We start from the raw sequence: 72,089 nt of genomic DNA, 5'->3' as shown, positions 1-72,089 counted from the left end.
AATAGAAAACTATCGTTACGTTTTGTAAATATTTATCCTTAATATGTATATATACGTAATTCTCCCTTTTAAAATTTTTGCACTCCTGCCCCGCCCTGCTAAGCCTGCCCCATTTAAGTGTTTTTCATGTTTTCTATATTTTTCATTTTGCAACATTTTAAAATAATCGTTTTGAACTGTTAAAACTTCCACCCCATTTTTAAAGTTACCATGTAGCTGTAGATTTTCAACATTAACAAGTAACATCTAATCGGTTCATGAAACCCATATTCTTAATTATTGTCTCCAAGACTCCAACTATTTAATTCTGTGAATTATTTAGGTGTACTCGGTTTGTTTTCGTTTCATTTTTGGCTGTATTATGAGTTCAAGTTGAGCTCATTTACAATGACAATATTCAGAAACAATGAAAAAAGTGTGATCAAAATTTAATACTATAAGATAACTGACAAGAATGACTCTGTAATAAATGAAAGAAAGGGCATTTCATATGTTGATGCAACAAATATAAGATAACTGAAAATGATGATTAGAGTCACAAAAGAAAATAGTAGATTAGTAACGACAAAATAATACACTAGTACATATAGTACTGATAATAGTAGTAAAAAAAAGTTAATTTTGTATCTTTTTCACGTGAAGACATCTTAAATTATTTATACTTCCCAAGAGCATAATATTAATATGTCAAAATTTTAAACAAACGACTTATGGCCAAATACAAGGCACTGTTTTACATTCTCTGTGTTGTTTTTAAATTATTTGAACTGGCATCTGGCAAATGGAAATCAAGAGACGAGAAATGTTGTTTGTACAACAAGGTCGTCTTTTTTGCCCTGACCCAGCTTTCAACCCGGACTTTGCCCTGCCCTGCCCCAATTAATGTTTTCCAAAAATTAAGTTTTGCCACGGCCCGCCTTGCCCCAGTTGTCATCCCTACCTCTATAAAGCTTCATTGTTTGGGAATGAGGCATAATTTTTGTAAATATGTTGTATAACTTCTATCATTCGACGTAGCTTCATTTTATTTCACCTGTGCAGTCTTCGTGAATGGAAAGATTTGCAAAGACCCAAAGCTTGCAAAAGCAGATGATTTCTTTGCTTCAGGTCTTAATGTTAGTGGAAATGCAGTGCCTGGGTTTGGTTTTGCTATAAAGACTGTTGATGTAAACAACATGCCTGGACTTAACACTCTTGGTATTTCTATTATTCGTGTTGACTTGGAACCACAACATCCTTTTGCACTTCACACGCACCCTCGAGCTTCTGCGCTGATGACTATCCTGGAGGGTACTCTCTATGCAGGATTTTTTGTCCCTGATGCTGCAAACTTCTTTAAAAGTCATCTCTTCTCCAAAATCTTGAATCCTAGAGATGTGTTTGTGTACCCACAAGGTCTAATTCACTTCGTGTATAATGTGGGACACAAAAAAGCTACTTTTCTCGCTTCTTTAAACAGTCAAAATCCTTGACTTATCATGATTCCTGGTTCAATCTTTGCTTTAGAACCACCTATTAGGGACAATGTTCTTGTCAAAGGCTTCCAGCTTAATAAAACAGAGATTTCATAACTTCGAAAGAAATTCTCTCATTATGCTATATATTGTTAGCATGAGTAGATATTATGCAAGCTACTATGGTTAGGTTTTTAGAACTAACTATCCTAAATGGTTAGGTAGTTAGAGTTAACTAACTCAAGATAGTTCAAGTTAAGTGCAGAGTGTATATATACATGTATGTTGAGTATACTCAAGTAAGTGGAATCATTCAATATCAATGTAAGGCGTAAAAATTCTCTCACTATAACAGAATTCTCTCCTCTTCTCTTCTCTTTCATTTCGTGCAGTTACTTCTCCTTCAAGCTATCTTCTTCCTTAAGTTTTCTCTTCATTTCATCTTAGTAATTCAAGCTCCTTCAATGGAGTTATCATGGTATCAGAGTCTATCACGATTGTAGATTAATATCGAGGGAAAATTGTTGTTCATAGTTTCCAGAAATTGCTTAGATTCGAAGAAAATCGAGTCCAGTCAAAATTAAGCATAAATAAGTAGAGTTGTTGATTTCAAGTTCATTCAAAGGTTAAAATCATGACGAGTGTAACTACAAAAGGATCACAATCTCTAGAAACTAGAAACAATCGTATGAACAACACTTTAAATGAAACAAATGGAACTACAAGCACTAGAGCGACAAATGCATCAGTTCAAGTGATAGATCACACTTATCCTTTGTACCTACAATCAACAGATACACCAGGTAGTTCTCTAATCACTATGCAACTGATTGGTTCAGCAAACTATGCCTTGTGAAGTAGATATAAGAGAATTGGATTGATAGGAAAAGGAAAACTAGGCTTTGTTGATGGCAGATATCCAAAAAGTAGTTTCTCTGCAGAGCTTCATGATCTGTGGGAGAAGTGCAATGCTGTAGTACTCTCATGGATCATGAGTGTTGTCTGACTTGGTTTACTTAGTAGTGTAGTGTATGCATGTGATGCTCGCAAAATCTGGTGTGAGTTTAAGGAAAGGTTTGGTAAGATCAATGGATCTCAAATATTTCACCTACATAAAGAAATTCACACTTGCACACAAGGAACCATGTTAGTCTCAGATTACTTCTCAAAACTGAGTGATTTTTGGAATGAATTTGATGCAATTATGCCTTGTCTTGGTTGTCCATGCCCTGAATCAAAGAAATTTACTAAGCACTTTGAGTACCAAAGACTCCTATAGTTTCTTATGGAACTGAATGAGTCATATTCACAAGCTAGGGGTCAGATTCTCATTATGTCTCCCACTCCTAATTTGAACAAAGCAAATTCCTTAATAGTTGATCAAGAAAGTCAGAGGAACCTAGCTAGTGCTGCTCATGTGAGTCTAGGATCTGGCACTATTGAAGGAACAACACTGTTTAGTCACAAAGGGAGTGGTATTGAAGGTGGTACTGGTCCAGGTGTAGGTGGTGTTGCAACAGGCAATGGTCACTATGGTAATCATTTACACAAACCACAGAAGCAGTTTATAATATGTGAAATGTGTGGTTATAAAGGACATACTAAGGAGCAATGCTTTAAGATAGTTGGCTATCCATGAGGTTGGAAGACAAGAAGGAAGAATGGATCACATGCTAATCAAGTTGCACTCAAGCAGCCTATAGCACACATGGATGCAAATCCAGTAGAGCCTAGACAAATGCAAACATGTTCCTAAGAATAATAGGAATAAAGTTCAATTGCCTAATGGTAGTGTGGTGCCAGTATCTTATGTTGGAGAGTGAAAAATCTTTAAGGATCACCTCATCACCAATGTTCTGTTTGTCCCAGAGTTCAAATACAGTCTTCTATCTGTATCTCAACTTACAAAAGAAATAAAGTGCTCGACATTTTTCTTTCCTGATTTCTGCATTTTTCAGGATCTTTACACTGAACAGGTCAAGGGGATTGGTAAAGAAGAATGTGGAGTTTACATACTAAGAGAAGGAGGGTCTCATCAGATTCAAGTCCAAGGTCAACCAATAAGGGAAGTTGTTAATACTGCTAGTTCAGTTGAGTCTAGTTCTTTGTGGCATAAGAGATTAGGACATGCTTCTGTTGATATAATAAAGAGGCATGTGTTTTTTTAAAACTTCACTATCTGCAAATCACTCTCATTGTACTATTTGTCCCTAGAAAAACAACCAAAGTTGTTATTTCTTATGAGTACTCATGTTTCACATTCTGTGTTTGAACTTGTGCACTGTGACATTTGGGGACCTTATAGAGTTCCTACTTACAATAATAAAAGGTACTTTGTAACCATTGTGGATAATTTATCTAGATATACTTGGGTGTTCTTCATAACTTCCAAGTCTAATACTATTGTAGTTCTGAGACAGTTTTTGACTCAAGTTAGAAATGTGTTCTCTACCACTGTGAAAACTCTTAGAACTGATAATAGGGGAGAATTCTTTAGTTCTGAATGTCAAACTATGCTTAATGAATATGGGATAATACATCAATCATCATGTGTGTACACACCTCAGCAGAATGACATTGCTGAGAGGAAACACAAAACAATACTTGACATGGCAAGAGCCCTTAGGTTTCAGGCTTCTGTTCCTTTGAGGTTCTGGGGTAAATGTGTCCTAACTGCTGTATATATTATTAATAGACTTCCCTCCAAACTACTCAAATTCAAATCTCCTTTTGAGTTGTTGTACTCATACCTTCCATCACTCAGCCATATCAGAGTTTTTGCCTGTCTATGTTATGCTTCTTGTCCCAAAGTTCTTGATAAATTCTCATCCAAAGCTATACCAGTTGTCCTACTTGGTTATTCCTCCACTCAAAAAGGTAACATCCTATATGATCTATATAACAAAACCTTGTTTGTTAACAGACATGTGGTGTTTCATGAAGAACTGTTTCCTTTCAAACATATGCAAACCTCATCTGATCCTATTTTTCTTATATTAAAACTCTTGTCTCCTACTTTATCTCCTGAATCAACCCAACCATCACCTAGTCTATCTGGGTCTTCAAGCCCTATATCACACCAAAATCTAGCACCTTCTAGTCCTACTCACTCAGATCACTTTGAACCAAATCCTCATTAGACTGCAGAACCAAATCCACTTCCACCTCCAGATGAAGAACCAGCCCAAAATTCTATCCCAACACCTTTCTCTATAGCAATCAGTCTTCTAGAACTATCAAACCACCCTTATAACCACCTCCATAAAAGACTCTTGTCTATATCCATTCTCTGATCATGTGTCCTATAACCACCTCTCACCTTCATATAAGCATGCCTTGTCTGCTTACTCAGCTTATATTGAACCTTTCTCATTCAAAGAAGCATCAGTTGATCCTAAATGGGTTCAAGCAATGCAGCTAGAGATTGCAGCTTTAGAAGACAACAAAACTTGGAGTTTGGTGGATTTGGCCCCAAGAAAGAAGCCTATTGGATGCAGGTGGATTTATAAAGCTAAATCCAAGTCTACTAGTGAGATGGAGAGATTCAAAGCTAGACTTGTTGCTAAAGGATACAGTCAGAAGGAGGGCCTAGATTATGGAGAGACATTCAGTCATGTTGCCAAAATGGTCACTATCAGGTCAGTTGTTGCTATAGCTGCTGCTAAACACTAGTTTATCTATCAAATGGATGTTCATAATGCATTTTTAAATTATGATCTACTAGAAGAAGTGTACATACAAGTTGCGGAAGGGTTTGCTAGACAGGGGGAGTCTCATAAGGTTTGCAAACTACATAAATCACTGTATGGGCTTAAACAGGGCCCTAGACAGTGGAATTTGAAATGAACTGAGTCCTTGGTGCATATGGGGTTTCAACAGAGTCACTATGATTATTCTCTATTCACAAAGAAGTCTAATAGTGACGTTGTGATCATTCTAGTCTATGTAGATGATCTTTTGATAACTGGTAACAATCCACAAATGTTATGTGACACTAGAATGGATTTGTAGAAGAGGTTCAAAATGAAATACTTGGGTGAACTCAAGTTCTTTCTAGGTATTGAATATGCAAGGTCAAGTAAAGGGATCATATTATCTCAAAGGAAGTATGCTCTAGAGTTAATAGCAGAATCAAGGCAAAATTGCTGGTACACCTCTTGAACTAAATCAGAAGTTAACCTCAGTCCAATATGATCAGTGCATCTCAAGTAGCAGCAGTGAGAATGGTCAAACAATAAATAAGCAAGAGTCTCAGGATGATGATCAGTGCTCTCCAGGTAAAAGCACTAAGAAGGACCAAGCCATGAATGATCAAATGCTACAGGATCTTAGTAAGTACCAGAGATTAGTAGGGAGACTACTATATCTCACTATGACCAGACCAGACTTGGCATTCTCAGTTCAGGTGCTAAGTCAGTATATGTATTGTCCAAAAACTTCACATATGGAAGCAGTACTCAGAGTAGTTACATATGTAAAAGAGGCACCAAGATTAGGCTTGTTCATGCCTGCTGAGGACACTACTAAGCTGTCAGCGTATTGTGACTCAGATTGGGGTGCATGTTTGGAGACTAGAAGATCAATTACAAGGTATCTAGTCAAATTTGGAGGAGCATTGGTGTCTTGGAAGTCAAAGAAATAAGGAATTGTGTCAAGAAGCTCTGTTGAAGCTGAGTTTAGAAGCATGGCTACATGTCCAGCTGAGGTAACTTGGTTGATTGGACTATTTAGAGAACTTGGAGTACAAGTTAAAGTACCCGTAAGAATGGTGAGTGACAGCAAAGCTGCTATTCAAATTGCAGCCAATTCTATATTTCATGAGAGAACTAAGCACATAGACATTGACTGCCATTTTGTGAGAGAAAGAAATTGTCAAGGGCTGCTAAAAAATGAATATGTGCACACTAATGATCAACTAGCAGATTTACTAACAAAGGGACTAGGGAAAGCACAACATCAGTACTTGCTCAATCAACTTGGAGTAATGAACCTATTCCAACCATGAGTTTGAGGAGAAGGGTTAGCATGAGTAGATATTATGCAAGCTACTATGGTTAGGTTGTTAGAACTAACTATCCTAGATGGTTAGATAGTTAGAGTTAACTAACTCAAGATGGTTCAAGTTAAGTGTAGAGTGTATACATACATGTATGTTGAGTATAATCAAGTAAGTGGAATCATTCAATATCAATGTAAAGTGTAAAAATTATGTTACTATAATAGAATTGTCTCCTCTCTTCTTCTCTTTCATTTCGTGCAATTACTTCTCCTGCTATCTTCTTCCTTAAGTTCATTTCATCTTAGTTATTCAAGCTCCTTCAATGGAGTTATCATATATGTCATTAAAAATATGATTCTGTGTTTTCTGAAAGTTGTTTGCAGCGCGCTGCTCACCAGCGTTGGAGTACACCTTTCTCCAATAACCAACGTCTTATGAAAGCATTGGAATAATACTTTTATCTAATAACCAGTGTCTTATGGAAACCTTGGAATAACACTTTTTTCTAATAATTACTGTTTGTTGTGTTTTTCCAGTAGTTGGAGTGAACTTATTCATTCATAGAAGCTGACATTTTCCCTAATTTTCTTTCCTCTCTGTCTTGCTGTTATTCTTGGAAAGTGAAATTAAGTTAATGAACTTAGGCTATATGTTACATACTAGATTAGGCTTGCCCGTGCAAACGCAGGCCCAACATTTTAAATGAATCTCAATAGCAACAAATATCAAAGATCAGAAAATGGAGAATATAATGGTTAATAAAGTTGATACAATAATAGAAGTGCATGGGGAATATCCTCTCACAGGGTTGTTGATGAGTCTAAATAAAGGAACAGATGATATCACTGGTAGGATTGGGCTCATTGAGTCCGGGAACAAAGGTCAATGCGGCCATCTGCTAAGTTCTTCACCGTACATGAATTCTAGCATAATCTCGATTGCTTCAAGAGGAACATCTTTTATGCAGATCATTGAAGAAACACTCCCTGTCATTCCGTTTATAAATATCTGCCAATTCAAAAAAAATTCAGAGTATTCTAAAAGAGATGCAGAAGAAAATTTTAGCTACTCACATAACCCAACTAAATTTTTTGATGTTATTTGCACAGTATGAAATCAAAAACTTGGAAGAAATAACTATTCAACTTATCCATTAAAGCAACATTTGAGTGTTGATTTCTCAATAGAACTCATAGTAAAATCTCTCATTAATTGTTTTAACCCTTGTTTCAAGATAACAGTGCGCAATATTTCTCTGTAGTTCTGTAATTTCACACAGATTTTAAATACATTGATAGGAAAGAGCAATATGTGAGCATATATTTTTCTTCAATGTCTCTTTACTACTGTAGGAGATACGCCAAGCAACCTTTTGCCTTTCTATTGTTGTGAAACCATATTTTGCGCGACATCTGAGTGAACGATGGTTGTTCCAAAGTCCACACATATATTAACAGTGAGTGCAACTGTAAACTAAAAATAGTTCTAAAATCATTTTCTTCTACAAAGTGAACCATGTATCTCAATACAGGAAGTGAAAAAACTGACAACAAGAGACCTTTCTGGAAGTGTGTCAAAAATTTGAACCGCATGATGCCAATATCAGTTGATCAATAATAATATTCATCACCATGGAACTAGCCATCAACCGAGAATTATATGCCCATTGGAGATTACTTACTACACCAGAGAAGAACTTTGTTTCGCAAGTTTTTGATCATATATTATCAAGGGAAGGGGCAGTCACTAAGTTCAAAATTTTGGAAGTGATAAGTTGGAAAGGAAAAATAAATGTTACCATATCTCCAACTCTGACCGGCTCATATGTTTTCTCCAAGTAGTTCACTATCATTTTACAATCATCTAATTCTCTCTTTAAGGGAGAAAGATAACAACCGAGTTTCTTGTAACGCTCAAAGAGAGGGTCATTATAAGTGTAGAGCTAGACCTGTCTACTATAAAACGCGTGCCAGAATTGATCTCTTGAACAGTTTCATGGGCATCAAGTCTGTCGTTTCCCATGAGCATCAGCTCTTCTTCTAGTAGCACGTGCATGCTCTCGCTACACAGTGAAGCTATCAGCAGTATCGACAAAATTTACTGTAAGCATAGTAAAATCATGTAATGCCATAAACGACCAAAACAACCAATTCAATCAATAATGCAAAGACCAAATCCTGTAATAGCACACTGATCAACAACCAAATACAGCAAATTTCACATCCAATCTTACTGTCGTTATTTTTTTGTTTGTTTTATATTTTGTTCTCCCTCATTGTCGTTGGCATTCTCCCAGTTTTTGCTACTAAATACTTGACCTTATTTTCCAACTTAACTAACAAAACTATTAAGGATATAAAAAATAAAAAATAAAAATTAAAAATGTCTAAAATAATCCTTTTGATTTGCAGAATTGTTACTTTTGCATTCTGTTAAAATATCTATGCTAGTATTGCCTTTTTTCTTGAAAACTAACATCTCTATTTGTGCCAATTAAAATTACAAAGTGTCACTGGACAATTAATTTAACCATCTCTCTTTTGCTAGCTCCCTCCCTTAGTAGGAACCACGTCGAAGACGTTTAATTTTAGCTTTTCATTTTTCAAGTAAATCAAACTTTAAGATTCATTTCTCCCATTCTATCCCTCTTCTATTTTATATTTGAGTCAGCTGCTCCATTCTAACAGTTATTACGTAGTGAAAACACGTATATAGAGTGTTAGAACTAATGTACATCCATAATGGATGATACATAAGTTTTAATTTCACGAATGAACCAAGTGTAACTCCGTTGTAATTTAAAAAAAAAAAAAAAAAATTAAATTCTACCTAAAAATGTAAAAAACATATTGTATAAATATTTACAAGAGAATATTACATAGTGTTGCTAACCAGTTCTCAAATCCACGATTAATTTATCTCAATTATGCTTATCGAGTACTCTCTGGGTCCCATTTTATGTGAAGATGCTTTTGTCTGAAGAGCTAAACAATTTTTTCTTTAACTACAATTTTTTTTAACTTTCTTATATATTTTGAATCATAAGCTATGTTGGCTTGTATTACTTTTTGTGTAACTTTCAAAAATGTAAATTTTCTTTTTAATTTTCTTTCCGATCGAATCTATACCCGAATTCGTAGTTAAACTTAAGTGTTTGACCCTCGTAGAACCCCTTCACATATATTGGCACAGACAGATTGCTAATTATCCATTGGCTTTGATTGTTAATGATGGCCATTACGTAGGGGTGTAAAGAAAGCTGAAGAAAAATTAAATTGGCCGGGGAGACCTTCTGCTAGCCCAAAGTCGTTAGCTAAGATCGGAAGATTCAACTAAAGAAGAGGAAGCTATGGAAAGGAAGTGTTAACTTGAGATGGCTTGAATTGGGTTGATTACAAATGACTAGGGTCACCCAAATTTATATTTGTGTAGGGATGATTGTAGAAATTATTCTAGATACATGTACAAGAAAAATCTAGTAAACTTTATCTTCTATCACTACTCGAGAATATTGTTATAGAATAATTAGTGAGCTGTAAATATATTTCCTTCCATATACAGGTTACTCAATGGGATAAGGCCGCAATTTTACACAGGCTATCAATTTCTTCTGACACACCTTACGCTCGGGTCCTATTACCCCCTAAACTTATTTAAAACGGAATAATTCCCCTGTGCGTGCCCACTCTCATATGGGAGAGTGACATACCTCTCCTTGCCACATGTGTATTTATTTGTTTTCTTCTTTTTTTAATTTTTTCGGCTTACGTGTCAATTTTTTTAAAATAAAAATAAAAAGCTGAATTTTCATTAAAAAAATGAGTTTTAAAACCCGTCTTTTTTTTTTAATTTGAAAATTTGATTTTTTTTAAACCCATTTAAAAAAAAAAAAAAACTAAAAACATGGATTAAAAAACTGAATTTTCTTTTAAAAAAAGGATTTTTAAAACCCGTTTTTGAAAAAGAAAAAAAAAACTGAAAAATGATTTTTTTTTTTTAAATATGGAAAAATGGATTTGTTAAAAATATGGAAAACTTGATTATTTTTTTAAAATGTCTTAAAAAATCTTGATTTCATTTTCTTAGGACACTTTTATTTTTCAAATAAAATCGGGAAAAATGTTTTTCTTGCCAAAATGTGAAAAAAACTGAATTTTTATAAAATTTTGAAAAAATTAATTATTTTCTTAACATGTGGAAAACCCGTTTTTTAAAACTAAATGTGGAAGACTAGATTTATTTTCAAATTTTTAAGAAAATGCGATTTTTAAGAAAAAAAAATTAAGTTTTAAAGCTTTTTTATGTTTTACCCGGCTCTCTCCAAAGAGAGTGAAACACACTCTCTTTACTTGCACATCGGCGTTTAGGGGTAATTATTAGTTTTAAATAAGTTTAGGGGTAATAGGGCCCGGGGGAAGGTAAGGTGTGTGCGTATGGAATCGGGTATAGTTCAGGGGGGTAATGGTGCCTTATCCCTTACTCAATTATAGGAGTAGATCAATAGGATATTTTCCTTTAATTGTTTTGATTAGTATTCTTAAATAGAATCTTATGTACATGTATAAATACCTTGAATTCATGAATAGAAAAGCACAAATTAATTCTTCCACCTGATTACATGTATATCTAGATTTTTCTATAAGATAATTTTCCAAGATCCTACACTAGACTATTCTAGATACCTTACTAAATATCTAAGATTTTTTGTAGAGCTTTTGACCAAAATCATCCTTATAGTTGCACCACAACTTTCACTACATCCTTATAATATCTCATTTAATGGAAAACTTCTTTAAGTTTTCCAAAGAGAACCAAAAACATCCCTCTGTTAAATATTTCATCTACTTCTAACAGAATCTTTATTGCTCACGTGAGCCCTCCCTGTTTCTATTCCCCCTTTTCTCACAAAATCTTCTCTCCTTCCTTCTTTCAAGAACAGAAACATGACTTTTCTGGGAAGCTAGAGAAAAGGGTTTGTAATGGTTATATTACTTATTCTTCGGTGAAGCTTCTTCTTTTCATTGGAAACACAGAGATGGTGCTATTACCGACGAAGATGGTAAGAATCATTCACTTCATCCCTCCGTTTCGATCTATTAACCTTCCCAATCTCCAATCGTAGAAATCAGTCCTGAACAAGTATTCAAGATTCAAACTTGAAAACAAAAAGAAAGATCACAAAATTTATATGACAAAAGAAACATAGTTAACCTGATAGAGAAGATTAAATTTTACTGATGCATGAGAAGAGACTTAGATCATTTTTCATGCAGCAGAGCAAATGCATCACGTTACAACCCAATTCAGAAAAAGGCATAGCAATTAATTAGAAGATTCAATTTCAGCCTAAATTGTAGAAAAAAGTAATTAGAGGTTTAGACTGATTTGTCATGGAAAATCTGAAGAGGGAGGAAGATAAGAAAAAAACACAGTAGAGAAAGAAGAACTTAAAATTGAATTTCACTGAGTAAGAGATCAGAAAAAACTCGGAAGAGATACAACATTCCTTTGAAGAATGAAGGAACGCGCAGGAGTTGAAGACTTCTGGACCTGGAATTGGAGACTCTTTCCAGAAGAGAAAAGTAAACGGAGGTCACATGAGAAAGAAGAGGTTCTGTTAGAAGTGGATGGAAAATTTAACATAGGGATGTTTTTGGTTCACTTTTAGGAACTTAAAGGATGTTTTCTACTAAGTGAGATATCATAAGGATGTAGTGAAAGCTGTGGTGAAACTATGAGGATGATTTTGGTCAAAATCTCATTTTTTGTACCTCCAAAAAATCAACTTTGTTTCTTCACAGGTTTTAATATTGGTTTGTAAAATTGTAGCAGTATACGGTGTATTTTTATTGATTTGCTGGTTCTAGTACAAGTTTGTTGGTTTCTAATTCAAGTTTGACTTCAAGTAAAGATTTGATAGTAACCTTGTGTTATTGTCTGAAAGGTTATCTGTTACGATTTCAAGCTGAAATCTCTACCATTCTATGCATTTATCTTGGGTACAATCATACAAGATAACAATCTTATTGGACCGAAAGTTTTTGCAAAATTTAATAACTTTTGACGACATTGTTGACAGATAAATAACCAGAGGCGGAGGCGAGGGATTGTATTTTGTGGGTTCGGGGTTCTAATTAACTTTAAAATTCTTGGATTAGTAATTAATTATTTGTATATATTTGACAAAAAATTTAATACGAAATATATGATTCGGATGAAAATTTCTTTTGAGTTCGGCCAAAAAGGCTGGCTCCGCCCCTGTAAATAACTGATATTACTAGACTAAATAGAGATATTAGTAAGAAAACTAAACAGTTAAGGAGTAACAATGGAACAACTAAATGATTGTGTTTAAATTCAAGACTTTGGTCTTTGTAATATGAGGGCGTGTTGCCTGAGGAATGAGTCTACACATTCTCGCTGGAGCAGGGCAATGAACTTGTGCGGTTTAAGGGTTTTGTCGAAGTCAACGACGAGATTTAGCGGAGAAACAATTCTCATCTGAGTGACACGACGATCGATGAGGTGAGAAGTTAAAATGAGGTTAAATATAACTAAAAGGTAAATATGCTAAGATAGTGCAGGGCACAAAACTTTGGTTTTATTTTAGGGAGAATGGTCAAAATTGTACCTAACCTATTCAGTATGTTTTATTTTACGCTTCGTCTATCTATTGGCCCCTCAAAGCCTAACCTATTGCTTTTTAGCCTAAAATTACCCTTCTTCCTTAGGGAAAAATCTGCGAATCTCTATATAATTTTGTGAAAAAATTGGTTCATGCGGAACTCTTAAACCTATACTATAATACTAGCCCTACGTGCCAAATAGACTCGTGCAAAATTTTCAAATACGTATTGTTTTTTTTTCTCTTATTTCAAGTAGATCATAATATAAGTAGTCACACCTTTCTGGTTGTTTGAATAAAATCATAACAAATCAAAAGCAAACAAAAGTTCGCTATAACAATGAGCATGTATTGGCGGTTCTTAACAACTTTAGCCATTACTGCTTTCTTTTCTTTCCCTGCTTATGCTTATGATAACAACCCTCTACAGGACATATGTGTTGCAGTTAATGACTCTACGGCTTCAGGTAAATCAACGGACAAGAAAATGAAGATCAAAACTGCGACTACTAGTACGACGGGTATGTGGGATTACCTGCTTGGCTTCTACCTACTGCTGTCCGAGTCTCGTCACCCTCTTATCTCGGGTCATGTCGTCGGTAGGCTGGAATTGCGCCATGTCTGTCTCCTAAGCACCTCTCCCCGATACTTTTCTACCTCTACCTCTTCAAAACCGTCCATAGTCAACCTCTCGCACCCCTTGTGGGGCATACTGTGTCTCTCTCATTAACATGCCCAAACCATCTCGGCCGCGCTTCCGCATCTTGTCCTCCGCGATGCCACTCCCGCTTATCTCGGATATCTTCATTCCTAATCCTATCTCGCTTGGTGTGTGCCCACACATCCGTCGCAACATTCTCGTTTTTCGCAACTTTCGTCTTCTGAGACGTGCGAGTTCTTGGCTAGCCCGGCTCTGCCGCACATAAAGTCGGTCTCACTACCACTTTGTAGAACTTGCCTTTAAGCCTTGATGGCGCGTTCTTATCATTTCATCCTCAATTTCATCCACCACCTTTTTGATACAATGCGCGACATCATCGTCAATATCCCCATCTCCTTGTATAATAGACCCAAGATACTTGAAACTTCCTTTCTTTTGGATGGCCTGGGTACCCAGCCTCAGTTCCACGCTAGCCTCATGTGTCTTGTCACTAAACTTGCACTCCATGTACTCTGTCTTGGTCCTACTCAACTTGAACCCTTTAGACTCCAGATTTTGTCTCCAAACCTCCAGCTTAGCATTCAATCCCTTGCGGGTCTCGTCAATCAGGACTATGTCATCCGCGAATAACATGCACCGTAGCACCTCGCATGATTTGCCGCGTCAAACCATCTATCACCAAGACAAATAAAAAAAGGGCTAAAGTGATCCCGATGCAACCCCGTCTCGGCTGGGAAGTGTTAGAGTCTCCTCCTCTTGTTCTAACCCTGGTCTTGGCTCCGCGTACATGTCCTTGATCACCTTTTTAATGTATGCCACGAGGCCTGCTTTTAACCTCTAGCATCTCCATCCCAAACCTCTCTTGACACTTTGTCGTAAGCACTTTTCTAGAGTCGTGAAAACCGTGTGTAAGTCTCTCTTGCTCTCCTATCTTTGCTCCACCAATCTCCTCGCAGATGAATGCACGTAGTCGAGTGCCCGGCATGAATCCGAGCGGTTCTGCGAAATGGACATGCCTCTCCTCCCTTCATCTCCGCCACCATTTCTTACACTTTTATAGTGTGACTTAACGACTTGATACCTCTATGGTTGTTGCAACTTTGAATGTCGCCTTTGTTCTTGTACAAAGGAACCATCGTACTCCGCCTCCGTTTCTCGGGCATCTTCGTCGTCTTAAAAATGACATTAAATAACCCGATCGACCACTCCAACACCTTTTCTACCTTTCTTTCAAAACTTCCCCGGGGATCTTGTCGGGCCGAGTCGCTGTTCCTCTACCGCATCCTGCGAACGACTCTCTTCGCTCGTCTACCTTTATACTCTCTGATACCCAATCAAATCGTACCTCTCGGAAGTACTCCAAATCTCCCAACACAATGTCTCTATCACCTTAGCCGTTCAGAGTTTATGGAAGTATGTTGCTTATCTCCCGAATCTAATGAGAGCATCCTCGCTAATACTTTGCCATCCTCGTCCTTGACGCACTTTACTTGATCCGGATCCCGTGCATGCTTCCTCTCCTTTGCAGCTGCTGAACAACTTCTTGGCTAACACCGCAACTTCTTATCCGCGCCTTTGTCCTCTGATTCGTGCGCTTTTCCTATCGTCTTTGCTATCAAGGCTCATACCCGTTTTGCCCTTCACTTGGACTTCTCGTTCCACCCTTTCTCGCAATCTTATACCTTTCCCCTATCTTATCCACATCTCGTCCGCTTTTCCCGAAGCCCCCGTCTTTCTATCTCCTGACACTAGATGAAGTTAGACTCCCTGATCCTCTGCGGTCTATCCGCCCTTTTTTTTTCCACCTTCCGCGCTAAGACTTCTCTCATTCCACCACTAGTCCCCTCGTTTGCTACGTGCCATCGAACTACGGAAGGTTATCGACCTCTCTTGAGCTTCCAGTTGGCTTACCAATCCAGATAAGTTACAAAATCATCCCCTCTGTTTCTATCCCCGAAGCCAAAACCACCATGCTCGTCGTTAAAGCCCCCCGTAGATGACTCGATGTGTCTATTAAATCTCTCGATGAATAACTTCTCGGTGGGCGGTATACCCCCCTATCTGAATCCTCCCAAGCCTCTTCCTTTAACTTCTCCGTCCGTTCAATGTAAAACTCTCCCGACCCGACTTACTCCGATGATCATTGACCTTCTTCGCACTCTCCCAGTCCGCAGCTGATCCTGCCTACTCCGTCATACATCGACTTGAACCCTCTTTCTTTTTCCTTTTAATCTCTTGGACTTAAGCTATATTAATCCTCCTCTTCTTAAGAATATTAACTCTTTGGACTTCCCCCGTCGTAATGTTCCCGGGACACTCGGAATGACCCTTCACAGAGCGCATGACCCTAGTCTACCATCGATCACTAAAGCCACTAAGGCAAATATCAGCTGCTCACATATTTATCTAAAAAAAATAGGAATAAACACTAAAGCACAAGTTAGCAAGAAACTATAGGCAAGTCGGGCCACTACGCCAAGAATGATAGCACTATAAGTGAGAGGAAATCATAGTAAAGAATATTAGATAATATTATTTGTAATTATATATATTTAATTTATGAGGTACAAAAATATTACTATAATATAGGATTCTATCTACTCAATACTTCTTTGAAATTGATGTTTTCGGCTACTTTTCTTCCTATATAGAAAACATGTTCTAAGATTATCCAACATTGGAGATTTACATATATTTTTTATCCTTACGGATACAAAAGTATTGAAGATCATCCCTAAACAAAATTAATATCAATTAGTTTTAAGAATATTTAGATTATTAATTTTAAAAATTAGGTTGATCACAAAAATAAGATATAATAATATTTTCTATTAAATACATACATAAAAAGTACATCACAATCCATAAATAAGTATATATCTATTAAAGCCCCAATGTAAAAGATGATCAATCGATTTTATGATGGTTATTCCTTTTTTTTTCTCATCCTCCTATTTTATTTAAACAATAACCACAAAACTATCCTAACCGATGGTCATTCAACATTGAGTTTATTACAAAAAAATCACCTTTTTTTTTTACTTAAAAGTCATCCAACTTAAAGTTTATCACACACAAAAAAGTACTTTTCCATTTTTTGTTATGTAAAAGGATGTTCATGGTCCGGTTTGACTCGGTTTTTGGTTCAAACCAAACCAAACCAATTAATTCAGTTTTTTCTATTCAAACCAAACCAAACCATTATAGTATAAATTCTATCGGTTTCGATTTTGTTGGTTTTATCGGTTTGGTTCGATTTTTGCAATTTTTTCGGATTTTAAGAATGTATTAGTACAAAGAACCTTTTAATCGAATGGTAACTAAATAGGTTTTGACCGTGATCCATTCAAATCTAAGAATCTTCTTAATTAATTCATTAACTTCATTTAGGTATAGGCCTATGGCTATGTATAGGAATTACAGAAACATAACATCTACCTTTTATGATTCTAGTTATCTACCTACATATAGCCTTTTGATATTACGCAGCCCCTCCGGAATTTTTTTTATCTAGACTCATCGTGTTTATGAAGCATTGGGAAGAAAGCACATAAGTTGAAATGGAAAATGATAAACAGAAAGAGAAAGTCATCTACCCAAACTTTTTAAATTCCAATTGCCATTTTTTTCCCTTTAATTTGTTATGGATAAAATGCTAGCTTATTAGTAGTAATTTAGCAAATTTCTTTTTATTTTTCCTTAAACTTAAATGGGATACACTCTTCTTTCTAATTATTTGAATTTGTATTGGACTTGGAACGAGCCAAAATTTTGAAGAAGATATATATATATAATGTTGACACCCAATTTTGTCCCCCCTTTATTCAAATTTATTTCCTTGGGCTTTTAAATTAATTAAATCTAATTATTCTATTTTCGCTACTATTTTTATTTTTTACTGCTATTAATATCGTTACTTTCATTTTCATTATTTTATTATAAACATTACTAGCATTACTTTATCACAAATTTCAAAAGGTTCTTCGTCACTTTGTTTTCGTTAAGTTAATTACATTTTATCGAGTCCTTTATTTCTCATATTAATCATTAATTATCATAGTATATATTGTACTAGTTATTAAATTAGAAGCCAATGGAATTTATATGAAGGAGGAATTTCGGCCAATTAATGGGCCAAACAACAAATGCAATATGCCCGACCCACGTTTTTCTTTTCTTTTCGGATCGGCCAGCCAAACCCGCTTTCAGGCGACCACCGGCCCCGGCGTTTCTTCATTCCTAAACCTAACATCAGCGGCACCTTTTCCCTTTCTCTCTTCTCTCTCTCTCTACGCGCTCTACTCTCTCTCCTCTCCTCGTCATCTTCTTTGCCTCCGTCTCCATTTCGGGCATGAAAACAGAACCCTTTTAATTTTACACAGCTTTGTCTACCCGTTTCCATACAAGAAATCGTCCAAACGTACGAACTACTGTCGTTAAAGAGAAAAGATCCCTCTTTTAGTGTCAAACATAAGTCAATCGTCAAAAATCACAAATGGTCGAATCATTTTCGGCAACACGAATCGAATCACGAGGATCAAGTCCAACGTTCTGATTTTGGAACGAATTTGACTTCAAATCCCGCCTAAAATTCGAGCAAAAAAAAAATGAAACCCTAGCCTTAAGCCTATAAATACATCGCTAAATATTCAGCCGGGGGGGATTCGGGGGAAGTCAGTAGCATACTCTAGAATTTGACACGATTTTGTTCTTTAACATTTTCTCATAGAAGAACTTCGGGGTTTCGGTTCTGAGATTTTTTTTGTCCGTTTGTCTTCCCCTATATATTATACGATTTGATAAACTATTTTTATCTGTTCTTGAACATTTTCTAGACACAAAGCTTTTCTGGTTCGTTTTGATCTGAGGTTCGAATCGTTCGTCGTATTCGAGCGTGGATTCGCGACCCTCGACGCCCAGTTTCACTGCCCTCGAAAAAGGTAATTTCCTTCTGTTTCAGTTTATCCTTATTTTCGTAGTTCAGTTTGTTTGTGAGTCCACGTCGATTAGTTTAGTTCTAATTTTTTGCACTTGGACGATAATCTTCTATTCTCTGTTATTTTTTTATATTCTTCTGTATGTTTGGTATTTTACTTGCTTGATTAGAAACTTTGCTATATACATTCCCCCATTGTTATTCGTTTAGTTTAGTTATCGAGTTTGGTCTAGTTCAGCTTAGTTATTATTACTTAGCGTGATGTCCATATCTTGTTAATCTAGTTATTATGTTAATCAATATAGCTTGGTTATTATGCGATGCTTACTTTCCTGTTCAGCTCAGTTGTTGTGCTTAGTTAGTTTAACTTGTTGATGAATAGAGTTGGATTGATTCCTTGTTTCTTAGTTCAGTTTAGCTCATTAGCAGGCTGCTTATAGGATTAATCTCTTCTTCCTTTATATAGTTCTTTGGTTTTTGTTTGTTGCATTATAGAGTAGCATGTTGTCTAATCCCAAAATAAAATGATGTTTGATATAGATCTTATGTGTTCATATCTCCTTCGGTTTTGAAATATGTACAAGCCATGCCTCCTAGATTAGTATATTTTATACTAGGTTAGTTGCATCTAACCACGTACCACGCCCAGTTTGCTATGCATATTTGATATTAAGTTATATTTCAACAGGCTTAGCCTCACTGTAAAAATGCAGTTTGCCACCATACCCGTATGTTTGTTGTTTGCCTAGGTCTATACCAGTCCAGTTATCTCGATGTATTGTGGACCCTATCTGATAATGTCTAAAGTGCTTACTCGATTTCACCTTAGTTGGTTCGCAGTTCTATCATCCTGCACTAATCTTGTTTAAATCAGTCAAATAAGATTGGAAGTTATGATTCCTGTTGATCATGTTTAGGCTAAAATTGCCCGCGAACATGTTGGTTGATATTCTCATTTTTATATATATCAAAGAGATTATCCAATTGGTTTGTTGTTAAAAGAAGCCAAAGCCACTCCTTATGATATGAGTATATCAGGCTTCCTTAAAATTGGTATTAAGTTAGATATGTTTTTTGAGTCATGAGTTGGGTAATGGTCCATAGAAGGTACCAGATCTCTTTGATCATTAGTATCCAAACTTGATGCATTTGCGCTTGCTGCTTTGGTGTTATTTTGAAACCAATTATGACCATGAAGCATGTTCGATTAAGTCCAGTGGTTATTTATCATCAAAACTGTTGCTCTGTGGTTAAATCTTTCATGACAAGTCCTTTATTTGAGTAAAAAAAAAAAAACATGTGATTATTCCTAGATCTGTTTGAACTTCTAAAATGTCTTTTAAACCTTAAAAGTAACATGTCCCATGTTAATGCAAACTGATCAATAAGGCAGGCCACTGCCAAGCTTTGAGTTCCCCCGAATTTGAGGCAAGTTGTTATCTGGTACCGTATGTGTGTGAACTGGTTGTTCCCTTTGGTGCCTAAGAATAGAGGCCATGCTTATACAAAAGAATGTTTACTGTTATGAGTTATTAATGGGGCTGAAAAGAGTTGATTCTACACTTGCATGAATTTACACTGCACTTTGAGGTTAAAACGATTTGCTACATGATGCGTTTCCTATCCTGCTTTTGCTACATTTAACGCCTAGATAATTGATAACTTGATACCACCCCAAAACGGCTGCCATGTTTCTATGTTCCATTAATCTGTTTCGGGTTTACATTTTGCGTGTTTAATCTTATTTATTGATTATATCCGCTAATCCTTTTCCTTTTATTTTGTGCATGACCATCTCGCACACGAGTCCGAGAGATTCGTCATCTTCCGCATTCGATGTTGGGCCAAAGCCCAACAAAATTCTCCTATCAAGTCAGCCCACCCGCAGCAGCAAAATTAAACAAAAGAACTTTCAGGGCTAAGGCCCAAAAACCAATAGTGGCGCAGCAGTCCTAAATGGGCCAAGCCCATTTCATTATATCCATCCTCCTACTTTCATTTTTGTGTGTATTAACATGTATTGCATGGCTAACATTTTTGTTTGATAATTTAGATGAATTTTAGCAAATTAGTGAGATTTAGTCTAACAATGGGTAGTTAACTTAAGGAAAACCAATAACTAATTCTATAAAGTTTCATGTTCTTCTTTTTTATATTAAAGTTATTTATAATACTCCTAATATTTATCTTTCTTAGAATAATTGATTTTTTTTAAAATAACATGGCTACATATTTTGGGCTAAAGAATCATGATCCTCTTTTACTATCTTAGAAATTTAGAAATGTCATTAATACGCAAATCTTTAAGTCTTTAATTAATAGCGAATAAATTGCTATAGGATGGGAGTTAGTTCAAATGTCCTTCAACAAATATCCGTCTTATTAAGTGATTAGTTTGAGAAAGCCTATTTACAAAATTATTTTTTGCGTTAGCCATCTATCTATCTTATTTAGTCATATATATATATACAATATACAACTGTTAAAATCAATCAACACCTAGTCATTAAATTCTTTCAAACATTTATGTAGTATTGCATCATCCCACACTTTTTCAGTTTATTTATACTGAGCTCTTTTACGCAAAAATTATAATTTTCTATAAATCTTATTTTAATAGCATCATTATATTCCTATCTATAACCTTAACAATATTTACAAGCTATTTTATTTTTTATAATATTACATCTACACTTAGCCTAATTAGAGTTAAGTCCGGTCGGTTAACCATTGTTAATGGGTCTTAAAGGGTGCCTAATACCTTCCCTTTAGACTAATTGAACCCTTATCTAGAATTTTGGTTTCGTAGACTTTAATAATCTTAGGTGCCCTAATTCATCATAATTAATTAGGTGGCGACTCTTAACTTTAATTAACCCCGGAATTACCCGGATGTTGTAAACTATTTTGACTTCGGTTAAAATAGGGTATGACATATAATATTTTTAATATGTATGTATCTATCGGTTTGGTTCGGTTTTGGTTCGGGTTTTTTTGGTTTAACACCAAACCAAACCAAATTTTATCGGTTTTTTAAAATTTAAAACCAAATCAAGTCAAACCAAGCCGGTTTTCGGTTTATTAAGTCGGTTTGACTCGGTTTACCGGTTCGGATCAGTTTTTCGATCTCATTTGAACACCTCTATGTAAAAGTCATTCAACTTAAAGTTTGTCACACAAATAAAACTTATTTATTTTTTATTATGTAAAAGTCATCCAACTTAAATTTTATTACACAAAATAACTTTTCTATCTTTTATCACGTTAAAGCCATCCAACTTTGGCAAGTTAACTACAAAGTATATGTCACCTGAATTCTTATATTTTGTATAAAAAATATGACATGACACTTCAAAATAGAAAAGTGACTTTTATGTGAGAAACTCAAAATTAAATAACAATCAGTGAAATTTACTTGTCTATCGCCATTGAAATGCCTGTAAATTATAATATTTTATCTTTTAATATTTAGTGCCTAAAATGAAGGATTTTGAAATCAATTCAAAAAATAATAGAATGTTGGATAAAATTCTATCATTTATTGTCTAAAATAAAGGAGTTTGAAACCAACACAAATAAACAATAGAATGCCATTGAAATTATTATCCCTAAAATATAGGAGTACCACTATAGATGACAACTATACAGCTAATACCTTATGGTAATTGATTCTAATTGGCGATTGATAAGTTATGCTATTATGAGTTTTGATGATTTGACAAACCAATTTGAGGAATCAGATATGTTTTTAGAGGAACCAGATGGAATCAGGTTCTAGGCAGTGCAAGTCAACTCTACAGCTGTAAAGTTCATGACACTATACCAACTGAGAGCAGTTTAGCAGTAGCATAGCTGCAGTAATGAAATGTCACTTTTATATCAACCCACTTGCTCATGATTTGAAAAACTCATTCGAGGAACCAGATAGGGACCAGATGTGATGAGGTTCCTGCTAGCGTTCTTTGGATCAACTCTATAACTCCGTAAAGTTGCCGACATCGTACCTGCGGATTTGCGGCGGACAAGTTGCAGTTGCTAGTGGACAATGCAATGTCCCTCTCATCTCAACACATGCTCCTCCTATATAAACAACATTATACAAGTGCAAACCTAACACTTGCAAAATCAAAAAATTCACTCTCATCTCAAGTGCTAGCAGCCACACCTCAAGGTACTCTCAAGAACAAGCTGCAAAAAACAGAAGGATCAGTTCCCAATCACTGAAGATGTTTTGAGTCTTTAGGTTTGTTGTGTCTTTTTCTTTTGTTCTTATCTTGTATTCCTACATGACTTTCAAGAAGTGTAATAGTAGGACAGATCTTCAACCATTTTGAATTGTTCACTTGGCTAGAGTTAGTCAAGGTGTGTTCTTTGCAATAGAGTTATTGTAAGGGGGAGAGATTAAGAGTTTAATTCCTAGGTTGTAATATGAAGTTTCTCAGTTATAGTGAAGTTGAGAAAATCCTAATGCAGTAGGTCGTGGTTTTTAATCTCTTGAGCAAGGAGTTGTCGATGTAAATATCTTGTGTTATTTATTTTCTGTTTTACTCAAGGGAACAGATAGAGAACCTGATTCTCTATGCTGTTTGGTGGACTCATACATTCTATCAGTGATAACTTTATGTCCCCTTTAAATAAAAATGTTAGCACTATATATAAAGGATTATGTGATATATCCATCGTATGAATCTTCTCCCATCATTCCATCCAGAAGAAGGTATAGTTTTGCTAAAAGCTAATATCTCACGCCTTCTTTCATTAATTTGTTCAAGTGATTTTCTAGCTTAAATAGAATAAGTTCTTAATCTACTTTAATGAGATAGTTAGTTCCTAGTAGTAGTAGAACTATGTCCCAAAATAATATTAGTACCGTGCTTTTAGTTTTTAGGCGTCCGAAGAAAGTAGGATTAATGCTTATTAAGGGAATAAAAGTCATTTAATATTTGAAAGATATTTTGGTTTTTGAAAAGGCTTGATCTTGCTTCCATTTAAAGCTTAGGTCAATTTTTTCCCTCGCTGTTAACAAATGGACACACATGTGCCCTTATTTTTCAAAATTAACTAACAAAATTATTAAAAAGAATTTTAAAAAATAAAAAATGTCTAAAATTATCTTTGTGATTTATGATGCTTACTTTGAGCTCTTTACAACATCTATGTTTTTTTTTTGGTGAAATAGACACTACTGATATATTAACATATATCTACAAAAGCTATATTAGAGTTTATGGCTTTTGAGCCATTGAGTTGTTCCGGTTGCCACCCACTTGGAAATTACACAACAAAACATTTCTTTTTGTACGCAGTTCCTAACATGTCTGCCCAAAACACACTAGTTACAAACATAGGAGGAACTTCTAGGATCGTTGCCCTATCAAAAAGTTGCTGCTTTCCACATTCCTTGGCCAAAAGATCTGCCACCTTGTTTTGCTCCCGGTAACTATGCCTTAGCACCAGATGTTCTAGCTCTCTCATTAAGTACCTGCATTCAGAAATGATAGAGTTATAAGGCAAATGTCCCTCTTTAATCATTTCTATTACCTCAGTTGAATCTATGTCTGTATTCCTACGCAATTCTGTGTCCCCGCATAATAGTTGTTAGTTCAGCAAGATTGTTAGTGGTGTGTGGAAGTCCTTTTATGTAGCCAAGGACCCAATTACCCCTACTGTCTCTAATTACACCCCCTATCCCTCCCGCAAATTCCTTTGCGGGATCTATCTCTGTTAAGTTTGCAGGAATTAGGTTTTGGAGGTTCCCATTTGATAGATATGATGGTTCTAGCATTGGGAGTTATGGTATGAGGGCATACTTTGGTGTACTTTATGGCTTGACTGTAAATATTTGGGAAGGATGGATATTCATGTTTTCCATTGAAGAGGTTGCTATTCCTGTTCAACCAAATCCCCCCAAAACAAAAAGGCATTAGGCTAGCCCAATATATGAGATGATCAAAATCTTCTTTTCTCAACTTGTTCCTGGTGCTGATCCAACTATCAATGTTTTTGAAGGAGGAGTTGGTGATGGTAGGTGAGTTGCACTGATGGGTAAGGCTTACCTAGAATTGTTTGCTTATATAGCACTCAAAGAAGATATTGTTGGTGTCTTCTTTGAGGTGACCACCAGATGGACAAACAAGATTGATATTAATGCCAATAGAATGAAAAAAGGCAGTTGTGGGAAGCCTGTTCTGATTCAAGAGCCAGAAGAAGAATTTGATTTTGTTACGGGATCTTAGTTTCCAAATTCAGTTTAAATTCATGCTATGAGCTTGAGGACTGCTAGATGGTTTAGTGTCTAGGAAGGAGTAGGCTTAGCTTGAACTAAACTGAACATTGCTAGAAAGTTTCTAATAGTTGTATTCATCCTCATTTGTATTATGATAATGGTAGGTGTTGGTAATGATGTCTTTGACAGAATTTGGGAAAACAAAGGAGAGATTTTCAAACTAACACACTCCATTGTGTCTTATGTCACAAACTCTATGAAGTTCTTCATTTTTATTCAGAGGTCCCACTATTATCTCCCTCATGCTAGGGCTATAGGGAATCCATTTATCAGTCCAAAAGTTGACATTGTAGTTTTTCTACAATGTTTATAGCCCTCTAGTACATTGTTCCAAGTCCTAGAGTGGTGTCTACTAGGTTTGGGTTTGAAAAGAGTCAGGATTCTTTAGAATACTCCAAATGAGACTAGTCAAGATAGTTTTATTCTTAACTTCAGCTTTTTGGATGCCCAAACCTCCCTCCCTTTTGGGTCTAGTGATAGTTTGCTAACCCACAAGGTGTAGTTTCTTCTTTTCAGCAGCGGTTCCCCAAATAAAGTTTCTTTTGGTTCTATTGATTTGTTGGTTAATCTTGGCGGGTAGTTTAATGTATTGCATAACATGATTGGTAATACTACTTAGACAAGACTTAGCCAGTACAGTCCTGCCAGCCATGTTGCGGAACTTTGTTTTCCAAGCAGCTAGTCTAGCTTTGAGATTATCTAAGATAGATTGGAAGTCAGCATTATAAGGTCTCTTATGGAGGATAGGAAACCCTAAATATTTCCCAAAATGGTTGCTAGATTCTATGGAGAGATAGTTTGAGTTAGTCTCTATGTCTGTAGGGCTACAGTTCTTGGAAAACATGACCTTAGACTTAGCAAAATTGATTTTTTGGCCAGATATTGTGCGAAAGTTGGACAGGGTTCTCATAATGGTATGACAATTCTTAATATTAGCTCTGGCAAAAAAGGTAAGGTTATCTGCAAAGAATAGGTGGGAGAGTTTGGGTCCATTTCTGCAAGTGGATATGGGAGTTGAGAAAGTCATTCATGGTTAATATTCCTATATAGTCTTTCCATACACATAACAAAGAGGTAAGGAGACAGAGGGTCTCATTGCCTGATACCTTTATAGGGGCTAAAAGAGTTTGTCTTTCCACCATTAACAAGAGCAGAGATGGAGGAGGTGGATATGAAGGATAGGATAAGATTGATCAGGGTTGGTGGGAAGTTGAGCAAAGAAAGGGTATCTTTGATGAAAGACCATTCTATTCTATCAAAGGCCTTTTCTAGGTCAATTTTAAAATCATATTAGCATGTTTGCCTCTCATGCAATTAAACTGGTTGATGTATTCTTGCACAATGATAGCATTATCAACAGCTCTTCTTTCAGCTAAGAAACTAGCTTGGGGGGGCCTACGATCTTAGGAAGTAATTGTTTGATTCTATGCACAATGATATTAGTGATGATTTTGTATTGAGTGTTATAAAGGCCAAAGAATCAAAAGTTCTTGAGAATAGTAGCATTAGCACATTTTGGGATTAGACAAAGGTAAGTGGTGTTAACTTCTTCATCCATTGTGTGAGCTGTAAAGATTTTCTGGGAAAAATGGAATAAAGGGTGCTTGACATTGTCCCAAAAATTTGATAAAAGAAAAGGTGAATACCATCAGGTCCTGGTGCTTTCAGAGGTTGAAAGGAGAAAACAACTTGTTTGATCTCTGCATTCCTAAGTGGGCTAGTAAGAAGTTGTTTATCTTCTTCAGACAGACTGCCTCTAGTGGATGAGTTGGTGTTATGATGTTCGACAGTTTGGCAAGGCTCAATAGTGTAGAGGTTTTGTAGTAGTTTGCAATGGTGTCGTTGATAGCATGGTTGTCATCGAACTAATTCCCTACATCTTCTTGAAGTGCTAGGATTCTATTCTTCCTTCTCCTATTCAATGTTGAGGTATGGAAGAACCTAGTGTTGGAATCTCTTTCAGCTAACCAGGTTATTCTGGATTTTAGTTTTCAAAGTTTAGTTTCATGTCTAAGGATATCATCATACTCACTGAAGAGGTTATATTACAAGTTTTGGAGAAAAGAGCTGTAAGGGTAATTTGGTGATTTTTTAATACCCTCAATTTTTTAAGTCGCACCTTCAAAAATGTTACGAAAGGTGTCCTTGTTCCAGTTGGTAATCCTACGTTTGAAGGACTTGGTAGACATAGTTAGGCTTTGGGAGTTATCAAAACATTCTCTAACAATATGTTACACCTCGAAAAATTTCCCGTTAGCGTGCAGTGATTAGACGAGTGAGGGGTATACGAGGTTTGGACAAGTAAGAAATAGTATTTGACAATCTTAATTAAGATTTCCAAAGACATTCGGGTTAAGGAAAGGAAGTTGTTAAGAGAAGCGAGTTATATGTTGGGCATCGGATAAGAATTACGAGTATTAAGTTAATGATGTCTTAATGACCCTTTGAGGAAGAGTTATAACGTCCCTTAGAATGGTATTGAAGTAAGGAACAAGTGTTAAGAAGGTTCTATAAGGATCGGAGATCAAACGAGTCGACGAAACGATTCTCGAAAGAATCGGAAACCTACGCCGCACATACCGGCCGTATAAAATGTATGGACCGTATGTCCAACCGTAGATTCAGTCCGAGAGCATACTTCCCGGACCGTATCTATTGCTAGACATACTTCGGACCGTATGTTGGTCCGTATAAACTGGTCGGGACTGAGTTCATTTTATATAAGGAACCCTTTCTCATTTTCATTTCATTTCCCACTTCACTTCCACACTTCAAGAAAGCTCTAGAACACTCCAAACACTTCATCCATAAGAAATCACTAGAAATCAAAGATCATCAACAAGAAATCAAGAGAATCAAGTGAAGGAAACCCATTAAAAGTCATCCAAGTCAAGAAATCCCAAGAGAGATAAAGTAGGGTTTTGGTGTTAAGGGTGAATCACCATTCTAAGCTTATTCCTCCATCATCTAAGGTAAGTTTCATGATCTTTACATATTGTTTGAAGTATTTATAAGTCAAGACTCATGAATTGTAGAGGAGTATGTGAAATGGGTCATGAATATGTGAAAAGTGCCATTAGTGAGTAGTAGTGGGATTGAATCATGAAAATGAATATGTTGATGTTGTGAATACGCTATAAATGCTACTTAGAACATGAAATAAGTATTGGATATGGAAGAATACGACGATGGACTTTTAGTCATGAATATGGAGAATTGAAGTAGAATTGTGAAATGCGAATTATGTAAATGAATGACGATTGTTGTTAGTGATATCGTGATGATTGTTGGCGAATGTTGGGAGTTGATATGAAATATGGCGGAAAGTAGTATAAACAAAGCAAATGCTGCTCAAATTTCTCTAGCCCTAGTAAGTACGTTTTCATGATTGGTTAGCTAATGACGATACGAATTCTCTTGAAGGTATAAATAAGTGCACTCAAGGAGAGCGAGCAAACGATAGAATAGTAAACGACAAAGGTATGTGAGGCTAGACCTTTCTTTCTAAGGCATGAGTTTCCTCTTTTTATGAATGTTCCATCTTCAAGAAGACTATGAGCCCTTGTCCACGAATAGCCATACGAGATAAGAGATATGCTACGATTATGATCACGATAATAACAAGCTAAGTCTAGAGATGCTATAGTCTATGATATAATGCTCCTATTAAGCTAATGAAGCTATCCATAGTTCATTGATGTTGACCATTGTATACACTCACCTTATGCCCATTCTTCCAAGGTGAGGTGGAATGTTTACGAATGCTCCATAATGAAATCGGGGGTCCACGACCTTACGTCACCCCGACATAACTATGCTTGTTTCCAAGTTCTAATGTATGAATTGATGATATTAAATTATGATGAAACCATGATATGAATATGACATGAATGATAGTGACGACCATGATGATGTACAATGTACGATGATAAGTGCATGCTATGTATGATTTACGTGATCCCACCGCGCCTAATCGTCGGCATGTCACTCACCCGCTATTATTGCCACCGCTGATGATTCTACCGAGCCGTAGGTCGGGCACGACACCACCAGTGGGTGGTATATGATTGTTACCCGAACGCGGTTTACCGACATGACAATGTACGATTAATACGACGACGCATGTATGGTACGATGACGTATATGTGATATGACAGCATACGCTATGACAACGTACATGATACGTTTATGTATAACTAATGTATATGACATGTAATGATGCTTAAGAGAGACGCAAAGTTGTATCTCCATCTCATGATTTACGATATTCTTATTATGCTTATTTCATTCCCCGCCACATACTCGCACAATGTTCATACCGACGTCCTTTTCGGACGTCGTTGCTCACGCCTACGTAGGCAAGAGTATTCGTTGATCTATAGGAGCTAGTAGCTGACGGGTGAGCACTCCATTGTCCGGAGGTGCTATTGATTATTCTTTTGGCACATATATGTATATACTCATGATTGGGCACGACGGGGTCCTGTCCCGTCCATATGTCTAGTACCTAGAGAGGCTCGTAGACACGCACGCGCGGGTAGTATGGTCCCATGGTCTCCGTGTATATGTATACGCATGTATATGTTATTTTGATAGGCCGAGGGGCTTATGTTTATAAAAGTATATGTTTTATCTAATGATATATGTCTATGATCATGAGCATATAGTATGAATGAGAGCATATAGGTAACGGAAATGAGTGGTGTTCGGTGGTTAGCCCCGGATACCCGTCGCGGCCCGTAGTTCGGGTCGTGACAATGTTTGAAGTCAGGATGAATACACCACATAGTGTCCAACCTAAAGGGTTTATCAGTAGGGTTCAGTTGGTGGTTTGTAAGTTTTATAAGTAGAGGGCAGTGGTCAGAATGGGTTCTTGGAAGATGAGTGACAGTAGCATTAGGAAAAAGATGGAGCTTGTAACACCTCGTGCATTCGGGCTAAGGTTTGACTCATAAGACAGGGGTATAATGAACCAATATGAGTAGTGTAGAAAGGGGGTTTGAAACCTAATCAAGACATAAGGAAAGTCTTTGGATGAAGTAAACACGGAAGCTACTCTACGGAGCATGTTTCCAAGTGAGTTTGCACAAAGCCTCACTTTAATCAAGAATACGGTAACATATATAAGGAATTTGGGGAAAATTCCAACATGAAATTATAGCCCTTTGAAATACCTTTCCAATGGTATATAGTGGAGGTTAAACGGACATCTGTACAAAAGGTTATGTACAATATACTAAACAAAGGTTTTGTCTCCTAAAAATACACGGTTCTAAGTCAAAATGGGCCGTAAAATGCTTTACGGGCCATAAAATTGGGCAGTAAAAATGCCCAAAAGATCCAAAAGACACTATTATGGTTTCACGGTATGATTTATGGGTCGTAAAATGGGCCTAAAGTTAGCATAAAATGGGTCCGACAAAGAACTTTAAAACTTCATTTATTTTTTTTGGCTTTTTCACATTCTCAAGCCCTAGAACGACCATTCTCTCTTCCCATCATCCTCCTACACCAAGGTAAGCTTCTTCCAAGTGATTCCGAGTGTTTCTAACATCAACACATGAATTCTAAGTGAAAATCCATTGTTCCTAACTTAGGGTTTTCAAGAAAACCCATCTCAAGGTTCAAGATTCAAGCTTTTGGAATTTTTCTTCAAAGATTCAGACTTTTCTTAAGATTTTAGAGCGATTAAGGTATGCAGGGCTTCTATCCATATGTAGGAATATCATTGTTCTTCCCCACGCCACGGTTCTTCCATGATCCCTAGTTCATGAAAATACCAAACCATGTTATAGCCAAGTTATAATATCTTTGTTTGTGTTCAAGATATATCATTCCGAATGCCATGAACCCTGCACGTAATCCATGAATGCTCATAATATCGATTCCATGAGTTTCAAGCATGCAACGCAAGTATTTATGAACTACTATAGAATTACTTCATGAATCTCCATGATTTTTCATGTCTTATGAAAATTATATTCATGTTATATTACACTTACAAATCATGTCTACAAGTCTTTATGAAATCCACGGGCTTCTAAGACAACTATAATAATGTTCATGTTTTGGGAGTTGCATAGATTACCGAGAGAGGTTAATACCTGAAACTACGTTGCCAACGTAGGATAAAGATCGCTCCGCCCAGTTAGGACGATTTCTTCATATTTACCCATTGCAGGTTATTTTATGGATCCATTCATGTCATGTTCATGTCTCGTATCCTAGCAAGGTATGAGATGGCTTAGCTGATCGGATAGAGATCAGACGCCACGTGTTCACGTGGTGGTTACATGTCGGTTATACTAAGGCTATCTCATTTAATAATGTTTTAGTCATGTTATTTTATATTCAAGTCAGATTATGATCAGCTTACAGTTTCAGTTTCAGTTTTATTATTTCATGTTCCATGTTTATTCATTCAGTTGTTCTACATACCAGTGCAATTCAAATGTACTAATATCCCTATTACCCGGGGCCTGCATTTCACGATGCATGTATTGGTTTATACGACGACAGATCTGCTCATTAGATTCACACGTATCAGCTATTGGTGAGGTCCACTTCATTCGGGGTGTTAGCTTTATTTCATGTTTATATCAGTTTATGCAGTTAAGGTATACCGGGGGCCTTGTCCCGATAAACAGTTTAGCAGTCAGACTCATGTCAGAGGTTTCATAGATTAGTTCAGTTATGTCATGTCAGATATTCAATTGGGTTAGTATTGTTGGCAACCTTACTATGTTTTCAGACTTTTTCCGCATTCATAATACAAACAAAAGATTTTCAGGATTATGATTACTTAATTCATGCCATATTCAGATTTTTATGATTTAACTTATATTCCGCGCCGATACATGCCCTATGTTGATTCAGCAAGCCATGTGGTTTGCTCGGTCACATGCAGTCAGGCACTAAGTGTCGTGTTACGCCCAGGCCATGGTTCGGGACGTGACAGAGCCACTCTTCATTAGCTAGGCATCTATCTAGTCTTTCAAGAATAAGATTTTTCCTATTCCTATATCTTTTATTAGTCCAGGTATATCTACTGCCTTTGAACCCTACGTCAACTAACTTAATCTGGTTAAAGCATTTCCAAAGACAGCTAGCTCTATTGTTGTTAATATTACTACCCCTAAATTTATCAGAGGCTCTTAGAACCTCATTAAAGTCTCCTCCCACTAACCAGCTTCCATTAATAGTGTTAAAGAAAGTGCAGAGCTGTTCCCAAAGTAATTTCCTTTTAGAGAAGATATTACTAGCATAAATAGCACTAAAAAATCATTGATGACTAGAGACTAGAGTTACATATCTTAACAATGGCATGGATGCCCTGGCTAGTGATGGACAAGTCCTCCCCTTTTAGGATATCATCTTTCCACATAATAACCAACCCTTCAGAGTTTCCTACAGCTGGGCTTTGGATCGAGGTGTTAAAGCCTAGGTGCTGAGCTATATGTTTGTGCTCGTTCATTTTTGTTTCAAGTAGAACAAGCATAGGAGGCTTGTGCAGGCCTATCAGGGCATTACAAAGGCCTCTTAAACTCTACATTATTTGCTCCTCTAGCATTCCGTATTATGAAGTTCATGAGTAACATTCTCTGTGGTTTTGTGGCTTCCTTTCTCATACCCTTCCCCTACCCCTTGAGGCTTGAGATGTTCCGCTGGTTGGTTTGGCCAAAGTTCGGTTCACACTACAAAAAAATAGATAATTTGCGGAGGTTAAAAGTTGCAGTTCACGGAGGTTTAGCCTCTGCTAGTTGCTAGAAGTGGCTAAAACCTACGGGAATTGCAACTTTCAACCTCCACAAATTACCCATTTTTTTGTAAAGGTCAGCACTGCCGCAAAGTTGCCTGTTTGTGGGTCCACTGGGTATTTTATCCTAGACCAAATTTTATTAGGAGTCAGAGAAAAAGTACTATCAAAGATCTTGCTGTGTGGACCCTTGAATTCTGCAAGATACAGCTTCTCCAGGGTCATCGCATTTGATTTTGGTACATGCAAAGAAGTTAACATGGCCTCCAACTCTCTGTTGTTGGCTCTCCGAGTCTCTTGGTTTGGGGCTTGAGGTGTATTCACCTCTGGGGTTTGAGAAGTGGTAGCCACTATGGTTGACTTTATCTGCATGGGATTTTAGGCTGGTGGAGGAGTCCATGGGACAAAAGTTGGGTTCAGAGAGGCCATTTCTGGGTTGATCATGGGAAAAAGGAAGGGTCTGGGTCACCTCCTTCATGATGTTCGAGAGAAGGGTTACCTTTTTTGAAACTAACATCTCCCTTTTAAATCTTAATTTGTGCCAATTAAAATTACAAAATGCCACTTGACAATTAATTAAACCATCTCTTTTTTACTAGCTCCATTCATTTTAGTATAATTTTAGCTTTTCCTTTTTAGAACTAACATACAATCACAATGGATGATACAAGTTACAAGTTCACGAATGAATGTTATGAATGAACCAAGATGTAACTCTATTATAATTTTTTAAAGCTATATTCTAACCAAAAAATGTACATAAATACTTGCAAGATAATATTACTCAAACTCACAATTAAACTATCCCAATACTTATTAAGTACACCCTCCGACCCATTCTCTGTTAAGATGCTTCTGTTTGGAGAGTCAAATAATTTTTTCTTTGACTAAAATTTTAAAAATATTTTAAATATTTTGAATCATTAGCTATGTTGACACATAGTACTTTTTGTGTAACTTTCAAATATGTAAATTTTATTTTAGATTTTGAAGAATCTATACCCAAATTCATAGTTAAACTTAACTGTTTTGACTGCCTTCACATATATTGGGATACATGGATGCTAATTATCCAATGCTTTTGATTGTTAATACTTCCCATTAAGTAGGGGGGTTGTAGTATTTGGTTTGTACAATTTTAGTTGTGTATGGTTTCTTTTTATTGATTTGCAGGTTTTAGTAGTTTGTTGGTTTTTAATTCAAATATGAGTTCAAGTAATTTGGTTGTAGCTCTGTGTCATTGCCTTAAAGGTTATCCCTTACAGCTTCAATCTGAAATCTCTACCATTCTATGCATATATTTCTTGTGTACAACCATAGAACATAACAATCTTATTGGATTGAAAGTTTCTGCAAAATTAATGACTTTTGACGTTGTTAACAGATAGATAACTGATATTACTAGAATGAAATAGAGATGTTAGTAAGAAAACTAAACAGTTAATGAGTAACAATGAAACTAACTAAAAAAATTTCTGTTTAAATTCAAGACTTTGGTTTGGAATATGGGGGTGCGTTGCCCGATGAATGAGTCTAGCATGGCGACGAACTCATGGGGTTTAAGGGTTTTCCTGAAATTGATAACAAGATTTGGCGCCGGAAAAACAATTCTCATCTGGGTGACACGACAATCGATGAGGTTGGAAGTTATAATGAGATTATATATAACTCAAAGGTAAATATGCTAAGATAGTGTACTGAAATTTGGTTTAAAGAATGGTCAAAATTTTACCTAACCTATTCAGTATGTTTTACTTTTACTCTTCATCTATCTTTTGGTCCCTCAAAACCCAACCTATTATTCTCTAGCCTAAAATTATCCCTCTTCTAATGGAAAAATCTGTGAATCTCTACATAATTTCGTGACACCATATAATTGGTTCATGTGTAACTCTTAACCCTGTACTACCAGCCCTACCAAATAGACTCGATGCTAAATTTTTTGTACCAGTTGTTCTCAGAGTATAAGTAGTCACACCTTTCTGGTTGTTTGAAAAAAATCAAACAAACCCAAATCATAACAATGAGCATGTGCTGGTTCATTACAACTTTAGCCATTGCTACTTTCTTTTCCCCCACTGCTTATGCTTATGATAGCAACCCTCTACAGGACATATGTATTGCAGTTAACGACTCTAAGGCTTCAGGTAAATCATCCTTCTATAATACTTATTTGTATATATGTTGTAGTATAATTCTGTCTTCTGTTATCTCTTTACTATTATTATCTGAATACTATGCTTAGCTTCATTTTACTTCACCTATGCAGTTTTCGTGAATGGAAAGATTTGCAAAGACCCAAAGCTTGTAAAAGTAGATGATTTCTTTGCTTCAGGTCTTAATGTTAGTGGAATTGTAGTGCCCGGCTTTGGTATTGCTGTAAATTTTGTGGATGTAAACAACATGCCTGGACTTAACACACTTGATATTTCTATTTCTCGTGCCGACTTGGAACCATAACGTCTTTTTCCACTTCACACGCACCCTCAAGCTACTGAGCTGATAACTATCTTGGAAGGTACTGTCTATGTAGGCTTTTTTGTCCCCGGTGCTGCAAACTTCTTTAAAAATCGTCTCTTCTCCAAAATCTTGAATCCTGGAGATGTATTTGTGTTCCCGAAAGGTCTTATTCACTTCCAGTATAATGTGGGACACAAAAAAGCTACTGTGCTTGTCTTTTTCAACGGTCAAAATCCTGGACTTATCACGATTCCTGGTTCAATCCTTACTTCAGAACCGACTGTTCCGGACGACGTTCTTGCCAAAGGCTTCCAACTTACTAAGACTCAGATTTCAGAAGTTCGAAAGAAATTCTCTTAGGCTATATATGTCATTAAGAATATGAGTCCGTGTTTTCTGAAAGTTGTTTGCAGCGTGCTAGCTGTTCACCAGTGTCTTATGAAAGCGTTGGAATAATACTTTATAACTCCTAAATCAAGTGGCAATCTATGTAACTATAATCTACTTTGCAATATAATGAATAGGCACTATGTTCGCATGCACCTGTGTAATCTGAGAATGGAATTGACATGTTTAATAGCTATATATTTTCTAGACTAAATCAAGTGAAGCACAGGTGTTAAGAGTCACTTAAAAATGTCATTCACTTGGAGCCAAATTGGTATCCCTCTTTATATGTTTGAGTCAGGGTGCATTAATTAAAATTAAGCAGAATTTCTTGCATCTGAATTTTATCATCAAGAGACCATTTCAGAGTTGAAACGACTACTCCCTTCGTTGGGTCTGTCTCCTCAGTGTCTTTTTTCTTTCATTTTCTAATTATTAACTCAGTCTTTTCATGTAGCCTCCTTTATAGCTCATAAATGATTCTTCTTTCATTATTAGATGGTGTATGCCCGTGCGCCTATGCCGAATTGTTAGAGAATCTTGAAAGTTCTATTAGTTTTTTTTTTTTTTTTTTTTTAATCAGGTAAGACATCGCTTATTAAAAAAGGTACTTATAGAATGCATAAAAATGTACTCCTACAATTCCTTAAAAAATAAACAATGCTTCAAGTCTTCTAATACCCTTTCTTTACATCAGAAACAAAAATTTTGCAAGCACAGTTTTTAACGTGGGATTTTGGAGCCTCCGATCTTCAAAACACTTTTCCAGCCAGATAGTTCGTATGATGCACAAAGGAATGGTCTTCTATACCTTCTTCCTCCTCTTGCCTATCATTTGACCCTGCCAACTCTCCAATAGACTTAAAACATTACTAAGCATTACCCATTTCATCCCATATATATTAAGGAAAAGATCCTAGATCTGTCTAGTATGTTTGCCGAGATGAAATAGATGATCAACATATTCCTGATTTTCTTGAGGAACAACACCTGTTGCATAAGGCATAACCTCTTTTTTGTAGCATATCTTGAGTAAGACATTTGTTCCAAGAAGAATGAAGATACAATATGAAGCATATTATGTTAATATCTAGCTTGACAGCTCTTTTTTTCTTTTTTTAGGGTAATCCTATTAAAGAACTAAAAAAGCATGAAATTACCTTTCCAATGTTGCATCTCTTTAGTACAACAATGTTCGAGAAATGTGTGTGCACAATTCGGGCTAAGGCCATCTAGTTGTTATATATATATATATATATGTAATTTTTTATTTTTATTTTTTTTTGTTTGTTTGTTTCGTTTTTCTAATGCTTGTTGGAAGTAGAAACAGTTATACCTAATGCTTCAAGTCCTAAAACTGTGACAGATACTATAAAAATTCTCATGTCAAGTTGCATGTTGAACAAAGTTTTCTTTCTTGCTATTTGCTTCACATTGAAATTATCCTTTTCGTTGTCAACAAGAAAATGTTTAACCAAATTGAAATTCGCACAAACCACTAGAGTATATATAACATTAAACCATTCCAACTATTACAACCTGTATTTTCGTTTTAGTCAATCACCTGCAGGCACCAATGCGCTCCTGGTTGATTTTATGGGACCAGGTGTGTCTTTTAATCATGGTGATCTTTGCGAGAACCCAGTAACACTGCCGATCCTACTTGTGACCGTTGCATCACTGTTGATAGAAGATATTGGAGATAGTTTGTACTTATAGGAAGAATTAATCTCAGAGTACACATCAGTATTGATAGGTCTTAACCTCGATGAGCTCAGTGATCTTGCTTTTGCTCTTGCTGATTCAGTTGCTGCCGTATAGGTTGGAACTTGGAATCGAAGGGGAGGTCATGAAAGTATTGTCATCCCGCTTGACTTCTGCCTTCTGTGGTGAAATGATGTTCTTAGAACATATATTGGAGAAACCAATTCTTGGTCTTTATGGTATTGTTTTAGAAAAGGCCTTGATTTTAATTTCCTCTCTCTCGAAGTCCTCTTTTTTTCTTGCTGAGAAAAGCAAGTTCACTTTTTTAAGCTCATCTCGCTTAGCCAGCTGAGCATCTACCCATTAACCAATATCACCTTCTTCCGTTTACTTCTGACTCTGTGGACCTTTGCAAGTGAGAATACCCCTTTGAAATAATTCTTAGTGTGTGTGATGAATGCCCATTACGTAGGGGGTTTTAGTATTGGTTTGTTATTTTATCTGTGTATGGCTTTTTTTTGATTTGCTGGTTTTAGTACAAGTTTGCTGTTTTTAATTCAAGTTTGACTTCAGTAATTGGTTATAGCTTTGTGTCATTGTCTTAAAGGTTATCTGTTACATCTTCAATCTAAAATTTGTACCATTCTATGCATATATCTACGGTACACCCATACAAGATAACGATCTTATTGGGCATTAACGTTTCTGCAAAATTTAATAACTTTTGATATTGTTAACAAATAGATAACTGATATTAGTAGAACCAAATAGAGATATTAGTTAGAAAACTAAACAACTCATGAGTAACAATGAAACTAGCTAAATAATTTTGTGTTCAAATTTAAGACTTTGGACTTTGTAATATGAGGGCGCTGTTGCCTGAGGAATGAGTCTAGCACTTTGCGCTAGAGCATGACAATGAAGTTATGGGGTTTAATGGTTTTGCCGAAATCGATGATGAGATATGGCGGAGAAACGATTCTTATCTGGGTGACACGATGATTGATGAGGTGGAAAGTTATAATGAGATTATATATAACTCAAAGGTAAATATGCTAGGATAGTGCTAAGTGCTCAACGTTGGTTTATTCTCTGGAGAATGGTCAAAATTGTACCTAACCTATTCAATATATTTTAGTTTTACGCTTGGTCTATCTATTGGTCCCTCAAAACCCAACCTATTATTTTCTACCTAAAATTACCCATCTCCCTAACGGAATCTCTACGTAATTTCGTGACACCATATGATTGGTTCATGTGGAACTCTTAACCCTACACTAGCCCTACCAATAGGCTCGATGTAAAAAATTTCAGTACCTATTGGATTTCTCTTATATTTCAACTAGATGAGATTATAAGTCATACTTCTGGTTGTTTGAAGAAAATCATAACAAACCCAAAGCAAACAAAACTTGCTATAACAATGAGCATGTGCTGGTTCATGACAACTTTAGCCATTACTGCTTTCCTTTCTTTCCCTGCTTATGCTAATGATCCCAACCCTCTACAGCACATATGAGTTGCAGTTAATGACTCTGCGGCCCCTTCAGGTAAATCATCCTTTTAGATTATATGTTTGGGATTGACGCATAGTTTTTGTTTGCTGTGTAATTTGTCATTGTTACCCGCAAGGGTGGCTCAGTTGGTTGGGGCTTTCATAATGGAGGTCTCAGGTTCGAAACCCCCTGCCTATGACAAGACTTAGGACAAGGGATTTGTCTTCTGGGTCGAGCTCATCGCACGGACTTGCCTAGTGCGGGTTATCTCTCCGGGTGTTTTGCAAGTTATTACACAGGAGCTGGATTTACCCTGTGCGCACCCGAAGGGTAGCGGCTGTGGGCTCCCATGTCATCAAAAAAAAAAAAAAAAAATTGTCACTGTTAGCTCTTATTAGCTGAATAATAAGCTTAGCTCCATTTTATTTCACTTGTGCAATTTTCGTAAATGGAAAGATTTGCAAAGACCCAAAGCTTGCAAGAGCAGATGATTTCTTTTTTTCAGGTCTTAATGTTAGTGGAAGTGCAGCGCCTTGGTTTTGTTTTGCTGTAAAGACTGTGGATGTAAACAACATGCCTAGACTTAACACTCTTGGTATTTCTATTTTTTGTGGTGACATTGAACCATAATGTCTTTTTCCACTTCACACGCACTCTCGAGCTTCTCTGCTGATAACTATCCTGAAGGGTACTTTCAACGTAGGATTTTTTGCCTCTGATGCTTCAAACTTCTTTAAGAGTCATCTCTTCTCCAAAATCTTGAATCCTGGTGATGTGTTTGTGTTCCCACAAGGTCTTATTCACTTCCTGTATAATGTGGGACACAAAAAAGCTACTTCTCTCGCTTCTTCAACAGTCAAAATCCTAGATTTGTCACGATTCCTAGTTCAGTCCTTGCTTCATATCCACCTATTCTGGACGACATTCTTGCTAAAGGCTTCCAGCTTAATAAAACAGAGTTCGCAGAACTTCGAAAGAAATTCTCTTAGGCTATATGTCATTAAGAATACGATTCTGTGATTCTATCAGAGCGTGCTGCTCACCAGTGCTTATGAAAGCGTTGGAATAATACTTTTCTTTAATAATTACTGTTTGTTATATTTTTCCAGTATTCATGGAAGCTGACGTTTTCGCCCTAATTTTGTTTCCTTTCCGTCTTGCTGTTATTTGTTGAAAAGTGAAATTAAGTTAATGAACTTTGGCTATATGTTATATCGAAGAAATAGAGAAATGAATTCAGGGCTACAACACAGTTGAACGTAAACTCAAAATGTCAAAATAGGCAGCCGTAAAATTTCTTGTAGAAACATTTGCTTCCTGTTTAGTGTTCCTCTACATATGGTTAAGTATGGATTCATCAACGTAGTCGATCAACACTTCCAATGAACAATATTTGTTACACTATAACTATATGTGCATCGCTCTTCTGCATGTAAATACCTTGGCAGAAATGGTTAATGCTACTAATTTATCTAGAAGTACAAAATAATACACAATACAATGCAATGTGGATAATTTGAAAATTAATCTAAAGTGTGCAGCTGTCTCAGTAAATGCTGATACACTTCGTCTGGTTCTTCTATTGCGCATTGGAAGTAGAAGCAGTTATACGTAACTCTTCTTGTCCTAAAACTATGACAGATACTATAACAAGTCCCATCTCTAGTTTCATGTTGATCAACGTTTTCTTTCTTGCTATTCACTGAGCATTGAAATGATCCTGTTCGTTGTAACGAGAAAATATTCAACCCAAAGTCAATCTCACAAACTATTAGAGTAGATATAATATTATTAAACCATTCCAACTATTACAATCTATATTCTCATTTAGTCAATCACCTGCAGGCACCAATGCGATCCCAATTTGCAAACGCCCCATCTGAACCAAAGGTGAGGTCCTTAATGCTCCTGGTTGATTTTATGGGACCAACTGGTGTGCCTTTTAAGCATGGTGATCTTTGTGACAACCCAGTAACACTGCCAATCCTACTTGTGACCGTGGCATCGCTGTTGATAGAAGATATGGGAGATAGTTTGTACTTATAGGGAGAATTAATCTCAGAGTACACATCAGTATTGATCGGTCTTAGCCTTGGTGAGCTCAGTGATCTTGCTTTTGCTCTTGCAGATTCAGTGGCTGCCATGTAGGTTGGAATAGAAGGAGAACCCATGAAAGTACTGTCATCCCCACTCGACTTCTGCCTTCTGTGGTGAAATGATCTCCTTGGAACGTATATTGGAGAAACCAATTCTTGGTCTGTATGGTATTGTTTTAGAAAAGGCCTTGATTTAATTTCTTTTCTCTCGAATTCCTCTTTGTTTCTTGCTGAGAAAAGCGTGTCCACATTTTTAAGGTCGTCTCTTTTAGCCAGCTGAGCATCTACCCATTGTTCTAACCAGTATTGCCTTCTTCCATTTACTTCCGACTCTGTTGACCTCTGCAAGTGAGAATACCCCTTGTCAAATAATTCAAAGGCTGTGATGAATATGATCCGGATTTAAGAATTTGATAAGATACTTACTCGATGGCTTAACCAGTATTCTCTTATACGTTCTCTCTTGATCGCAGCTTCCCTTTTGCTTGAGAACATCTTATTTTCTTCTTCCCTAGATAAATATCGATTGTCCCACCTTTTCTGGCTGTTTAGATCAATCTGCAGAATTAGAAGATTCAACTTAGTTGGAATAGTTATTATACCTTAAGTGGTAGATGCTTATCTTGTGGAAACTACTCTCATCATCATAAGAATTTTCCATCTAGCTTATATATGATTTTTGCAACAAAGCAACTTTAATCGAATAAAAGGAATTGCCTATGACGAACTATACTTTTTGGTTCTACATTGGATCAAACACAAGCATGATCTATTACCATATTCTTTTTCTTACCTTTATATCTTTCTCTCCAAGATCCAGCAATGTATTTTGTTGACAATGTACTGTGGTTTTCACCTGGTCACATCTCTTTGCACAGACTTCTGATTGAATGTTTACAATTGACTGCAAGGATTTAAGGGTAGCAATAGCCTGACGTCGTACTGCCCTACCGCGAACAATAGCTTGAAGCCTAACTAGCCCCTTTAGTGCTCTCAAAGCTTTTCTTGCCTGAAATTGAACTCATCAGTGAAAAGAACGTTCGCTTGTAATATGCAGAGATACAGAAGATTTAGAAGAAAAACATACAAGATAACCGCGAAAAGCCGTCTGAAGTTTGATGGCAGCAAAATTTTCAATCTCGCTCTCATAGATGTAGAAGTACTGTGTTTCTTGGTCACGAAGAGTCAATCTTGACGGTACAATAGTTTCATTTTTAGGATCATGGATAGACTCAGGGCCTTCTTTTAAGGAAGCCATTTCAGTTTCAACCTCTGGAGTTTTAGCATCTGCATTAGTTTCAGCAATTCTTTCAACATCAACATTTATATCATGCTTGCTCTGCTTCTCTTCTGCTTTGTGGTGTCTCCTTTCCCTTGGTGGTGACAACGCCGAGGACGCCACCAATCTTCTAATCTTCAGCCTTGTAAACACCCATCTCTTCCTCTTTTCCTGTAATACAATAGTTGTGCAAAGTCAATCAACGTTGGATACACAAGTTCAACACTGATAAACGATCACTACCGGCAGAGAACTCTATAACAACATTTCATTATAACAACCATGTTTTCTGTGGAACCGATCGTTTATGTTATGTTATATTATATGTTTTTTATAACAACATTGTGTTATAACAGCCACAAAATATCGAAACAAACAACACTATTATACATAGGTTTGATTGTATGACTATTGTGTTCTTGAACATGTATCTTCAACGTACTCAAAACCTTGATCTAAACCATATAGTAAAGATTAAATCTTGAATTCCCCCCTCCCAATGTTCCTTGGTTTGTTGATTTGCCCTCAACATGCCCGTGTGAGACGGGGAGGACATTGTTACGGGTTCTGCTAGAAATTGATTCTATCAATTTTAATGACATAGGTAAACTCATTTACCTTCTCTAATCTTGATTCTGACTCTGAAACAAAAAACTTCTTCAGCAAGTTGAACCAGCTCTTCTTCTTTGCCATGAGTTATAATTACCTCATGTGAAACTCATAAAGCTCACTGAATTTTGGGGTAGCACAGGGGAAGAGAGAATGACACTTGTGTGAAGCAAGAAAATCTTTTTGGGAGTAATTTAAACATAAAGAATACAAAAAGGGAAGTTTCAATACGTTGTCTTGTTAGAATAGAAGATCTATCGGTAACAGAACCCTTGGGATTTGAAGCATATTTTCAGGGGAGTTTGCTAAGATTAGTAAGTAGTTCACACAAAAGAGATATCCTAGATTTCCTCATTCATTTCTAAAAATAACCAAAATCTTCTGAAGTAAGCAACTCTACTGAACTAGAAATCTAGCCTTAAAAGCCCCACCAAGGAAAAAATAATAATAAATAAATAAATAAATGAAGCCCTCTTCATGAATGACTCTGATGGAAACAGTGGAAATACGAGACATTAGAATAGGTGTATACTTTTCTTTATTCAATAATAATTCACATTTCTTTTTTCATTTTCTTTATGATGAGTTTCTCCTGTGTCAACATGAGCGCATTTCACCGAGGAATGTGGTGTGATGAATCGGATTCTTCAATTTTAAAATTTTGAGGTCTTAGATTAAAGTATTGAAAATGAAAATATGTTTTGGTAAGGGACGCTTCTTTTAATGAATCTACACAGAGATGAGCCAGAATCTCGATTTTATGGGTTCTAGATTTTAGAATGACGACTTCAAGTGATAATAACTAGGTTATAAATTTAGTATTTATACTTATTTAATGAATTTTTTAACAAAAATACATTGTTGAGAAAAAACTATAGGTTCAGGAAAATCCGTTTTGGGATTCTAACTTCACCCTGACTCTACGTAAGCGCAAATTCGGATAACTCGGACTAGTGAACTTCAAATATCGAAATGATTAAATTTACTTTTAAAAAAAAAAACTGGGCCTTCCAAATGGTACAACTGTGGTAAGGGGTCTTTCACATCGATGGAGGGAAACCTGAGGGAGTATGAATTATGAGAATCTTTATGAGGTAATGGGGTATATGTTCCTCTTCCAGCTGCTATTTTGTTTTCTTCGACTACAATTAACATGTTCGAATGTTTGATGGACATACTGACACTACCACTTAGTCTAGTGGGAGTACTCACCTGATCAAATGTTCTTTGATTCATTATAATATAAACGAAAGATCTGGATATTCTGTAAAATTGAGACTATTTTTCTGTCTTTCTGCATATGGAAATCTTTTTCTTGAATAATAGTAGTATTAATATATTTTCAAGCAAACAAAAATTATAGGATGGGGGTAGTTAAGAGATTTGAAGACAATTTTGAGGGTTATTATTGGAATCATGAAAGACGTGGTATGGGACCATGTTCTTTAATTTCAGATATCTGGTACAAGTAATTATTATTAATAATATGATTGTGATAAGTTCCCAATAAGAAAGGAGTGCTGATTTGAGTTTATTTTTTTCATTTTATCTGAATCATAGGGTTAATAACAATTTAGGTAACTTAGTTGTTGGTAAGTTCTTATAATATCTAAGCGCGTTAAATCTTCAATTAGCTAAATTGTGCCTTTTAATTCCTTTGTTTGTGAATATTCACAAATTTCCTATAATTAACCTTTCACCACTTAATTACTCACATGTTATGTAAAATTTGTGTTAACACTTCATATTTGACGGTAATAGAGTTTTATAATATTCAAACACACCTACTTTATTTTCTACATGAAGGGATCAATAACACACAATTTAATTAATTGAAGGCTATGCTAAGTCATATATCAATTAGTTTAGAATTGAGACGTAATCGTTAATGTTGATATATTATTCTGATAACTTAAACCGACGTTCTGCCTATCCATTATACAAAAGTAGTTTTGATGTGCTAGCTTAACACAAAAATTAATGATATGATACACCATTTGTAATCCACACTTGTTTTAATTGAATCTAGATTATTCCTAGGACACAAGAGAAGGTTGGAGATTATGACAATTGACATGTAGCTATGACCTACTATACAGTACTATTGAGCAATGATAGCTGATGAATATGCAAAAGCATTCTTTCTTTATTCAATGTAACCATTATTACCACACCTTTTTCTTGGGAGGCATTAATTATTGAAGGTGGTAGGGTAGTGGTAATGTGCAAGGAGATAGAGAAGGTGAAGAACATAACAGAGCAGGCTTTAGTGGTAGTAAGGAATGGACAGCCTGTTGTTGGCCCTTCTTGTCTTGCCCAGCATATGCCAACTTTTACTTAATCAACTCAAACTCACAAAATTAATGACTTCTCAAAAAAATGAAGAAAAAGAGCTCATAAATAAATAAGCCACTAATGTTTCTATTTAAGGGGATGACATGTGCTTATAGGTGTCGGGGAGTTCATCTGAAATAATATAGGGAGAAATTCACAAATAACCACTTTTAAATTGGTATTTTTTTAAAATAAGCCGCAGGTAAAAACTAATGGAGTTTTAGCTACTTTTTCACGAGAAAATAATATTTGGACATAATATTTCCAACTTAAAAAAACGGAGTTCAAACACGTTACTATAAAATTTTAGGATAGTGTCTTAGAATTTTAATTTCTACAAATGAAATTCCAACAGTATGTAATGTTTCAGTAAAAAAAATTGGAGTAAACAAGCGTTGCTACAACAAATTTTCGATGTTATAAAGTGAACTTCCCGGATACAGTAGTAGAGTTTGAACTCATACAATTGAAACTTCAAGACAATCTCCGAGTTCTAACTTATAAGGAGGTACCATGAGTGAAATGAATATCTGTTTCACTCGAGAAACCTATAAATTTTATCACGAGGTGATAACCATTTAATATTGTTTCACTTTTGGTATCTAACAAAATAATTCTTCAACATTATTTCACGCATGGTACTTAGAAAAATATTATTTTACTCTAATATATATATATATATATATATATAACATACTTAACAAACAACAATTGAAACTGTTCTTGATTTTTGAGTTGCAAAAACTGAACTCCATGACAATATCACGAAGTTTCACTTGTAAAAGTTGAAACTCCAGGACAATATCCTCGAGCTCAGACTTCTGCAAGTGAAACTCAGGATAGTGTCCTGAAGTTTAAAAAAACGGAGAAGATGAAGAAGAGGATCTTTGTCGCTTAACTTGCAAGAATTTGCAAGGGTGTCTTCCATAAGGGTGGTCTTGAAATTTTAGCCTAGGTTAATAAAATCTTTAAAGAACAGCCTCAACTAAATAAATATGTTTAGCAACTAGATAAGTTAGTTTTTCTTATGAGGTACGAGTTATAAATATTTCAATAAGTTACCACGCGATAGTCAAGATAGTCTAGTGTGTTGCCTCGGGCGGGATTTTTTAGTTGTGTTAATCGACTTCCTTTTTAAAGTGTATTGATTATTTAATCATGGTAATTTAAATTCAATTTTGTTCTAACAATAAAATTCAACAACACACTTTCTTAGTTAAAACACAGGTGAATATTATTTTGTGGGTTATAAGAATGATTCCTTATAAAACGGAGGAAAACGTTGTGAACAATTTCACAACACAGAAAACTTTTGCTAATACAACAAAACTTGTGATGAATTTAACATAATAAGTAAAATGAATAGTAGCAAATGTTGCCCATCTGTCACAACTTGCGAAAAATTGAGCGATACATGCAATTTTTTCTTATGAGGCAGAACTTGTGATCAATTTAGCAGGTTCACTGTCTTTGGCTTATTGAATGTCCCCAAATTAATTTATGTACACAAGCAAAGAATTTGCCTAACAAGTTTTTTTTTTAAGCAGATGTCGTTTTATAAAAGATTAATTTAAATGGATTAAAAGTTCAAGACGACCGGCTATTGAGTCCATTCTTGTAAATTATCCCTTTAGTTGAAGACTTTAGTCCTATAAAACATAGCTTTTTTCCAACTATATTTCAAAGGGTGACTAAATTTGGATTACAGATCCAAAAAAGTGTAATCCAAAAAATAGCATCAAAGGTAAGTAGTATTATCATTTCTTCTTGAAGCTTTAGATGCAGTTACTTTAGATTCAAGAATCTTTCCAAGTACTCTAATAGAAGTCAAGTGAATGTGCAAGTGAGGAAAAGATGGAGCCTTGTCCCTCGTTGATTGGGGACTCATTAATATGAGTTTTGCTTTGCCAAATAGATAATATGGATTTATTTTATACTTAAATCACACACACACACCCCAAAAACACACTTGGCTGAACTGAATTATTCACTTACTTATACCTAGTAAGCCGGCTTGTTAGAAACGTAATGAACCAATTTTTTTTTTTGGATGAGATTTCTCCGCTCTTGATCAGAGATCTCGGATTCAAGCTATGGGAATGAAGAGATTTTTGGTAAGGAGCACTTTCCCTTTAGTAGAACTTAGGGGTGTACAAAGTAAACCGACAAACCGCACCAAACCGATAAACCGAGTCAAACCGAGAAAAAAACCCGACTAGTGATTTGGTTTGACTTGGTTTGGTGTTGAGAAAAAAAAAACCCGATCATAATTGGTTTGGTTTGGTTTTAACTAAAAAAGGTCAAACCGAACCAAACCAACCCGATATTACATGTATTAAATTTTTAAAATATTTTATACATAAAAATATTTATTTGTAATGGAATTTATAAATATTTCTTTTATTTTTTCGTAGTTTTTTTTTTTATCTATTATCATATTATTCAAGCTTGAACTTAAAATTTTGAATGTCAATAAGTTTTATATCCTATGGATATTTGTAACTCAAATAAAGTTCAAACCAAAACCAGCTCAACACTAACGCTAACAAAAGAAATTCAATTTACCACTAGGAATGACAATAATGTTGGATATCTATTCTTTAGTTTTGCATAATTGGTTTAGAGAGTGAAAATACATAACTTAAGTTTTTTTTCTTTGTCATGTAATTAATACTTATTAGCCGTGCTTATTTTAGCATGACTTAGTATTTTTAGATGATGGTCATTTTCTTTATGGCTTGTTAATTAGCAATATTTATTTTAACCGATTTTATTAGTTTTTGTTGAATATTTTAATACAATATCATCACTCTTCTCACATTTTGTGTTATTTTCTTAAGAAACACTTTAATTATATAGTTGTATCTTACTAGGACAGAAATATTTGAAGTAAAAGTTATATGTATTGTATCAAGACTATTCCGAAAAAAAACCCGAAAAACCCGAGAAAACCGAATAACCCGAGAAAACCCGAGGTTGAAAAACCCGAATTTTATTGGTTTGGTTTGGTGTATAAATTTAAAACCCAACGCGATTGGTTTGGTTTGGTGTTTAAAAAATCCCCACCCCTAGTAGAACCTATACCGTGGGAATTGAAATTAGTCAAATCAGCGAGTACCGAATATCAGATGATTATAAAAATTGTATCTTGCTTTGAAGCCACCATTCTTTTCTTTAGCAGTGTTCTTTTTGCATTAACAATGTAAAACTGCTGTTATACCCCATTTCAACCGGAGTCAAAATAGTTTACAACATCCCGGTAATTCCGGGGTTATTTAAAGTTAAGAGTCGCCACCTAATTACTTATGGTGAATTAGGACACCTAAGTTTAATTAAAATAATTTATCTAAAGTCAACTTTATTTTAAAGTCTACGAAACCAAAATTCTAGGTAAGGGTTCAACTAACTTAAAGGAAGGTATTAGGCATCCTCTAAATTCCATTAATAATGGTTAATCGACCGGACTCAAATTTAATTAGGCTAAGTGTAAATACAAGTGATAACCCACAAAGTAATTTGGTTAATTATAAAACAAAGAGAGAATTAATATTTAATAATGAAAACCAGTAGGCTACTTTATATTAATACCCTATCAATGCATTTGAATATAATGTTTGGAGTCGAGACACTTTTACATTTTGAGTTCAAGTATCAAGAATGGAAAAACCAAGTAACCAATGTTTTTTAAAAAAAATCTGATTTTGTATGGAAAATCAATTCCCTCATTTGAAAATATTATCGATGACACTTCTTAGTTCTTATGAAAAATGCAAACCTCCCGTTATGAAAGAGACCTGTGAAATATTGGAGGAAACTTGGATAAACTCTTCTTGTGTATATCTAACATAACACGCTCCATATTAATCACTCTTTTCTTTTAAATGCCCCGTTCTATATTATAAAAAGTATTCCCGTTACTGCTTACGGATGAGAAATTCTGAATAATACCCTAGTAATTAATCTCACGGCCATTTCGAGTTTTAGAAGGAAAGAGAAAACAATAAACACATAATTAAAGATAGAACTATTAGTCACCCCAACACAAGTAAATAAAACAAACAAAAATAAGTGAGATGATTCAATGGTTGTGTTCGGCTTCTATGGAAGGACAAAATAACCTCTGTGATTGAATGTTTGAGAGACGAGAAAGGATATGCCGATTTTGTGCGGTAACAACGTCGTTGAGTTTCAAAGAGGAAACTCTTCGGCTCCGGTGTGTCATGCAAAATAAAGAGAAGAAAATAAAAGATTAGTTAGGATAAACCAAACCTTAAATGTATATACAATACTGAGGCTAAATGAAATATAGATTACTTTCCATAGGCATGCTTTCTACTGAAACGGAAATTTACTTAAAGAAGAGATTAAATGAATCTGTTAACGTATAATGGCTAATCCGTAAAGGATTCAAAGTTGAACCTTTTAAACATAACATAATAATACAAATCCAAATCTTGATGCACAGTGCACATATACTTCTCATTTTATAGCACTTTGACATAACATATAGCATAACACAGTCACTCCTCATTAAACGAATCTAGAGCTCACGAGCATTTCGTCAAACATTTCATTCATGTTTCAGAACTAATATATCCAAAAGTATGAATTTAAACTCAACTCGATGAACATGATTTTGCCGACATCCAGGTGCACAAAACGCCTAAACAAAAGTTTCTTCTTAAAGCTTCGACATACATGGTTTAATAATGGCATAAAACAAAACTTAAATTAACCAAGTAAAATGATAGTCATGTTCATTAACACTTACCCGTTAATCTATAAGGAAGGACTTTAGTTTCAAACAAAAGAGGAAACGAGTAAAAGGATTGGATTTACCTCTTGTTGGTGCAGTGAACGGGGTGTTGACGGCCTCGAATCTACTCTCTCGTTACGAAATAGATTTAAAACTCGAGTCGAAAAAAAATTAGGATACCTCTGTTGTGATTAAAGTTCTTTTGGCCGAGCAGCGACGAGAGTTGATCGAGTCGTCGAAACCCGAAAAGAGAAATTCCAAGCCAGGCTTGGTACAGCAGCAACGAAACTTTTGCTTAGCAAAAAAAAATGAAACTTGACAACAACATATGAACGGAAACCTTGACGGACAACCTGAGACAGAAACCTCAACAAAAACCCGACTCTTTTTGCTCAAATCGGAGTTAACAGGCCCTCAAATCAACGAATGGCCGGCGATAATTGTGGTTATATGATATGCTGTTTACAGAGATGGGCGACAAGGGGTTGTTGGTGATGGTTTTTGAGGTAAACTGTCGCTAGTTCAACTAATCATCTTCATGGTGACTTTTATGATGTTCATAATGGAGTTCCAATCCCTTCCTCCATTTTTTGTCGTCTTTGTGTTGTGTGAGTATATAAATATGGGGAGCAAAGTGATGCTATGTGAATCTATATGATTTTAGGAAGCTATTTTTTATTCATGGCCGAAGGCATAAGATGATGTATTATGACCGTATCAAGATGAGCTCCTGCTGATTGGTTTTTTCATTTTTTGCCCCCGAAGTTCTAGGGTTCGAGACTTTTAAATTCAAAAGCTGGCGAAGAGTCACGAGTTGGAGCGATGCCAAAAAAAATAGCGAGACGGGGCAGACTTTGAATGGTGAAAGCCGTTATTTTCATGGAAATAGTGAAGCAAAGCTGCTACCATGGAAAGACAATGGGAAAATGATAGAAAAGGGAAGGCTCTTTTTATTTTAGTCAAATCCCACGTGAGGGAAATGGGCAAGGCTGCTGATCTGATTTAAATGAGAAGTATTTTGGTATTTTATTGTTTGGAAAAGACCTAGAATACATAAACATGGGATGTTATGTCTTGGGCTTACTTTGAGTTAAAATGTGAGCTATTAATGGCTGAAATTCCCACTTCCATATCAATTTCATTGGGCTTCTAACTTAATAACACGTGCAATATATTATTATATGATGGCAATCGACGATCAATATGTAGAAAATAAAGTACCAATACTATAACCTTACCATGTATGTAGTAATTAATATTAATATAATAGAAAATAAAATACTAATATTATAACCTCGCCATGTATGTAGATACTATTAAAGAGTGGACTTATAATTAATTCAATAAGTCGAATCTTGATATGAAATAATCACAATCTATTAAAAAAAAGGTGATAAAATAATACTAGTGTTGTTGATAGTAAAATAGTCAAGATGACAATAAAAGGATAATAATAGTAACAGTAGTAGCGTTAAAAATAGTAAGTGAAAATAAAGTATTTAGATTTAATAAATTTAAAAGCTACTAGTGTTGTTGATAGAAATAAATTGAAATAAAGGAGGAATAAAAAATTGGGATGTCATAATGCCCCTCTTCGACCGGAGACGATGTAAGAGTTTTCGGGCGAAGAAGTTGACGTAGTAGCCAATTTTGTTCCGACCAACAAATATGAACTTTGAAGAACTTGAGAAATACGGTTTAGGAGAATTGGTGGAAAATATTATGGGATAGAAAGAATTATGGCCGAATCACGGTTTTGAGTAGCCTATGTATCACGGATTTTGTGAAAATCAAACTGTATGTAGTTCGAAAGAAACGGAACGATATCCACGCTTACGCTTTTGCCTCCGTTGTTGAATTATGGTGAGACTGGGATATAGGAAAGGACACGAAATTGTGAAAGGAGTTGCTCGAGTAGAGTTTTAGCGGTGGATATGAAAGAAAATTAACCTACGTATCACGTGTTTGTGGACGTAGGCGGAATTGAGTTCGAGAGTAGATCCATGACCTTTGCTTGTGAGTTTGATATTCCTCTTCAAAAATTTGCCCGGTTATCGCGTAAGATAAAGTTCCACGTTGCGCCGTGTCTCGTAAGATTGTACTTTCCGTCAAAACTAAAATTCATATCAAAATCGCAAATAAATAATAAAGTTGAAAATGTAAAATTTATAAAGAATGTAAAAATGATAATAAATATGAGTGTGAGAGTGAGGATGAAGCCGTGTGGCTTATAATGAGGCAAAGGTGGCCAAATGTCGTCTCTGGTTGTCTTCAGGGACTTGAATGAATGCGCGATGTTTATGCCGAATATCTCCTATTGTATTTGAAGACTTTAATGATAATAAGGCCTCCCTACCGTCTTCCGGACTCGATGATAAATGATGTCCGTGAATTTAAAGTAAAGTCGTTAAAGTAGGTAAAGTAGGATGAAACAAAATAAAGAGAGAGTAAAGTAAGTGTAGCCGTTTGGCAGTGCGCAGATAAGGCCGTGTAGCCGTGATGTCTACGGTTGTCTTCGGGACTTGATGAAGATTTTCGTAAAGTCCGGGGTAAAGTGTAAAGTGGATGATGTCTCTGGTTGTCTTTCGGGCCTTGATGATAATTCCCGTAAAGTTCAAGGTAAAGTTGTTAAAGTTGGTAAAGTGAATGATAAAGCAGAGAGTAAATTCATAGTGTAGCCGTATCTGCTTAAAGTGAGGTGTAGCCAAATGATGCCCCCGGTTGTCTTCGAGACTTGATGATAATCCCTCGTTGTCTTGAAGTTCGTTGATAAAGTCGTTAAAGTGGTAAAGTAAATGATAAAGTAATTGATAAAGTAGAGAGTAAAGTGATGGTGTAGCCATTTGGCTTATCACGTGAGGTTATAGCCGAACGATGCCCCCGGTTAATGATGTCTTCGGTTGTGTGAGACTTAATGTAATTCCCCGCAAAGTTCGGTAAAGTGGTTAAAGTTGGTAAAGTGAATGATAAGAATGTAGATTCCCGTAAAATTGGTAAAATCATAAAATTGGTAAAATAAATGATAAAGTAGAGAGGAAAGTGATAGTATAGCCGTTTGGCTGACGATGTTGACGATATCGTGATAAGTCAAACTAGCGACACGTAATCCTGATTTAATTCATCTTCAATCTCGGTAACCTACAAAATAGGTATAATTGTTAATAAAGTCATAGAGTTATTGTAATAAAGAATGAAAGTAGAGACAAAGTTAGAAATAAAGCCGTTTGGCTTTTAAGGCGAGGCTTCTCGGCCATGATTGATGGACTTTGATTGTGGTCTCGCGATTTTTAATTCCGCACTCAAAGAAAAATTCTTAGTTTGGGAGGGGGAAGCTGATTCGTGTTGACCCGAAGCTTGACGTTGTTGGCGCTCCATTCGTCTTGTTTGTTTGGATCTTGTGATCTCCATTCAAGCCTCGGTAGATGAATAGTAGTAAAACAATTGAAAGAAAGTATTTCATTTGAAAGGTAGATATGTAAGTATATGTATAAGGAAATGTAACTATATGTATATAAGTTGTAAAATACATATATGCAAATGGATGTATGTAAGGAAGGATATATATGTAAATATATGTATGTAAGTTGTAAAATATTTCTGCCAACTTTAGACTGTGACACTTCTGAAATAATCGAAAGGTCACTTGTCTATAATAATTTCTGTCTAATAGCCTTAATATTGTCGATGTCTAACTTTGTTCTTGTCTAATCTTTCAAAATATGCCCCAGTTTTGGCTCAGAAGGGTGTACTAAACTTATGTTGTGGTGTGACCGAACCTTATATAGGTTGCCTACATATCCCGCCAAAGGAATCGGTCGAACGTAGTTCGTAGGATACATAAGATGGTTTGAAATTTTCTAATAAAGGGACCGTGCCCGATGGATTGCCTACGTATCCCACCGAGGGAATCGGGTCGGCGTAGTTCGTTACGTATAAATGGTAAAAGTTTGTTGGCTTTCTACCTCAAATATGTTTGACTCCGTATGTTGATAGTCTACGAAATCCCGCCGAGGAATTAGGCTAAGCGTAATTCTCCTTGTATAAGGATTTTGGATTTTTTGTTATAATGCAACCGAACCACTATGCGGGTTGCCTACGTATCCCACCACGGAATCGGGTCGGCCGTAGTTCGTACGACGTATTAAAGGAAAGGTTGCAAACTAGGTTGTTGTCTAACCTAATGTCGTACTTTGATTTCTTCTAGAATTTGAGGTTTATGTCATCACCTATCGGCTATTTCGTTTTTTTTTTTTTTTTTTTTTTTTCAAATGGAATCTTGTCTTGTCCTCTAATTTCTTTGTTACTCTCTCGGGTGTATGTTGTCTATTTGTTTATGTCACAATCATATAATTGCGTATTTGATAAATAAAGTAGAAAATAATAATAGATGATTGAGGAAAATCGAAATGCATTCATAGTTTTGCAATTTAAGTTTCCAAAAGATGAGGCAAAGCAACAAAAGTTTTAGGACACAATTAAGCCTCAATTTTTAATCTCGAAAGTTCACTACGTTCAAATCTACCAAGACTCCCGGAAACCGAGGGACGTAGTACAAGTCCAATTCTTGCAGTCTCTCCTAGTTCGGCACCTCGGATGGTCGGTGTCTCGGTGTGTAAGTAGCAATTCTTCACCGGTACTTGTTTGGATTGTTCCCACGGAAGCAACAAAAGTTGATGACATGCCTCTCCATCTTTCCAATCTGGCCGATGGCCTTTTTCAAATTCTTAACTTCTTCGATAGTTATCATGTTCACGCTTAGGCGTTTTCGTGAGTAGGCAAAGGGATTGGTTCACATTGGCCGAGCTCAGTGAGCCGGATTGCTCCTTCCAATCGAGGCTTCAATTTTGTTTTTAAGCCCATAGCAATCTTCAAAACGTGTCGTGCTTACAACTCAGAGTGGTATGCACATAGCCGCTTGGAACCATCAAACCATTTGGAATAGGATCGGAATTTTCCTTCAATCGCAGTATCACGCCCGCCGCTTTCAATCTTTCAAATAATTGAGCAAAGGGTTCAAAATAACCGAGTGTAATTTCGGTATTTTTGATGTCCGGTTTGGACGGGCTTTATGTGTGGTATGTGGTCGATTTTGGTAAGTGGGAGCTTGAACAAAGTTGGTATGGACGTGGGTTTTGAAGTGGAGGTGCTCGGGATTGATAGTAATTTGCTTGGGTATTGTAGACGGGGTAAGGAGTTAGTGGAGCTTGGTAGAGTTCGGTGTAGTGGTAAGGGTAGTATGGTTGTTGTGGATAGTTACGGTATGTAATGGCTCGATTTAGGTGGGTTTAGAGGAAAGTAGTCAGGTGGTGGATTAGTGTTGGTGGGTAAAAGAATATAAGGCGGTATGACCTAGTGATTGATTTGGTGAGTTGGTGGTGGATTTGCAAGGTGATTGAAGGAAAAGTTGTTGTTGGTAGATGTGTTATTTCGGGAAAATATTCCTAGCTGGAAAGCATAGCGGTTTGGTGCGACGTTCATAGGTTCGGGAGGTGGACTTTGGAGTGTAACGGATAAGTTGGTCATGTTTCTAACTTCGATTTAGTTCTCCACGTAGATCCTCGATCTCTTGAGTCGCGGCGATGTTCATCATGCCGAATGGTAGGTTATGTTCGGAAGTCCTGGGGGATCAGCAGAGACCACGATGTTTCCGAACCAATTGAAATAGATCGGCCGGATCGTACATAATAATTTCCTTTCCTTGAACCATCCAACTACGTTGAGGGTAGCGAAGACGTCTTTGGCCCGTGAGGTAAGGATGGTCGGCCGTCGAGTGTGAACACAAATCAACTCTTTTAAGAATAATAAAAATAGAAAGAAACACAATAGTGCAAATGATGTCCATGATTACGTAAAGTCAAGTAGGTCATGTAGAAATAATTCATCAAATAAATTCAAACAAGTTGTCGAACAAATGTACGGATATATCAAACGGAACACGTCTGTATCATTTACGTGGCCTCTTGTGCCGAGGTAAGGCTTAACGTTTGTTTTGAAGGGTAAAGTGTGCCACAATACGTCATCATTGCTTTTGATTAATTAAACAAGTCTATTTCCCAAAATAAAGTACAAAGTAATGTAGTATTTATTACATACTAAATGAATACAACATAAAGTTTTCCTAATCTAAGTAAAGTAAATGCAATTTTCTATGTCTAACTTCAGCTCCATTTGTGATGTCTTGATGTACCAGCTATTTGTTGTACTCCAATACAAATCCATACCTGCCATAGAAACGTTAGTTATTCCCTTCCTCCTAAAGTTAATTAATTAAAACAAACAGTCAATATTCAGGCACAATTACCCTTCAAACATGCACATAACGTATGATTTGTGTGTCACTGGGGTCGTGAACCCACTTGGACGTTGGGGTAGGTCATCTAATGGATTTAATACACCAAGGGTATTAAACCTCCTAGGTCATGAGATGTATGCTCCCAATAGCAGCGTTTTGGTTGCACTCTATCTTAGGCCGACTAAGAGTTGGCTTACTGACGCATGGTTCACCGGCCGACTACTCGAGTGAGAAGGCTAGCGGTCACGGGTATTCGGACACCCCGCGCATATGCCAACTCTCCTAAAATTTGGTTGTTAAAGAAATTTGCGGGTATGCGCAAAACACACCTCGCGTGTACGTGTGATAGTGTGAATTTCGAGATGTGGAGAAAAGTGATACGGGATGACGAGTTATATCAAAGCGAATAGCAGTTAAACAAATATATCAAACAAACAATTAATAAGATGTAAAAAACACTCAGTAGCAAATAGAATAATTAAAACAAGCACACAAAGCCTATTTAAACTAAGTCCGTTATGGTTAGAACCGAAGTAATCCCTCCGGAGTCGCCAAGCTATTATACTCCATTTCAACCGGAGTCAAAATAATTTACAACATCCGGTAATTCGGGGTTATTTAAAGTTAGGTCGCCACTTAATTACTTATGGTGAATTAGGACACCTAAAGTTTAATTAAAATAATTTATCTAAAGTCAACTTTATTTTAAAGTCTACGAAACCAAAATTCTAGGTAAGGGTTCAACTAACTTAGAAGGAAGGTATTAGGCATCCTCTAAATTCCATTAATAATGGTTAACCGTCCGGACTCGAATTTAATTAGGCTAAGTGTGAATACAAGTGATAACCCACAAAGTAATTTGGTTATAAAACAAAGAGAGAATTAATATTTAATAATGAAAACCAGTAGGCTACTTTATATTAATACCCTATCAATGCATTTGAATATAATGTTTGGAGTCGAGACACTTTTACATTTTGAGTTCAAGTACAAGAATGGAAAAACCAAGTAACCAGTGTTTTTAAAAAAATCTGATTTTGTATGGAAAATCAATTCCCTCATTTGAAAATATTATCGATGACACTTCTTAGTTCTTATGAAAATGCAAACCTCCCGTTATGAAAGAGACACATGAAATATTGGAGGAAACTTGATAAACTCTTCTTGTGTATATCTAACATAGCACGCTCCATATTAATCACTCTTTTCTTTTTAAATGCCCTGCTCTATATTATAAAAGTATTCCCGTTCACCTTACGGATGAGAAATTACCGAATAATACCTAGTAATTAATCTCGGCCATTTCGAGTTTTAGAAGGAAAGAGAAAACAATAAACACATAATTAAAGATAGAACTATTAGTCACCCCAACACAAGTAAATAAAACAAAAATAAGTGAGATGATTCAATGGTTGTGTTAGAAGCTATGGAAGGACAAAATAACCTGCGTGATCGAATGTTTGAGAGACGAGAAAGGATATGCGGATTCCGTGCGGTAACAACGTCGTTGAGTCTCAAAGTGGAAACTTCTTGGCCCGGTGTGTCATGCAAAATAAAGAGAAGAAATAAAAGATTAGTTAGGATAAACCAAACCTTAAATGTATATACAATACTCGAGGGCTAAATGAAATATAGATTACTTTCCATAGGCATGCTTTCTATTGAAACGGAATTTTACTTAAAGAAGAGATTAAATGAATCTGTTAACGTATAATGGCTAATCCGTAAAGGATTCAAAGTTGAACCTTTTAAACATAACAGAATAATACAAATCCAAATCTTGATGCACAGTGCACATGTACTTCTCATTTTATAGCACTTTGACTTAACATATAGCATAACACAGTCATTCCTCATTAAACAAATATAGAGCTCACGAGCATTTTGTCAAACATTTATCATTCATGTTTCAGAATTAACATATCCAAAAGTATGAACTTAAACTCAACTCGATGAACATTATTTTGCCGACATCCAGGTACACAAAACGCCTAAACCGAAGTTTCTTCTTAAAGCTTCGACATACATGGTTTAATAATGGCATAAAACAAAACTTAAATTAACCAAGTAGAATGATAGTCGTGTTCACTAGCATTTACCCATTAATCTATAAGGAAGGACTTTAGTTTCAAACAAAAGAGGAAACGAGTAAAAGGATTGGATTTACCTCTTGTTGGTGCAGTGAACGGGGTGTTGATCGCCTGAATCTACTCTCGTTACGAAATAGATTTAAAACTCGAGTCGAAAAAAAAATTGGATACCTGTTGTGGTTAAAGTTCTTTTGGCCGAGCAGCGACGAGAGTTGATCGAGTCGTCGAAACCGGAAAAGAGAAATTTCAAGCCAGCAGTACAAGCAGCAACAAAACTTGACAACAACATATGAACGGAAACCTTGACGGACAATCTCAGATAGAAACCTCAACAAAAACCCGACTCTTTTTGCTCAAATCGGAGTTAACAGGCCCTCAAATCAACGAATGGCCGGCGATAATTGTGGTTATATGATTGGCTTTGAAGCTGTATTTTAAGGTGAAAAAGACGCTGTTTACAGAGATGGGCGACAAGGGGTTGTTGATGATGGTTTTTGAGGTAAACTGTCGCTAGTTCAACTAATCACCTTCATGGTAACTTTTATGATGTTCATAATGGAGTTCCAATCCCTTCCTCGATTTTTGTCGTGCTGTGTTGTGTGAGTATATAAATATGGAGTGAGGAAAGTGATGCTATGTGAATCTATATGAGTGAGGAAGCTATTTGTTATTCATGGCCGAAGGCATAAGATGATGTATTATGACCATTGAAGATGAGCTCCTGCTGATTGGTTTTTTCTTTTCTCCCCCCTCAAGTTCTAGGGTTGCTGAGACTTTTAAATTCAAAAGCTCTGCCAGAAGAGTCACGGGTTGGAGCAGGCCAAAAAAATAGCAGGGACGGGGCAGCTTTTGAATGGTGAAAGCCGTTATTTTCATGGAAATAGTGAAGCAAAGCTGCTACCATGGAAAGACAATGGGAAAATGATAGAAAAGGGAAGGCTCTTTTTATTTTAGTCAAATCCCACGTGAGGGAGATGGGCAAAGCTGCTGATCTGATTTAAATGAGGAGTATTTTGGTATTTTATTGTTTGGAAAAGACCTAGAATACATAAACACGGGATGTTATGTCTTGGGCTTACTTTGAGTTAAAATGTGAGCTATAATGGCTGAAATTCCCACTTCCATATCAATTTCATTGGGCTTCTAACTTAATAACACGCAATATATTATTATATGATGCTTGATCGACGATCAATATGTAGGTAAAATAAAGTACCAATACTATAACCTTACCATGTATGTAATAATTAATATTAATATAATAGAAAATAAAAATACTAATATTATAACCTCGCCATGTATGTAGATACTATTAAAGAGTGGACTTATAATTAATTCAATAAGTCGAATCTTGATATGAAATAATCACAATCTATTAAAAAAGGTGATAAAATAATACTAGTGTTGTTGATAGTAAAATAGTCAAGATGACAATAAAAGGATAATAATAGTAATAGTAGTAGCGTTAAAATAGTAGTAAAATAAAAGTATTTAGATTTAATAAATTTAAAAGCTCCAGAAATAAATTGAAATAAAGGACGAAATTAGCGTCTAACAATCGCGTTTATTCGTTTTTAACCATTTACTGCACCATGGTTTATGCTAACTACAGCTGGTCTAGAGGTAACAAATGTGACCTAATCACTGAGTTAAAAAAGAATGTAAAATTTTAAGTGCTATTTTGTCAAGTTTAGAGATCCTTTGTTGAAACACCAGCGGCCCTGTTATGGAATCGAAGGAACGGAAGCGAAATGGAAGAGAGAATGAATGAAAGTTCATTGAATTAATTCATTACATTGTTTTTTATGTTGAAAATAAAAGACTATACATTACTATTTATACAGAACTAAAGAGAATAAGAGAAAAGAAAAATATGTTATTTTCTTTATAGATATTAAACTAAAAGGAAACTAATAAATTTATTGGCCACGCTATTTTAAAAATATATTTTTTCAATAGAAGTGCTTATTTTTTTAAAAAAGTGAGTGTTTACGTTTTGAGAAAATAAATCTTTTGAGTGAAAGAAGATGCTTTAGCTTTTTCAAAAAAAATTTTCGCCTAAAAGCACCTTTTTGAAAAGTACTTTTTGAGAAAAATACACTTAAATCTTTTTAAAAGTTCGCCAAACACTAATTGTCATTAAAAGTACTTTTTAAATTAATTGGCTAAACACAAATCAAGCTTTTAGCTAAAATACTTTTTTGAGAAGTATTGAAAAAGTCAGTTTTCAAAAATAAGCATTTTTATAAAAAAACAAACAGTTAGAAGAAAAATAAATATTCTAAATATTCCTAAACTTAAAAGAAAAAATAAATATTCTACCATTAATGTAAATCATAACATAGAAGGAACGTAAAATTTAACTGGCCCAACCTATTGCCCCCCAATTTGCAGGATTGCCCTTCGCTGGGGGTGGTCTTTAATTTTTTGTCCCTCAAATTGGTGGTCTTTAATTTTTGCCCTCTGCCTTTGCAAATTCTGCCTTAAGGCAGAATTTCGCAATGCAGAATTCTACCATGCAAATTAAGGCAGAATTTGCAAAGAAAAAAATGTTGCTTAAAACCACCAATTGGCAAAACTTAAATACCATCAATTGAAGGACAAAAATTAAAAGATCAAAATGAAGGGCAATCCGGTAAAAAAGACCTTTGGGTAGGAGGAAGTGCACAGATAGGAGCCCTTATTTAAGGTATAGTCTAAATTGTAAAGATTTGTAAGTTTATCCAATTCAAAATTAATTTCAAAAAATTGTGTGGATTGTCCTTCATACAAATTGATCTTTAATTTTTGTTTCTACTTCTCATTTAATGAAAATTTGTGGGTTAAAGTACCCTTTTCACACCTGGGTTCGATCCCCAGCACAGTCGAAAATAATAATAATTTCGTAAGGCATAGGTTTATATGAACCTATGACTATTCGGGCGAAGTTAAATAGAACCTATGCCTTTGTCTGGTAAAGGTTCCCGAAAATGAAGTTTTGCCTTAATTTCGCAACTATGCCTATAGGCATAGATTCTATGTAGTTTCAAAGCTTTTAAAGGTCAATAAGGTTTCTATGTAACTACGCAGCGAATAGACATAATTTTAATTTCATACGAACTTATACCTTGCGAAATTATTATTTTTTTTGCGGCGAAATTGACCCAACCTTAAACCTCGATGATTTTGTTGACCTTTTTAAATGAAAGGCAAAAATTAAAAACCAGCAATTTGAGGGTCAAAAATTAAAGACTAGCGCATTTGAAGGCCAATCGTGCAAATTGCCCAATTAATGTTCACGTGATACGTGTTTGAAATTTACTTTTTATTTGAAGTTCTATCCAAACTTATGAATTTTTTTATCTGAAGTTTCACCGCAAATGTCTGAAGTTGGCTGCAACTCCTTCTCTTCAAGTTTCGATCCAACCCTCTTCAGGTTGGTCCCAAAGGCTTCCAAACTTCAAATTTGCTTCATCCAAATAGTTTCAACAAGTTTTAGCAATATCCAAACAAGTTTTAGCAATATCCAAACAAGTTTCAACAAATTTCGGAATTCAACTTTCAGAACCAAAGCTCGGTCGGGTTTTTTCAGAGTTTTGTAGTACTTCAAATGTCTTTTTAGTCCAACCAGAAAACCAATTTTTGCGTCACTATTTAAGCTTCAAAATCGGTGTAACAAACAAGGAATTTTACAACTAGGAATAAGAGGGAGGAGGAGGCGAGTTTTGCTTTAAGTTCGTCGACAGACGACAATAGCTACGATTTAAATATTTTGAAGAAATTGAATATAACTTAATTAGCAAGGTGAAAAGCTGATCGTCCCATTAAAGTTTCACCTTGTTTGGTTAAGCAATATACAAATTGACACAATTCATCATAAAGAGGAGTCAAAATGTCAAAAAGGAAATAGAACTTGGTCTCTTAAGCTCATCCTGTGGGGTTATCCAAGAGAAATTTTTGGTTGTTGACATGCTAATAAATCACACTAAATCAATGCGATCAAAATCAAATTTTAGACACGATTCATCCATATTTCAAACCATAGTTTCAAAATTCCAAATATAAAATTTGACTCATAAGTTTATACTTTATAAAAAAAAAAAAACTCATAAGTTGGTAAATATTTTTAACAATTAATCCCACAAATCATTTACCAACCTCATTTAACTTTCACCAACCTTTATTTACGTTTACCTACGCGAGAATTATATTAAAGATTACTTACATTACTATTCATGTTAAATTTTCATTTTTTTATCAATCCAAAGTTAATCAATCGACGTTGTATTTTTTAGAGAGGCCTTCAAGAACATTAATTTTGTTATGAACTATGACTTGCTCATTTAGTAAGATTGTATAAGAATTGAAGATTGTTTTGATAGTTTTCATTACTTGTGGAGTTTTTATGTCTATAAGAGAAAATATAACTTAAGATATCCAAATTACATGTTCAACCATGTTTTCCAACCATGTCCTAAGTAATAGGAAATGTAGGTCTAGTTTACTGTAGTGTCTTGTGCAATTTGAACGAAAACACTAAATTGGGTAAGAAAATACTATCTAGCATATACTCCATATGAAAACAAAATTACAGATAAGAGCAGCAAACATTATAAGAAGATATTCCGGTATCGTTTCCAATTTTCAATAGCAAAGCTTCAAGTAGTAGTAATAATTTGATAAGGAAGCTTTAAGTACCTAAGAATGTACTATCACCAGACTCACCACCAATACTACCATCAATTCCTATCACTTTCTAAGCATCTTGTTTACAATATTACAAATAAAGTCTCAAACACAAACCAAAACCCATCTTTGGAATGTCTGTCTATGCATGGTGATCTGCATCCAAAAGCTCCAAAAATCAGAACAAAGACACTTAGAAGGTGGTGGACTGCATCCATCTAATCCAAATCTGATGAAGAGGGTGATTCTGAGTAGATTGATTCTTCATCACATTCATCTCCTCCACTATCAACATCTGAAGATTCAGCAAGGCTACCCTCATGTTCATCGATCCAAGGGCTCCGAAAGTCTACAAGCTTTTGACATCTTTCCTCAAGACCACCCTTCAGCTCCACATTCCAACACCCTTGGATTTCAAGGTGTGTTAGTCCCTTACACTGAGTGAGAATCGCGTCTAGGCCTTCGTCGCTCAATCGGTTGAATGCGAGGTCAAGGCGCTGGAGACCTCTCATAGTTTCTGCTATAATTAGTGCCTCATGATCATCGACGTCAGAAGCTTCAAAATTGGTGGGCAGATCCCAAAGAGGCATATTTCTTCTGAGATGAGTCAAGGACTTGCATTGTTCTCCAAAAGCTTTGAGACCCTTCTCCGTGATCTTTAAACAGTAGCTGATGTCTAAGAATGTTATATTGACCAAGGACCCTGCATGCTTTTCCACCACTTCGTCGGTGATTTCACTCTCGGGGATTTGCAGTATCTTGAGACATCTTCCACTGCAAAAGTATTGGTATATTCTCTATAAATCATGATCAACAAAATAACTGCAGGGCATCCATTTTTATGACAGAGTATGGTGCAGGTATTAATGTACGTAGAACTTCCTGTGAGCACAAAATTGACTAAATACACTAATCATATGATCGGATGGCTTATAGTTATGCTAACCTGTGCAAGACTGCACAAGCGTTTAATAGCATAACAGAATCTGAGCTATTCTGTGTTAACGTTAAGGATTTTTTTTGATGAAGGTTAAGGTTTTAGGTTTAAATGATGATCAATTTAATTATACAGGAAACCCATTATGGAAAGCTACAAAGGAAAAAGGAAGCAGAATCACAGCAGTGAGGACACAAGCCAAATATGGAAAATTGACTTACTCAATTATGAAGTAAGTCAAGCGGAAATAAAAGAAGATATGCCAGCAAGGAAGGAATTTGCATAAATCAAGGAGTCTTCAACAACGAAGATCGAAAGGAATTAAAAGAAGGCAGGAAATTGTTGGTGGTTATGCTCTAGGCTATTGTATGGACCTTATTTGTTAGTTATGTTTTTGATTAATAAAAGAAGTTTTATTTATATCTCTTATTATTATATTGTTTTCATGTTACATATAATAATATATATCCCTAGATAATCATTTATAATTTGATTATAATGATAAAAGACTAGTATGAGCTTAATCCATAATTACGAGATAATTATGTGTACGGTGCAAATTAAACTCATAGGTATTTGTTAGAGAACAACATACTGGATAGACCCGTTATGGTATCATTGCATGAATCAGTGTCATAAGTGATTCTCATAATAGTTATGTCAATTAATCCTCACACCTGAGATTATCACAGTATCTTATAGGAACATTTTGTTTTGATATTCACAAACGTTATCTTTCACCGGATAATCATAAAGTGTATGATTGAACATAATCTGAACTGTGTGAAGGATAGTGATTATTCAAGATGGAATTTGTCCCTCTCTTTGAGAGAGATATCTTTTGGGCCCCTCGATTAGTAAGACTGAGAAATGCATGGCCGTGCTCAGATGAACCGAAAGAGTTATCAGTATTATTTGACTTATCAGTTTACTAAGGGATCGAGAAATTATATTTGAACAATATAAGGATGACACTATACATGCCTTACGTTCGAATTAGATATCGTATGACCAAAGGACTATGGCATATGCTATTTAATTAGGTTATTACAAACTTTAAATTATTATTACTTGGGTTAGTCATAATATGTCTAGAGACCAATTATGATTTGTGAAATTAATATAGTATTAATTCTACTGCCAACGTAATATAAACCTATTGGGCCGCACATCAAGAATGTGATGAACGGACTGGGGTTAGTTTAGTAAATTTGTATTTATATATTATGAATATATAAATTCGTATTTCTGTTATTGCATTATTTCGATAATGTAATCCGAATTTATTTTATGGTTAAAATATAATTCAGATTTATATTTATATTATTGGATAACTATAAATATAAATAACAGTTATATACAGACTGAAATATTTAATCAAGTTAGGACTCCTAATTAGTTAAGATCTTAATTAATTAGATATCCTAATCAGTTAGGACTCTACATGAGCTAGGGTTCGTATTATTAGGATGAATGTGTCACTATTAATAGTGAGAGACATCAATATTTCAGACTACAGGAAAAAACCTTTTTGCATAGTTATTTTCGAAATAACTATGACCTAAATTCTGGTAGCCGACTTAAGCTCTGCAACCCGATATTATACCCCAAAACTCGAAGCTAGCACTTCGTGTCTGTTTGTGATCATTCGTGTGTGGATACTGGTAGAGGGTGGTTGTTCATTTTCGAGCAGCACCTACAGTTCGTTTTTGGCAAAAAGTATATCGAGAAATCACGCATCAAAAGGTAAGTTATCTGATCCTTTTGTCAAATTGATTGAAACATATAGATCTTGTATAGGGCTTAAGCAATAAATTTTATATTCCGCTTCTATTTTGTACTTAAGATTGCACAAATTCCCTTCAGAAATAACCCCTGTAAACAGTACGGATAACTTTTTGGATTTTTGATAGTTCCCTGACTCTAGCACAGTAGGGTTTTGGAGATATCTTTTCTGGCTGTTGACGGACTTTTGCTCAGCTAGCTTCATGTTTATTTTGTTTTGAAGCAGCTATTTATCTTTCTTGTAACTTTGCATCTTCTTGATGCCTTTCTAATACTATTATTTAATTACTTCACCAAAAAAAAAAAAGTAGGTAATAAGTAAACTCAACGATGCAATCAAGGAAGAAGATCTCAGAGCAGATTACGAACCAAGATTAAGGAGATTGGAAGATCGTTAAAGGGAACAAGTACCAAGAATCTAAAGAGTACCAAATCGACAAAGCCCAGAAGGAAACAAGTACAAAAGATAGCTGAAAATCAAGACCTGAAGATTCCAACAGTGTCATCAATAAAGGTCAACCTTATTCTTGGAAATAGGATCAATCAAATCCCTTTTTCCAAGGCTATCAAAACTCTTGGATTTCCATCTCTATCAAAGAGCCTAATGGGCAGATTCAAAGACTATTTAAAGGCTCACTTTGAAGGACAACATGTACTTGTCTCAACCATCGTCAAGTTCTTTGTTCTACATTTAATAAGCATTGTAATCCTAGTAGTTTACTGTGTACTCAAAGAGAGAACAAAGAAAATATTGTTGGTGAGGCATTGTATCAACGGCTATAAGAAAAAGAGATTGAGTGTGAAGGTAGGAGTTACACTTGATTACAACTGTACAAGACAACTTACAAAGCTCACAGAGACACCCTTGCAACCCAAGGGGACTGGACTAAGATCCACATTGGGTCCTAACCAGTATAAAAGTATCACGTGCCACTCTACCATACTGCACTTTAATTTCTGCGATTTTATTAAGTGTTCATTACTGTTCTAATCAACAGTCGACTACTACCCACTGTCAATCAACTGGAATATCAGAAAAGTTCCCCCTCTTGCACTTTCATTCTGTGTCATTTCCATGTTCGTTTCCTTTCTCCTTAATAATGAATTGGAAAGTAAAGCACAACATTCATCTAGAAGACATATATTTTTGAAATAAACTAATGTAACAGCTGAACTAGAAAGCTTTAAAACTGATTCGTCACATGGAATTTCATTAAATTGAGAGGAGTGGCCTCTGTAAGTCTTTCAGTAGGAATTGGGATTTATAATGCCAAGGCACCAAGTCCCACCCAACATGGTATAACTCGGAAGTGCCATTCTGCGAATTCTCCCCATGGTTAATCACCATTGGTTTTTTTTTTCTTTTACCATTAACTAGTTAAAACTACATTGCCTCTTAATCTTCTTTCTCTTTTTCTGTTTCTTTCTCTTTAATTTTTTATTCTAATTTACAGTATTTGTATAAGCTGCGTATGAAGTATCAAATGAATCATTATGGGGCCTTTTCTCTTCATGTTTATTTCGGAACTCTTCCAATAACTTCTGTTTATATTTTGGGTTAGTCACTGTTTTACTGTTTCTTAACCGGAACCACCTATTGAAAGCTTCCATAATTACTCATCTGTTGGGCCTCTGTTTTATTTCCTATGGACACAAACAAAGTTCCTCCTAATTGAATAAATCCATAAAACAAATTTTTACATACAACAATACTTTAATATCACTATTTCAATCTAACATGCCCTCTTTAAACCACAAAATAGCATTCACCCAGTGGCAAAGACACACTTCTACAAGGTGTGTCATCCGATGCTTATCCAGGGGCGGAGCTAGGGGTTTCACCGGAAAATTACACTATATATACAAGATCAAAGTTACTTTTTTAATGCATATGGAGTAGATGTTGAATCCCACTGGTTTCATATTTTTTACTTCTTTATATTTTGAGCCCCTTAGTGAAAATCCCGACTCCACAACAGTTTTGGTGAATAAGTTCACCCATTCACACACACATGCATGTATATATAACAATATGTTTATATATATAACAGATTGCTCGAAAATAATGTAAAGTAAATACTCCCTGCGTACACTTTTACTTGTCCAATATACTAAAAATAGATGTTGACTTTTACTTGCCCAATTTAGAAAACCAAGACAGAATTAACAGTTAGTTTCTAATTTACCCATATTATTAACTACAATCATTTCTCAATGCGATTCCCCAAACATTGAATTTATTACATTCAAAAGGTGATCTAGTAACCTTATCATTTTGTGTTTTATTAATTACTTCTGGCGTACCAGTCAAACATGGACAAGTAAAATGGACGGAGGGAGTATGAATTTGGGAGAAAAAGTAAAAATTTTGAACTTGTATAGGGTCCAGACCCAAATCCACATAAAAATAAACGGGTCCTGCTTGGGCAAAACCGCAAAAAAAAAAAAAAAAAAAAAAAAAAAAAGTAAGAAAGAAGAATACCGGGAGGCAGCGAAGGAGAAGCCGACATTGCCGAGACGGTAAGTGGAGAGCCGCCTGAATGTGAACCTACTCCGCCGAACAATTTTACGGACAGTAGGGTCAATTAGGTGGGAACGATTAGCAATGCAGCATTTCCGGCACCACTGTTCCAAGTCAATCTCCACCCAACAGTATGGTCCGGATACTGTCTCCATCCAATTCCGGCAAACTAACGCCACTGACCTCACCATCTCCTCCGGCGGAACAATTCTTACGAAAATTGAAGCTAATATCTCTGGGCTTAACTCATCCCACTTACGCACGGTGTCGTTTTCGAGTTTAATGCATGCCCTTTTGTTCTCACCATCCGTACTAGATTCCATTTCTTCTTCCCCTTTGGACAAAGGAGAGTGTGAAGTGAGGAAACTAGGTGTAGCTCTTTGAGTTTTCGGTTCTTGGGGGTTTTGGTTTTGCTTAGAGCGGGTTTTGACTCTGACACGTGTCACGACAGCCTTTCATAGTAACAACTCATCTTACGGCTGAGAAAAGTGTAGCATGTGAATGTTCGGACTTATGAATGTCACGTACGTGCGAACTCTTTTTAATTTGTATGTTTTAAAAAGAAGCTTTTATCTTTTTCTTTTGTGACAACTCTTTTAATTCCATCTGTTTTAATTGATTTATCTTACTTTCTTTTTTAGTTTATTTTAGAAAAAAAAACATCTCTTTCCCTTCTTGACATATCTTTTGATTTTAACTTTTCACGTGATATGTTTAATATCACAAGATAAAAAGATAGGCGAAGTCAAATTAAATAGATGAATTACCAGCTTGTCACGATTTTAATCTGAACCCGTAAACGTTAATTGACCATCTGAACCCGAGCATAAGATAAAGCGTACCATTTGAACCTAAATGCAAATTTAGCGCACGCGTGAAAAATTTCACTTGCTTTAAACGGAGCGTGAGAGACGCCGATTTTTTTTTTTTTTTTGAATTTTTAATCATTAAAAATTAATTTTAACAAAAAACTCTATTTTAAAATCTATTTAAATAATTTAAAAAATTGAAAAACCCAACCCATCCTCTCCAGGTAGCCCACTTCCTGCCTGCTAACAACTAGCCTCCCCATGCTTATTGCCAATCGCCGCATTCTTTTTTTTAAATTTTTAATCATTAAAAATTAATTTTAACAAAACGCTATTTAAATAGATTTTGAAGAGACGCAGGTGAGAACAATGGCGGCGGTGAAAATGGGCTATCGGAGAGGATGGGTTAGGTTTTTCAATTTTTTTTAATTATTTAAATAGATTTTAAAATAGAGTTTTGTTAAAATTAATTTTTAATGATTAAAAATTTTAAAAAAAGAGCGATAGCGGCGAGCGAGGTGGGATATCGGAGAGGATGGGTTGGGTTTTTCAATTTTTTTTTTAATTATTTAAATAGATTTTAAAATAGAGTTTTTGTTAAAATTAATTTTTAATGATTAAAAATTTAAAAAAAGCGAGCGGTAGCGAGCGGCGATGTTGCGGCGGGTGGGCTATCGGAGAGGATGGGTTGGGTTTTTTAATTTTTTTAATTATTTAAATAGATTTTAAAATAGAGTTTTTGTTAAAATTAATTGTTTTTGTTGACATGGCTTATTTAAAAAAAAAAAAAAAAAAAAACAGGTAACATGACATGGCTCCATGTCCTTTGGCGGTCTATTTTATGTCACGGCAAGTGAGCTTCGCGTGTCTTTTAGGCAGCACGAGGGTTCAAATGTAGCGCGTTTATCTTATGTTCGGGGGTTCGGATAGTCGACGTTTCGGTTGGGGAATCTAGATGGAAATCGGGATAAGTTCGGGGGTACTATGGCTTTTGGCTAAAAAGATATTATATTCTACATATCTTTAATTTAAGACCACAAGTTTTAAAAGATTTCTTTATTTTCTTAAACTATATGTCAAATCACAACCAAACAAACATTATAAAACGGATGGAATAATAAATTTATTTTAGAATATAATTTTACTCTTAATGAGATAGATTTATAGACACCCACTTAGATCATAAGTTTTAAAAAATTTCTTTTATTTCTTAAACTTTATGCACAATCAAACACCATTACATAAATTGAGACATATGAGTAATAAATTCCTTAGTTCTCTAGAATTATCTACATAATAGTTATCCTTTTTAACCACGTAAAATTCTGTATTTTTTAATAGTTTAGTGCATGGTTTGATTTTTTATACATAGTATAAATTTCTGCATGACAACAACAACATACAACATACCTAGTGTAATCTCATAAGTGGAGTTTGGAAAGGGTAGAGTATGCGCAGACCTTACCCCTACCTTGGAAGGTAGGGAGGTTGTTTCCGAAAGACCCTCGGCTCAAGAAAAAGTAGGACAAAACGTCAGATAAGAATTGACGAAAGTAAAGAAGCCATGGCACAATACTATAAATAAGCATTATGAGGGAAAGTAACGATAACTACAGCAAACTAAACGATAAACAGAATACAAGATAGTAGCAGAGAATCAAAAGGCAGGAAACTACAAAGATAATACTACGCCTACTTTTATGAAAGGATACATGAGACAACACTCTCACCTACTAGCAGCCTACTGTAATCTTGCATCCTCCCATGACCTCGATCTAAGGTCATGTCCTCGTGTAGTACATAGCTGCACCGTGTCTGTCTAATCGACCTGCTATAACGCGACTGCCTCTACTTTTTCCTAAAACCATCCTGTGATCTCTGCACCTATGCACGGGCCTCCATCTCACTGCGGAACGTATGCAGTAATACCTCGGCCCGCATCTTGTCCTCCACCTTTGAAAGCTTCGCCTTGTCCCCGAATAACCATTTCCTAATCACTGTCTTTCACTAGTATGCCCGTCGTCTATCGCAACATCCTCATTTCCATGGCCTTCATCTTCTAAACTTGAGCTTTACTAATGCGCATATCATATTATTAATTAATACTATTTGTTCTGTTCTAAACCTTTTGTATAACTAATATTTGTATAGATTAATACAGGATCGAATTATTGTAGTACTAGTATTTATGGATTTAAGTATATAATATGGAAGTAAAACATTCTTATGCTTTTCGCAATTACAACTTCAAAGCATAGGACTAGCTAGTCTGTTCAATGCAACATTATTTTGACTAGTTAAAGACATGGTGTACTCAACACTCCACTCATAGTTCTTTTGCAAGATAAGTTCTTTTGGAGCTTTTTGCTTGTCAGTTTCATAACGTTTTTCATCAATAATTACGTATGTTGTTTTTTTCTTTTGGGTGAAGGGAGAGGAAGAAAAGAAAGTAGGAAAGCGAAATCAGATAAAATTCATTTTCTTTCCTTACTTCTCTTGAGGACTTTTACTTCCCACTTCTTTTCTAACTTTTGAAAGGATTAAAAATGTTGTACCCGTGGCCTAACTACCAAGTGAAATACCTTGTATCCGTCAATTTTTTACTGTCCAAATTCCAATCAAGGATACAGTTCATCTCTTAGGTTGTTTTTCTCCTTTCCTTTTTAAAAATAAGCTAAGAGGGAGCAAACTTAACTTCCATTCTTTTGGGGTGATTTTCAACCGTCAGATCCTACTTGAAGCATTTTGGTTCTTTGTCATAAAATGTGACTGTCTTGTTTTTGGGGAGAACCAAAGGGAAGAGAAGGGTGATTGCTCAAATATTTCCAAGACTTGGAATTGATGGAGAGGCTTATTGTTGTAGAATTTGCTTGTAAAGGCCAAAATGGTGTTACATTCATCTAAATTCTAATGATCATGAATCACTTCTTGATTTGAAAAATGACCTTAATGATCCTGAGAACCGGCTTTCGTCATGGCAAGGAAGAGACTGTTGTAAGTGTAGAGGAATAAGGTGCATTCTACTGGTTCTGTTATCAAAATAGATCTTCACAATCCATTTCCAGTCAATTTTGCTGATGTTATGGGAATGAATTTGGAGCTTGAGTGGGGAGATTAGGCCTTCTTTGCTAAAAATCCAATCTTTACAATAC

General features: G+C 35.6%; 3 protein-coding genes and 2 pseudogenes across 3 annotated transcripts in view; 3 read left to right on the top strand and 2 right to left on the bottom strand.

Moving 5' to 3' along the window:
* LOC132063234 (germin-like protein subfamily 1 member 19) overlaps positions 1–1,481 on the top strand; it is a 2,247-nt gene extending 766 nt beyond the window's left edge. The window contains exon 2 of the mRNA XM_059455693.1: positions 1,042–1,481. Within this exon, the coding sequence (XP_059311676.1) occupies positions 1,042–1,472 (431 nt within the window). The 3' untranslated portion in view covers positions 1,473–1,481. The remainder of the gene's footprint in view (positions 1–1,041) is intronic.
* Positions 1,482–34,170: 32,689 nt separating this feature from the next.
* LOC132063232 (germin-like protein subfamily 1 member 17) lies at positions 34,171–37,763 on the top strand (annotated as a pseudogene).
* Positions 37,764–38,194: 431 nt separating this feature from the next.
* Positions 38,195–40,059, top strand: LOC132061891 (germin-like protein subfamily 1 member 14; annotated as a pseudogene).
* Positions 40,060–40,272: 213 nt separating this feature from the next.
* On the bottom strand, positions 40,273–43,406 carry LOC132063231 (protein IQ-DOMAIN 11). Its single transcript, XM_059455691.1, has 6 exons — positions 42,758–43,406; positions 41,948–42,310; positions 41,654–41,869; positions 41,287–41,418; positions 40,604–41,202; positions 40,273–40,484 (listed from the first exon to the last, which is right to left on the bottom strand). The coding sequence occupies exons 1-6, from the start codon at positions 42,830–42,832 to the stop codon at positions 40,460–40,462; spliced, it is 1,410 nt and encodes a 469-aa protein (XP_059311674.1). The 5' UTR covers positions 42,833–43,406; the 3' UTR covers positions 40,273–40,459.
* A 19,381-nt stretch (positions 43,407–62,787) lies between these two features.
* On the bottom strand, positions 62,788–68,600 carry LOC132063230 (F-box protein FBW2-like). The gene is made up of 2 exons (XM_059455690.1): positions 68,090–68,600; positions 62,788–63,659 (listed from the first exon to the last, which is right to left on the bottom strand). Exons 1-2 carry the CDS (start codon positions 68,449–68,451, stop codon positions 63,104–63,106), a joined length of 918 nt encoding a protein of 305 aa, XP_059311673.1. The 5' UTR covers positions 68,452–68,600; the 3' UTR covers positions 62,788–63,103.
* Between the last annotated feature and the right edge of the window lie 3,489 nt (positions 68,601–72,089).

The sequence above is a fragment of the Lycium ferocissimum genome, chromosome 7 (assembly GCF_029784015.1).
Source record: "Lycium ferocissimum isolate CSIRO_LF1 chromosome 7, AGI_CSIRO_Lferr_CH_V1, whole genome shotgun sequence".
Classification (NCBI taxonomy): domain Eukaryota; kingdom Viridiplantae; phylum Streptophyta; class Magnoliopsida; order Solanales; family Solanaceae; genus Lycium; species Lycium ferocissimum.
Note: the sequence above shows the minus strand (reverse complement) of the source record. Positions and strands in the feature narration are given on the sequence as shown.

Coding starts and splice junctions, on each gene's coding strand:
- LOC132063231 (XM_059455691.1), bottom strand. CDS start 42,832: ATGGCAAAGAAGAAGAGCTGGTTCAACTTGCTGAAGAAGTTTTTTGTT. Junction 42,311..42,757: donor CAGAATCAAGATTAGAGAAG/GTAAATGAGTTT, acceptor ATTGTATTACAG/GAAAAGAGGAAGAGATGGGT. Junction 41,870..41,947: donor CGGCTTTTCGCGGTTATCTT/GTATGTTTTTCT, acceptor GTTCAATTTCAG/GCAAGAAAAGCTTTGAGAGC.
- LOC132063230 (XM_059455690.1), bottom strand. CDS start 68,451: ATGGAATCTAGTACGGATGGTGAGAACAAAAGGGCATGCATTAAACTC. Junction 63,660..68,089: donor TTCTCCTTCGCTGCCTCCCG/GTATTCTTCTTT, acceptor ATACTTTTGCAG/TGGAAGATGTCTCAAGATAC.